At 35.4% G+C, this 72,089-nt stretch overlaps 2 protein-coding genes across 6 annotated transcripts; one reads left to right on the top strand and one right to left on the bottom strand.

The window, feature by feature from the left end:
- Positions 1–19,922: 19,922 nt before the first annotated feature.
- stom (stomatin) lies at positions 19,923–34,448 on the top strand. 4 transcript variants are annotated; one of them, XM_051092570.1, is made up of 9 exons: positions 19,923–20,113; positions 20,490–20,519; positions 21,084–21,158; positions 21,488–21,597; positions 23,128–23,200; positions 26,450–26,532; positions 28,216–28,419; positions 28,815–28,949; positions 32,814–34,448. In XM_051092570.1, exons 1-9 carry the CDS (start codon positions 20,053–20,055, stop codon positions 33,000–33,002), a joined length of 960 nt encoding a protein of 319 aa, XP_050948527.1. In that variant the 5' UTR covers positions 19,923–20,052; the 3' UTR covers positions 33,003–34,448. The 4 variants fall into 4 exon arrangements, with proteins under 4 accessions (XP_050948527.1, XP_050948528.1, XP_050948529.1 ...); XM_051092571.1 differs by having other exon boundaries at positions 19,924–20,113; positions 21,126–21,158; XM_051092572.1 differs by lacking the exon at positions 20,490–20,519 and having other exon boundaries at positions 19,924–20,113; positions 21,126–21,158.
- A 154-nt stretch (positions 34,449–34,602) lies between these two features.
- gsna (gelsolin a) lies at positions 34,603–51,702 on the bottom strand. Of its 2 annotated transcripts, XM_051092567.1 has the most exons (17): positions 51,557–51,702; positions 45,648–45,845; positions 45,344–45,498; positions 44,068–44,229; positions 43,833–43,982; positions 43,666–43,755; positions 43,443–43,575; positions 43,053–43,357; positions 41,790–41,923; positions 41,567–41,657; positions 40,743–40,769; positions 39,022–39,192; positions 38,763–38,937; positions 38,328–38,449; positions 38,148–38,225; positions 37,445–37,505; positions 34,603–36,735 (listed from the first exon to the last, which is right to left on the bottom strand). In XM_051092567.1, exons 2-17 carry the CDS (start codon positions 45,838–45,840, stop codon positions 36,566–36,568), a joined length of 2,217 nt encoding a protein of 738 aa, XP_050948524.1. In that variant the 5' UTR covers positions 45,841–45,845; positions 51,557–51,702; the 3' UTR covers positions 34,603–36,565. The 2 variants fall into 2 exon arrangements, with proteins under 2 accessions (XP_050948524.1, XP_050948525.1); XM_051092568.1 differs by lacking the exon at positions 40,743–40,769.
- Between the last annotated feature and the right edge of the window lie 20,387 nt (positions 51,703–72,089).

Here is a 72,089-nt window from a genome sequence, read left to right as displayed (position 1 = left end):
AATTTCTGAACGATTTTAAACATTTTATAAGGAAAATAAATGTGTTTAAGTATTAATTAATGGTCACAGGGTTGACAGAGCTATATTTTAATTTGACATTATTATACAAAATGGTAACAGAGTTGATATTTTAATATTGTCCCCTACTGACAGATTAAAAAAAAAAAAAACTTTAATTGTCCCTGAAGAGTGAAATTTTTGATAATTCCAAATTGAGTCCATTTGTGACCCTGGACCACAAAAGTCATAAGTGTCCATTTTTCAAAATTGAGATTTATGCATCATCTGAAAGCTGAATAAATAAATAAAATAAAAGCTTTCAATTGATGTATGGTTTAGGAAAATATTTGGCCGAGATACAACTATTTGAAAATCTGGAATCTGAGGGTGCAAAAAAATCTAAATATTGATAAAATCGTCTTTGAAGTTGTCCAAATGAAGTTTTTAGCAACGCATATTGCTAATCAAAAATTACATTTTGATATATTCCCATCTTCATGGAACATGATCTTTACTTAATATCCTAATGATTTTTGGCATAAAAGAAAATCGATAACTTTAATCTGATATAATCTGATATTTTCAAGATGAATTGGTTCTAGTTTAACTCTGAATTCTTGTCATATTTTATTACCATTTTCTAAACTAAAGTGAATAAACAGTAATAATGAAATGTTGAAGGTGTCTGAATAAATTTTGGTTTGACTGTATATATTATATATAAATACTTGCTATAAATACAGCATATATAAATATAGAAAGGACACAGGGTAGTGGACTGTTCAAAAAAGGCTTTCTGTCAAAAGGAAAAAAGCAATCATTATGACACATACTAAAAGTTGGCATCGCCAATTTATTCCTAAAGTAATTTTTCCACATATGCACACAACGGATTAGCATCCGTTAAGTGGAATGACCCAGCATTTGAGATTGTATATCCGAGTTTACTCTGAGATAAATATATCAGCGTGCGGTTCTCCAGTGGCTGTTCCGGGCATTGATGTTTAGCCCACACCTGAGGCACCCCTCTCCCCTTACTGCCAGGTCAGGTGTCCGTTTCTTCACCCAGAGCTGCTGAATGCCAACACTCATGTCTACGCTTACACGAAAACTGGCAGTGCTTTTAAAACCGGATACACAGATCCTTATCCTTTAGCCGTTCCTTCCTAGACATGTTTATTCATTTATCATGTTTGGTCGTTCAGTGTTTTCTAGGTATTACAGGGCTAATGACATTGTTCATTTGTTTATATCTCACGCGCATGAATGAAACACAACGCATATACTCACAGGCAGACTAAACTTCAGCTTCACGGTGACCCCTCCCGTTACTGATCTATAATAAAACAGATGATATGCAAATATAAACATAAACACCACAAATCAACACAAACTCGCACTGTTTTCCGCCGCATCTCCCTCCCACCCTCTGTCTCTCCGTTCCACTAATTTGCTCTTGCAGCAAACCTGTCTCTTTATTGAGATGCTAACTCCCTTTATGAGCACCTAATCCTGTAGCACGGGGGATAATTTATAGGGCATTTACATGAGGAAGGCCAGCTAATTGGGAGCATGTGTCTGAGTAAGCCCGTACGACGCTCCTGCACTACAAATGAGCTTCTGCCTGCTCTGACATCATCTCTCTGCATCTTAATATCATTTACCTTCTTAAACTTCCCTCCATGCTATCATATATTTCACCTGCCGCAATAAACTGCATTGTTAGCGCTTTCCATGCCATTGTGAGGTTGAAACCCAAGCGCATCTCCTGGAGTCGGTTAGTTCGGTCCTGATGTAGCGGACAGGTTGCCAGCTGACCTAGTTGCAAAGCGCACGTTTGTTTATGCCGCCGTGCTTATTTTCTCTCTCTGACCCCAAAAGGTGGTCCGAAATGATTCACCGCCGGACAAAAGAAGAATAAGGGGGGCGAACGCTGTGTTCAGGATTGAATAATCTTCAGGTAGCGGCCGAAGTCATGATTAGCCGTGATATACGGCCACTTTACCCGAATGGCGCCGAGGCTCGGAAGCCCCCTCCCATTTGATTGAACACGTCCCCGCTCCTCACGCAGCTGTCACCTTTGGCTAAGTGCCACACGCGAGGCTGGAAAAGTCCGTCTGAGAGATGCGCCACTACACCTCTCAAGGGTTGACCTCTGACCTCCGGTCCGACGGGGGAAGTGTCCGGGTCGCCCTCCGCCGGCTAAGTGGCCCTTTATGTGCTGGCGATTTCACCTGACCTGTGACTCTCGTCCTCAGTCTCAACAGCGCCCTGCTCCGCTCTGAGAACCGGCCCAACCTCCTTCCCCGGCTTTCTCATTTACATCAGCTCGTTTTTTATAGCTTCACGGTTATATATTGGGCTTTGTCTGGCTGTGCGTGTACCTGCACTGGTCCCAGCTGCTGCTCATTAATAACCTGGCCTGCCGCAGACGCGGAGAGAGAAATGGACGAGCTACTTACCATCCCGATGAAACACTCAGACACTGTAAGCACAACAGAGCGGATAGTCCATAACACAAAAAGAAAGGAAGGTGGTTATTGTGATATATGTATTAAACAGAAAGTCCTTCTCTGTGTTTTGACCTGTCCTGTGGACAGTATAGGTGAAACCGAGTGTCCTAATGAGATGGCTTCTATTATAGGACAACAAGAACGGCAGAGGGCCTGAAATCTGTTACCCCGACCGCTGCTTAGAGAGCCAGAGGGGAATTAAAAGCATGGAAAAAGGATTTCTTTAGCACGCCTCATCAAAAGGGAATTAGCACGCTCCAGGAGGGGTGGCAGGAGAAGGCGACACAATGAAGGGATAAAGGGGGAAACAGCAGGATGAGCTGGTGTTCCACCTCTCAAGATTAGGCCAGCTTAAGGATTGAAAACACTGAGCCTGAACACCTCTGACAATGTAGTTTCTGTAAACTTTGCACAGTTTTGGCTAGATTAGATTACAGTATGGACTAAATCTGTTTTAAACTGGCAAAGGCAGAGCTACTGGTGGCTAAATTGAGATAATTTATTTGGCAGGAATGTTTCATTCTGGCCATTAAACTTTTTTTTTAAATTTTGCAATATTGTAAGCATAATATTTTTACAAGTCAAGTAAAAACGATTTTTCCTAATTTTCTGGCACCCAGTGCAGATCATCACAGCATGATCTGCATGAAATGAGTCTCACTTTCTCTGCAAAACTGCACCAGTCAGACATAACAATAATATGAAGACCTAATGATTTTGTACCTCATATTTTCATCTGGGTGACTCAATGGGAAGAAAATTTGATTTATGGGTCAATAAATAAAGTAAAACAAACAAACAAAAGCAAACAAGAAAGGTTGAAGTTAAGTATCTTAGAACTTGTTTTATTTTAATGATTTCCATTGAAATTGTGGAAGCTGTTATGGTGTGTTCACACCAAAAAGAGAAGCGAATATTTGCATTTTGTTACTCGCTCTAAAATTACTTGCGGGATGTTTTTCGCGTCACTCGTGAATAAAAACATAAAAACAATAAAAAACATTTTCTGATACAACCAGATGTGTTAATAAGCTCTTCACTGACTTGCATGAGCAACAGCGTGCCATGCACATTTTCTGCTCAAGTTGAAATATTTTAACTTGTGCGGAAGACGCGATTGAGGTGAATATAGCAGGTCGAATTGAGATTCATTGATTGCATGGACTTATGCATGTTATCTACTCTCGCAAATATGTCGCTGATGTTAAGTCAAACTGCCGACTGAGGTGAATACTGCATGTTCACGGCTAAAAATTTGCCCAGTTCGAGTCATTCGCTTCGCCCGACCCTCAGTCTCAACAGCCCAACCCTCACAAATAATTAAATTTTCGCTGATGTTAAGTCCAATTGACGATTGAGGTGAATATAATGCATTTGGGGCAAACACGCTTCCCAATTCGAGTCACTCGCGGGACCCGGCGCAAATTCGCCTCTGTTTGTGTCTTTGCATGGACTGTATGTCATCTACTCTCGCACATAATTAAATTCTTGCTAATGTTAAGTCAAACTGTCGATTGAATATCGCACGTTCGCAGCAAACATGTCACCCAATTCGAGTCATTTGTGATGCACAAACTCATGCACGAATTCACGTCTATTTGCGTCTTTGCATGGACTTTGTATGTCATCGACTCCTGCACATAATTAAATTGTTGCTGATGTTAAGTCAAATTGACGACTGAAGTGAATATCATGCGTTTGCGGCAAACACATCGCCCATCATTTGTGATGCCCGGTGCAAATTCGCGTCTGTTTGGGTCTTTGTATGGACTTTGTATGTCATCTACTCTCGCAAATAATGAAATTGTCATTGATGTTAAGTCAAATTAAGAGTGACTTTGCATGGACTATGTCATCTACTCTTGGAAATAATTAAATTGTCTCTAATGTTAAGTGGAACTGACAACTGAGGCGAAAATTGCGGAATCACGGCAAACATGTCGCCCAATTTGAGTCATTTACGTTGCCCAGTGCAAATTTGCGTCTGTATGCGTCTTTGCATGGACTTTGTATGTCATCTACTCTCGCTAATATTCAAATTGTCACTGATGTTAAGTCAAATTGAGAGTGACTTTGCATGGAATTTGTATGTCATCTACTCTCGCAAATAATTAAATTGTCGCTGATATTAAGTCCAACTGACGATTGAGGTGAATATCGTGCATTCACAGCAAACACGTCACCCAATTCAAGTCACTCTTATTACCCAGCGTAAATTTACGCCTATTCGTGTCTTTGTATGGACTTTGTCCATACAAAGACACAAATGTCCATACATATGTATTTTAGTATTTTCTATTTTTTAAATTTCCTATTTTAGTATGGAGTAAATTGGTATTGATATTCTATTGTAACAGCAAAATAATTCAGAGTTCCTGAATGACAAACATCCTGAGGTACCTGTAATCATGCTGCAAAGTCAATAAAACATAAAACAAAACATCTACTCTCACAAATAATTAAATTGTCACTGATGTTAATTGACAATTAAGGTGAATATTGCGCATTTACGGTAAACGAGTCGCCCAATTCGAGTCATTTGCGTCGCCCAGAATGAATTCACATCTGTTTGCGTCTTTACACGGAATTTGTATGTCATCTACTCTTGCAAATAATTAAACCGTCGCTGATATTAAGCTGAATTGACGAGTGAGGTGAATATTGTGCTTTACAGCAAACACATCACCCTGTTGGCGTCATCACCCTGTTGGCCTGTTGGTGAATGAATTCACATCTATTTGCGTCTTTGCATGGACTTTGTATGTCATCTATTTGTCATCTTTTAGATTCTGTTTTTGACTTAAACTGTGTAGTATGTTGCAGTTATTTATTTATTACCAACTAGTGAGTTTCACCAATTTTACCTATTTGGTGCTTGGTGGGTGTCACTTTTAGACCTTGTGCACAAGCATATGATAGTTTGAAAAAAAAAGTAATTTTTCCACTAAGTTACATCACACTCCATGATGTAATCTAACTTTTAGGCATGTTTACACCAGTGAAAGAATATTTAATCTAAAACAGAATGAAATGTACTACAACATTATACAAAAAAAACCTTGAGCTAATTAATATTTTTATAATCGTCACTCGTCAGTTTGACTTAACATCTGCGACAATCTTTAAAACGTATGAAGATGTCAAGCTAAGCGGTCCCTTTGGCAACAGGAGCCTAATTTCAGGGCTTAATTTCTCTCGCAAAATAAAGTTTTCTCTTTAAGTGCTGAGAGAGTTGAACCCTTCAGTGGAACGGGAGTGGGAATCGAAAACCAGAAGTTTAAAGCTGCTCCTGAGATCTGCCTCAGGCATCTCAATTCGACCTGAGGTGTTACATCACCAACAAAACCTTCGATTTCTCTCCCCACACACCTCTCCCTCTTTATTTTCCCCTCTTTTTGTAACTCAACGTGGCGCGTCTGTCTGATTTGATGAAGTGAGCTTTGAGGCATCCGGCACAAGACGTGCAACAAGCAGCAAACAGCGTGTAAACTAATGTCAACAGAAGCCCTCGCCGCCACTCCTCACCTTCACACTGATGAAACACGCTGAAACTGCACCTAGACTAAACAGACAAGCTCTGCTATGTTTTGCGCTTCGTCTTCTTCTTCGTGAGGTTACGGTCATGGTTTTGGTGGTGTTTTCAGGACTAAAGAGGAGTTATATTGAGACATTATTGCATTCCAAGAGTCTGCCTTGAGTTGTTTTTTATTTGTTGTGTGTAGTGACACATCACAAAGGTCTTTGGTGTGTCAAAGAAATCCACTCAAGAGTCAGCTCAGTGTGCTATGTTTTCGCTTGCTCATTCAGAGCTCCAGACTACAAGAAAGTGACTAGGGAGCCATTGGCTCCAAAAAATGAAACTTTTAGGAGCCAAATGACTTTACTTTATCAGAATCGCTCTATAAAGATTGTTGTTTAGAAGTGCTTCAGTTCATAGTTTTTTACTGTAACATTTTTTACTATACATTTAATGCTGACACTCTAGTGATTCTGAGTGTATCTGTACCAGTGTCACTCTGTTTTTCTTTCTTTTTTTTTTTTTTTACTTATTTTTTGTGGCTTTTTATGCCTTTTATTGTGATAAAACAGTAGAGAGATGACAGGAAAGAGCTGGGAGGAGAGAGGGGAGCGGGATCGGCAAAGGACCTTAAAATGGGAATCGAACTCGGGTCACCATGAGAGCAGTTGCGTTATATGTCAACGCACTAACCACAAGGCTACTGCTGCCAACGACTGTGTTTTGTTAAAATATTTTTTGCCTGATTGAAATAAAAAAGTTTCACTTATAATCACTCAACATTACAATTACACCTTATTATGATAACAGTTTACCAATAATTTTAACAACCATTCCTCTTATTTAAATATTTGTTTTAAATAACATTATTCCAACAAAATTTGTTAATATAAAAATATTTGTGAACGAGTTCCTGGTTCATCTTGAATCGTATGTGACCTACCACTTTAAACAAATGGCATTTTATTAGACAGTTTCATGCATATTTTAATTTAAAAAAGGCGGTTTATGTGAGTCATTTGTTCATGAATCGGACAATTGCCATTGTGGCAATTATTGATCATTATTGCATATGGGGAACTCTGAACTTTAAAGATGCTAATAATTAAGTAATTAATTAAATAATAAACCACCAAGATATTTGATGAAAATGCATATTTACACACACGTTTTGCAGACTAATTACATCTTTAGAGCATGTGCCAATGTTTATGTGAACAATGAATACAGTGGGATGCCCGTTTTAAGAACAAATGACTCTTTAATGACTACTACCAATGCAAATGTTTATTTTTTTGTCGCATCTGCATTTGCGACCATTTATTCACAGTCTGGAGCCCTGTTATCAGAACTGAAGCTTCTGCTCAGGCTAAAATGAGGCTAAAATCCAGCTATTGAAATAAATGCGTTTTTAATTGTTTGTACTTGCAGAATGTTACATGCATTCTGCATTAGTTATTCCCCCTGGATATATTTGCAGTTTTTTTTTCCTCCACCCTCTTTTTCTGCACTCCAGAAGAGCAGTATATCTTTCTCTCGTCCCCTGCTTTGCCCTGACCAAAACATGCAGTATTGTGTCTTAATCAGTGTTAGGCTAATTCTGACCTAGCAAAGTCGCATTCCTCAACTTGTCCGGCTACGTGTCCCCACGCACCCTCTCCCAATCCACGTCCCCCCAACTACACACACAAACTGCGAGCGTCTTGTTGCTGTACTTAATACCCAGGGGCCTCCACCCCTGCCAAGGTACCACACTGTGAAACAACAAACCCCATCAGTAACCAGCACACTCTACTGTACGGCCGCCCCACCCCGCTCGTGTAGATTCATCTCGTCTCCTCGCGCCCAGCCCTGATCATCAGCGGTCTGCATTACGGTGATTTATCGCTTCCCATGCTGCGGAACGGCAATAGATCACGCAAGCGGCGGGGGGCCTGGGGAGGTAGAGCGGGAACATGGGACGCAGGGGCCTGCAGAAAAACCCACCTATGATGAAGTGCTCTGTAACAAACAGCAGCACCCGGTAGTCACTCTATCAGAGCGGCCATTCCACGCACCCTTAATGCAGCTTCGTTACGCACGCCTCCGTTTTGTATGCCACTATGTTTTGTTGACCCGTGCTTTCTTGCACACTGTAAAATTTTAATATGCATACAAAATAAAGTATTGCAAGATGATGTTTGCTTCTGATGATCTCTAGTTCACTTTTTTCCTGTGTATTCAGAACATTTATTTTTAATGCACAATATTGTGTTAACAGACTGTGGAAGAACTACTGTTGTCTACTTAGGCTTTCTGTACCGCATTCATTGATTTGGATATGGAAACTCTTCTTGTGCCATTGTTCTGATATTCTCTTTGACCTTTGGCACCTAATAGTATTGCATGATGTAATCAAACTACATAAAAGTATGTGCTAACATTTCTTGCACACTAGTAGTCACACAGGGTATGGAAGCTTGTTTCTGCCTTAAGGTGTGGTCACGTTCTGTAGATTTTCTGCAGAGAATCATTATTTGAAAGTGTATTCTGTGTGAGCTGTGCTTCTTATTTTGCTATACTGACAACAGACAATTGACCTTTTTGCCTGCAAAAATTTCACTGAATTTTGGCTAGGGTTCCTACACATTTTCCATCTCAAAATTTCCACCTCAGACCATATGTAACATAAATGGTTTATAGGAGCATTATTTTCAGCTTTGTATTTAGTATATAGTACAATCAAATGTAACTATTTGTATTGCTTAATTTCATGATTTTCTGGCATGACTTTCTGGCATAATACGGCTATACAGTATTTGCCAAGCTCTTGGGTCTATAAAAAAGACTGGTACTGTTAAAAAAGCATATAAAATTTGGCTTTCTTTAGAGCAGTACATAATTTTTCAAGGCCTTAAGTCTGCTTTAATGCATATTTTGTGGCAGCCATAAAAAAAAAAAAAAAAAACTGCAAAAGGGGCTGATGGTGCAATAGGTGGCTCCATGAGCATCATCCTGTTTGCTGGTTTAATGGTTTCTTATGCGCACACGAAATTCTATATATGTGACCCTGGACCACAAAACCAGTCTTAAGTAGCACAGGTATATTTGTAGCAATAGCCAAAAATACATTGTATGGGTCAAAATTATAAATTTTTCCCTTTTATGACAAAAATCATTAGGATATTAAGTAAAGATCATGTTCCATGAAGATATTTTGTAAATTTTCTACTGTAAATATATCAAAACTTAATTTTTGATTAGTAATATGCATTGCTAAGAACTTCATTTGAACAACTTTAAAGGAGTAGTCCACTTCCAGAACAAAAATTTGCAGATAATGTACTCACCCCCTTGTCATCCAAGATGTTCAAGTCTTTTTTTCTTCAGCTCAAGAAATTATGTTTTTTGAGAAAAACATTTCAGGATTTTTCTCCACATAGTGGGCTTGTACGGTGCCCCGAGTTTGAACTTCCAAAATACAGTTTAAATGCGGCTTCAAGCAATCCCAAATGTGGTTGTAAAATATCCCAGCCGAGGAAGAAGGGTCTTATCTTGTGAAACAATTGGTTATTTCATAGTTTATATACTTTTTAATGTCAAACGCTTGTCTTGTCTTACTCTGAAATGATTTTTGAAGTTGAGGGAGAACATACAATGGGAGTTTTTCGACATACCCTAACTGTCTTGAACCAGAATACACAGAGTTCAGGCAGAGCAAGACGAGACCAGTGTTTGAGATTAAAAAGTATTTAAACTGTATTTTTTTAAAATGAAAATAACCGATCGTTTTGCTAGATAAGACCCTTCTTTCTCAGCTTGGATCGTTTAAAGGCACATTTAAACTGCATTTTGGAAGTTCAAACTCGGGGCACCGTAGCCGTCCATTACATAGAGAAAAATCCTGAAATGTTTTCCCTTAAAAACGTAATTTCTTTATGATTTTGTTTATATAATATATGTGTGTGTTCTGTGTATATTTATTATGTACATATGAAGACACACATATACAATATATATTTTGAAAATTTTTGCATGTATTTACATGTATATATTTATATTCATATCATTTATATAATATATAAACCTATGTAATATATAATATAAACATAACCTATTTTTCTTAAATATATACATGCATGTGTGTGTATTTATATATACATAATAAATATACACAGTACACACACATTATGTACACAAAAACTTCACGATTAATTGCGATTAATCGTTGCCCAGCACTAAAAAAATGTTGTTTTTAAATCACATTGTGATATATAAAGTCCAATAAAGACATACATTTGCAAATCCAAGAAATAATCACAATTATGATAAATCAAGTCTAGAATACAATATATTTCAAAACTCACCCTCTTGAGACAGAAATGCTCTTCCATAAAAAGCTGATTATTGTTACTCTCAAAAAAAAGATTGCCATCTGAACAACTAAAAAAATATTTGTACGTACTACTTCTCCAATAAGTGCACTTTCTTGTAAGTCACTATGTTAAAGCACCTGCAAAAAATTAAATATAACAAAGTTCAAAGCAAAAGCTGAATGTTGCTAAAATATAATTATAAGTAAGCAAGGAAAGTTCAACAAAACAAACAAACGCTTGGAAATGAAAAAAAGTGGTTTAGGTTGGTTTTGAAAAAAAGTTTAACAAGTTATAACAAGTGCTTGAATGCTGTAGATGTTAAGAACAATATCACATTTAAATACAACACCAGTTTGTAAAGCCAGTATACTTAAGAAAAGATAAATCTGTATTAGTATAACTGCCGCCAGACATAAACCTCAACGGCGCTCTCAGTGGACACCTGTTCTCTTACACTGAGACAGAGGAGTCTTCAGCCTTTTGACATGCCGTAAACTCTGATTACAGATGGGATTATGTTATTTAAAATGCAATATGCGTATCCCATCACCGTATGGCCTGGCGAGCAAATCGTCCACCTTGTGTATGGACTGTAAATCGAGAATAAAGAGGGGACCCCACATCTGTGTCTCACAGGGACGGGATAAAAAAAAGATCAGGAGAGGTGAAAGATGGTAGAGACCTGTACGTATGACATCGCCATTGTTAGTATGTGCAGATGAGGCGGCTCAGCTAAATTGCTAACAATGAGTGCAGCAGAAATCCCCCTCTTACTGGGGGCCAAAGGCACACAACACTATTATCATAGTCATTTAAATAAAGTAATCTCATTTTCTGCATCAGCTAGAGGGGGCGACCAAATTCACTGACTTGAATGTGTGCGGCGGCAGATGAAGTGGTAACGGCGTTGGGAAGGGAGGGTGGAGGTTTGGGGTTGAGGGTTATGTGGGATTAGTACTCTTGAACCATTCTGTAGACATTTCCATCTTGTGATACTGTTAAGGGGTGTTTCAATGTGTGTGTGTGAGCGAGCGGCGCTGGGGTGTGAAGGCGTAATATCAGATCTGACAACAAAAGGATAGTGGAGGTGAAAAAAAAAAAGCACAGACGCAAGCTGTTTCTATTCTTCTCGTCTTCCGGTCCAGTGGAAAAGTTGATGAAGTTTAAATGAAGCAGAATTAGGAGATCAAGCGGGCAGGCACGTGCTGATACTATCCGTAAGCCCTCTCCCACAGGATTCCACGGAGCCAGGAATTGAGCGCAGGCCAGCTGACTTGGATGAAATGGAGAGAAAGAGCGGGGAAAGATGGGAACGGAGGGTGATGGAAGGATGAAGCATTCTCTAAATGTGATAATCTCCAATCACCTCTAACATCAATTCTGTCAAGGCCTCGGTTAATGAGCTCACGGCTGCTCGAGCGTCGTGCCGCCCTCCCTCGTCTCTCTGATTCCCCCACCCTTGCTATCATCACTGTTATTCTTTTCATTTAATCCTCCTCTCTTCAGCTGATTTGAGCAGGAGGGACGGGAGAAGCCTATTACGCAGGCCTTACTGCTCTCGTCTATCTAAATGCTAACGACACGAGCACCTTGCGGAGGGAGAGAAATGCGTTCAGAAGAACAGGGGCTAATCTGATGATGACTTGAGCGCTCTTCCGTTGCGTTTTATCAAATTATTTGCGAGGACGGAGGGAAGGCACTGTGTTTTCTGACACTTCCTCGCGGAGGTCACTGGCCCTCATCAACACGCTTGTTTCCACTTGAGATACTCTGGCCCTTCTGTGGCGGCCGAATCGAGCGGCTTCGTTTTTCAACCAGTTCTCACCCTCTCATATTCGCCTCTCTTTTAATATCCACTGCTTAGATATTGATGGAAAATTCACGAGTGTCTTTTATGCCTCTCGTCGTTTCTGCATGGACTTAGACGGGCTGAATTGATTGGCTGTGGCTGGTGTAGTGGGTTGGAAAGCTTGGGGTAAAAGCTCTGGGTCACCTTGCAACCAAAGCTGTTTTTTTTTTCATTCAGGAGCCACTGTGTTGGGAAACAGCATACATATGGCGTTATTAAGGTTTTAAAAAACACTTTTTGACTGAATCATAAACTTTACGAGTGAGTAGATGACATGAGAACTATATATCACTGAATAAAAAGCCTTTCCTTGTTACTTGTATACGCTACCAGTCAAAAGTTTTTGAACAGTGAGATTTTTAATGTTTTTTAAAGAAGTTTCTTCTGCTCACCAAAGCCTGTATTTATTTGGTCCAAAGTACAGCAAAAACAGTAAAATTTTGAAATATGTTTACTATTTAGCTGTTCACTGTTTTCTATTTGAATGTATTTTAATACCTGAATTTTTTGCATCATTACTCCAGTCACACGATCCTTCAGAAATCATTCTTATATTCTGATTTGCTGCTCAAAAAACATTTATCATTATTACTATGTTGAAAACAGTTGAGTAGAATTTTTTCAGGTTTCTTTGATGAAAAGAAAGTTCAGAGGAACAGCACTTATCCAAAATAGAAATCTTTTGTAACATTATAAATGTCTTTGTCATCACTCTTGATAAATTTAAAGCATCCATAAATAAAAGTATTAATTTATATTATTTCTTTTCCAAAAAAAAAAAAAAAACTGACTCCAAGCTTTTGAGTGGTATAGTGTGTAATGTTACAAAAGCTTTTTATTTCAGATAAATGCTGATCTTTGGATCTTGAAATGTACTGTTTTAAAAACTGATAATTATAATGATAAAAAATGTTTATTGATTAGCAAATCAGCAAATTAGAATGATTTCTGAAGACTGGAGTAATGATGCTGAAAATTTAGCTTTGATCACAAAAATAAATTTTGTTTTAAAATATATTTAAATAGAAAGCAGTTATTTTAAATAGTAAATATTTCACAATATTACTGTTTTTGCTGTATTTTGGATCAAAATAAATGCAGGCTTAGTGAGCAGAAGAGACTTCTTTGAAAGACATTAAAAAAATCTTACCATCCAAAAACTTTTGACTGGTAGTGTACATAAAAAACACACACACACACACACAAAAAATCAAGGCCACTGTCTGATCACGAAAATTTAATATTTTCAAGCCTGAGGGCAATAAATGCATCTAAAACCCACTGAAAACGACGAATCTTCCCTCATAGCCTCATGGGAGAGTAAAGTGACCATCGGATGCACGCTTTAAAGTGTTGGCAGAAAACTTTTTTTTTCTGGCCCACCTTTTGGCATTTATCCACACTATATAGCGAAATAGGAATATTCAAGGCAGGGTGTACACATATAAAAAAGGTACCACGGCAACACTTTCTATATTACTATGGATTACATCCAAAAAAAAAAAAAATTTTGTTGCAAAAATGTTAAAATATTGTTAAATTATATATAATGAATTATTATACAAACATTAATCTTGTTTTATTTCTAAAGCCCCTTTATCAATCTCAAATTCGCAGCATAGACATAAAAGCATAAAAATATCTATTTTATGCTTTTTGATTTAATTTTTTGCTTTCAAGACTAAAATTGAATGAAAAAGGGAGGCGATCAGTTATTTTCTATCCTCTCATTGTGTCAATTATGACTGTAATTTCATCCATTTTTTTCAGCACGCCACAACAAAGACCTGTAGAGGAAAACGCATGTCCTTTGCCGTCCTTTATTGCTTTCTTGCAAGTTCGGCTGTCCCCAGTGCACAATTCCTCTTCTCCGCTGATTTTCCTGTATCAAGGCTGCGTTTGATTTCACACAGGCCAATGAAACAGCAGTCGGTAAGATAGCGACTGAACTATCAATCTTTGTAATGCAATCGGTGGATGGTGCACCGTGTGTAAATGTTTGCACAGGCATTCATCCAGACCTGCCGTCAAACCCATTCCATTGAAAAGAGGATCTATCCAGGGCAGCCAGGTCCCTCTCTCTCTTTCTCTATCCTTTCTCTCTCTCTCTCTTTTTCAGCAGCAGCATGGTATTGTGCCTGATGAGCGTATTGTCTTTTACAGCCCTGTGCATTTTTCATATAGGCTTTGCTTTTATGTTTCATCTACGCCAGCTCAAGGGAGAACAGCTGTGTGGGCCCTAGATCTTCTGCAACTGACAGAGAACTCATTTCACTGGAAGAGACGGGTCAGGATGTAGAGTGGGTTTTTTTTTTTTTTTTTTACCGTGCTACCTGCGGGATCTGATACAATCGGATCTGCCTTCGAAAAACCTCAACCAGCACCATGCACACAGCCAGATAACTGGAATAATAAACAGAAAAGCTGATCTGTGTCAACAGAGACTATGGATTTGTGCAATATTCTACAATGTGTTGGACCCGGATTTAGACAGCACACATTTTGAGCAGGCCAATTTAGAAGATACCTATAAAAGATGCATCTGTCTCAAGTATGTACTTAGAAGGTACATACTTAAGAGCATGAAAAAAGAACAGTGGGCAAATAACTAAAAGAATAAATGTAATTGTTTAAACCGCAGTGATAAATGCCTTGTTTTTATATTTGTAAACATTATTTTAATGTTACAGTTACTGTTAAAATGCTAAAACCACATAAATAAAATTAAATAAAAATATTTTTAAATACAAAATAAATAAATCTTAATTAAAGTCTTGCACTGAACTGAAATAGTTTTAAAAATATGTTGTTATATTTGTATTTCATTCATTATTTAATTAATTGTTTTAATAATATCAGTAAATTATATTGTATACCATATACATACTATTAAAAATTAAATATAAAAATGATCAAATTATATATATATATATATATATATATATATGTATTTCATGAATTATTTTATGAATTGTTTTAATAATATCAGTAAATAATAGTGTATGCCATAAACATACTATTAAAAATGCTATATAAAAATCATAATTACTAAAATATGTGGCTGTAAATGTTCTTGTGTGTGTATATAGGAACATTCACAGCCACATATTTTAGTAATTATGAAACCACAATAATTGCAGATCACCTTTTTGCACCTTTTCCTATCCAGTGCCATCAATGTAAGTCACAAATGACCAAAAGATCAAACAAATCTCATTTGTTTGAGGAGTAATACCTCCCTCTTGTGTGTTACCAGTGCAATTGCAGTTTGAATGGTGTATTTGTGATGTTTGTTCATTCATGTTAGTTTACCTGTCCTTCCATCTGCGAATATTCTGTGTTGCAGAACACATGAAGTGCAATGATGCAACCAGGTTTTGTTTACATCAACATCATGGCCTGAATAATTTTGCTGCTTCCTGAAAAAAACATGAAAAAAGTACTTAGGCAACAACATAGCATTTTGTACTACATAGGAACAATGTGAATTGTGTAGTACATCTATAGAAAGCGTGATGCTTCTGTTGTCTCCAGCGAACCGTGTTCAGAAGTCTGTGAACGGCAGATGATTTTCTATGCACCAGAATTGATTCGCGCACTTTTATAGAGCTCAGAACCTTGGAGGGATTCTGTCAGCAATCATTAAGGTGGTACAAGACAAAAACAGAGAGAATCGCATGAGAGAATGTGCGATTTACTGAGGAAGAAAGAGAAAGAGAGAGCTCAAGTGAGAAACCGAGAGGCGTGTTTTGTAACTCATCCTCTGTGACTACACAGAGCTCAAGAAAAATCTTTAGCTCTGAAGGAAAAGGTCAAATCCGAGGTAGCCGCTGGTGAGGGAAGAGCATTTTTTCACACATGAGAAGGCAGCGTAAGGCCCTAACAGGCTGCTAGCAGTCAGTGATGTGCACTTCTCCCAGCTTGGTGCTTTGTCAATGTGCTGTGACTAAGCCAGGGGGGTCCCATATCCTCTCTCCTTAGCCTAATTAAAAGAGGATTAGCCGCCATGGAGTCCCAGACCACTCCAGCGAGCAGCGCATCCGTTCCCCTTACTTTCTCAGGATAATCGCACCTCTAGGAACGACAGGAATGGTGAGAGGGGCTGTCTGGATTGACGCCCAGAAAACGAAGGGCGTGAGAGGAATGACTGTAAGCTTCGGTCACTTTGACCATGAGAACAAGAGTGCAACTACTCGTCCACACACTGCTCCATCACCTCAAAGGCCTGCATGCTTATTGAGTGTAGTTTAAAAGGGGAAATTTACTATTTGGCACAACATACAGTATACAAATTAACAAAACAACGTATGTGGGAATGCTCATCTAGAAAATAGCAACATGCATTAACATTATACACAATGGGACAGTGATTCACTATATAAAATTGAATCAAATTAAAGATTAAAAAAAAAAAAAATAGAGGATATGCCTGTACGATTGAGATTATATCCCATGCCGCCATCATGTCTTAAATCTTTATGCTTTTGGTCATCTTTTTATTGTAAATATCAAATTTTGTTCTCACAATGGAGTGGAACAACTAAACATTTTAATACCATACTGAAGAAAAATCATAAGGTATGATGAAAAATGATATGTAGTTTGTATGAATGGAACTCTATGTGTGCCTCAGTCTAAATAATTTGATTAATAAATAATCATTTATCAATCATTAATCATCATTAATCAATCAAGGAGATCATATACGCTTTTTGAACTTTCTATTCATCAAAGAATCCTGAAAAACATGTATCACAGTTTCCAAAAAAATATTAGGCAGCACTGATATTAATTAGAAATTTTTCTTCAGCAACAAATCAGCATATTAGAATGATTTCTGAAGGATCATGTAAAACTGAAGACTGGAGTAATGGCTGCTGAAAATTTAGATTTGCTATCACAGGAATAAATTACAATTTTAAATATATTAATATAGACAACAGTTATTTTAAATTGTAATAATATTTCACAATATTTATGTTTTTACTGTATTTTGATCAAATAAATTCAGCTTTGCTGATAACACCTACAAAAAAAAACATTTTTCTTATTAAATATTGAATTTCAAAAAAAAAAACAAGAATTACCCTAATATGTGTTTATAAATTGATGCATAATTGCATTTGTTATTACATTTTTAAAGTTTGCTTTTATGAAATTATTATTTTTTTTTTATTGTGAAATTGAGTAATTTAATCCATTTCACATGCTGTTGTTTAATTAATTTATTTCAATTTCCCAACTAATTCAATTTTTTTTCTAATGATTATGTCATGGCAAAAATATAGCTCCTTCAGGTTGCTTTTCTTGATCACAAATACTTTATATCATTAGATATTAGTAGATATTATGTGGTTTTCCTAAATATCACCCAAAAGAGAAACCTAATCCATAAATAATAACAGTATTTACATTTTTAAAGGAGAACTCCACTTCTAGAACAACAATTTACAAATAATTTACTCACCCCCTTGTCATTCAAGATGTTTATGTCTTTCTTTCTTCAGTCGCAAAGAAATTACGTGTTTTGAGGAAAACATTTCAGCTTTTTTCTTCATACAAGACGAGCGTTTGGCATTACAAAGTATATAAATTGTATTTTTTAAAATGAAAATAACCAATCGTTTCGCTAGATAAGACCCTTCTTCCTCAGCTGGGATTGTTTACAACCACATTCGTTTGATCGTTTGAAGCCGCATTTAAACTGCTTTTTGAAAGTTCAAAATCAGGGCACAATATCAGTCCATTATATGGAGAAAAATGCAGAAATGTTTTCCTCAGAAAACAATGTTTCTTTACAACTGAAGAAAGAAAGACATGAACATCTTGGATGACAAGGGGGTGAGTACATTATATGTGAATCTTTGTTTTGGAAGTGGACTTCTCCTTTAGGTTAACTATTTCTTTAACACACTTTATATCCCCAGGGTTGGGAAGGTTACTCTGAATGTAAAAATGTAATAGGTTACACAATACAAGTTACCCAATTTAAAATGTAATCAGTAGTGTAACTATTTTATTTACTTACTTTCATTTACATAATAATGTAACTGATTACATTTGACTATTTTTGATTACATTTCTAACAAATGTTTTCAACTGTTAATCATTTTCAAACATTTAAACCAGGCGGGGTTTACCTTACAGTAGTACTCAACAAAATCCTTCATCACTTGAATTAAGATTATAGTAATCTAATTTTAAAGCACAGCCACCACAAAATCAAACTTTAACACCTTTTTTACTTGATATCATTCTGAGATTAAATGCTGATTTAAAATAATAACAAGAAATAGTTTAATAGCTATCATACTGTTTTTGAAATCAAATCTTTGCTGACAGCAAACACTGGCATCTAACAATGTTTTGCTGAAAAAAAAAAAAAAAAAATTGTTGAATAACTATGTGTCCTATTCTGCGTACTAAACTCCTGAAACATTGGTGTCTCATATTTTAGAGCAGCCAATCAAAAACAGGCAAAGCAACAAATTAATATTATTGAACATATCCTACCTCTTTTACAGAAAATATTTAGATGTAACCACTTTTCTAATCATTGACATTTTCATAAGTAATTGTAATTTAATTACACATTTTTCCCTCAGTAACTGTAATGTATTAGTTACATTTATTTTCTAATGAAATTACTACTACTTACTACTTGAAAAATAAATTTCTCTCTACCATTTTATTGCTCTGTTATATACATCACTGTACTAGGTTGCACTGTTTTTTAGAAGATTTGGCACTTAATTTTGCAACTGTGTCAAGTGTCTCCTGAATCGCTTTTGTTGAGAGTTGTTTGTAATAAAGGCGTCTGCTACTTGAAATGAACAGGACCGAAAAGGGAATAAGGACAATGTGTAAAACCACTCCATTGCACTAGATGGCGACAATAAATGTCTAAGATTAAGTCCATTTGACAAGCATTTGTTTCCCACAAATTATTTTCCACCAGAGGGCGCAGGCTGAGAAAGCCAACCCCTTCATTGAGCTCTGATTGAACCAGGTTGAATGTGTTATTGGAAACATTTGTAACTTACATGGAATCAATATACTAAGGATAGTAATAATTTCGCTGAACCTAATATTAAAACGGAAACTTATAGTTTCACTCTTTATAAACTGATTTTTAAACTCCCTTACCCTAGTAATCACAAACGACTGTGATTGGTCCCTCCTGAAGTGCGCTGAGAAAACTAACAGATATGAACAACAAACGCTATCTTTGTGGTGTTTTAGCAGCGACCTGGACAATAATTTACACCTGTAAAATCTCACTAAAACAAATCCAATAGAAATGTTTTATTAGTGAACGATGTTTTGGATATATATATGCACTCATTCATCGAGTGAATATTCTCTCTCTTCTTTGACGTACGTGACCGCTTGGTGGCTTTTTGGCGCGATTAGAATGCTTCGATTCTCTGATTGGTGGAGGTTTCTGTGTGGAATCATGGGTAATGTCGTTTTCACCATAATACTAATACTAAGAAACGTTGAACGTGATTATTTAAAAAATAAGTTGACTGATGGCTTTAACGAAGGATACACCATCGATGAACAAACTTTAAAGGTATTTAAAGATCTATCTTTAACATTTTCTTAAGTTATCGTTAAAATCTATCCCCCCTTCCTACACACTTCCGTTTGTAGGTCACCGACAACAGTACGTTAGCCTGCCCACCGACTCTCCAGCCCAACCCCATCTGTCCTGTGGAGAAAAACATTACTGAAACGGGATCTCTTGCTGGAAGTGCGTAAAAGATCTGCTCCATATCCATATCAGCCCTGAATAACTCAAAGATATCTCCTACAATGGAAGATGGCAGGGAAACAGCTGCGATGAGAGAGCAGAATCGGAAGGATCGACAAATAGGTTGGCCACTGTTGATTTTTTATTTAATGTCACGTGTTTGCACCGTTGTGTGCGTTGGATATGCGTTGACATAAAACCAATAAGCTAAATGTCTTTGGATCCTGTCTTTAAAAAGATTAATTATGCATTGTGTAATATATAAACATTGGAAGCACGTCCATGCGAACCTTTTTTGTTTTTCTACATGGTTTGTTATTATTGATAGTGCAGCATGGGTGTGTCTTTAAGCCCTCTTGTCCTAAACTGGGCAACAACAGGTCCTCATACCCCAACAAAATTAAAATTAGTCCTGTAGCACTATACAATAAAAGCAGTTATGTTTTAATCAGAACAGTAACCTTTGTTTTGTTGTTTATTATTTTTCTTGTTTGTTTAGATTCTGAATTGACCTCGCAAAATAATAAAGGTATACTAATGAAAAAATGCAGTGACGTAGTATAGAATGGTATGCTGTGATATAGTATAGTGCAATCATGTATGGTATAGTGTATAATAGTATCCCATAGTATAGTGTGGTTTAGTAAAAATGCATCTACAATGCATATAAATGTTATTCTGATTATTTGTGCTGAACAAAATTTGGATTACTTTCTGTCATCCATATGCAAAACCAAACCTTTTGTTGGAAAACAACTTTGGAATAATTAAAATATACCTTGATTTATGCTGTGTTAAACACAAACAATGTTTAAATAGATCTACATTAAATCCTATGTAAAGCATGGACTTGCATATCATGTGGCTGTTGGTCAAAGATCTCGTCTGTAAAGGTTGTGAGTGCAAGGCAGGGATGATTTAATCATTCTGCATTTGCTGTGACCACTGTCCTGCTCAATAATCATATCCAGCTATCAATCTTCCTTTGCACGGACTGTCACAACAGTTAATGTAATTTGCTCAGCATGGATCTGCTCAAGGAAACGTCTTATTTCTTATTAGAGCTGATGGGCTTTTAAACTAATTGTTTTAGGCCACAAATACGGTAGCCTCTTACCGTTACGTTTCTCTGTAGATCGGTGGTGTCACACAATTGATGATACTCAAGGTAGGTAAGGTTTGAAAGCAAAAAAATTGGCAGTTTTGCTTATTTATTTTTTTAACTGTAGGGAAGCATTCATTTTAAGTGTTCATTTGCTATGTGTGGCTTATCGATGTGGTTGAATGGCTGTAAAAAATGTCTTAATGTTGGTAATGCGCTGATGGAGTTCCTTGGTTCATAATGCATGCCCTTCAGCTTGAAAGATTGTGTTTTTACATCCTTGAACTAATGTAATCCATCATTTTTATGAGCTGTTTTAGAATAATGTGCATTGTGACTTTATCTTTTTTATTGTATAGTAATGAAAGTTTATGCACATGTGTATTTGCTTACAGCTTTGGAGAATACAGACAGTGACATTGGATTGTGTGGCTGGATTCTGGTGCTTTTCTCTATCCTGCTCACGTTGCTGACCCTGCCTCTTTCAATATGGATGTGCATTAAGGTACTTTCATTAGGGGATGTTGTACAGCCTATAGTCAAGTATTGTGTACAGGAGTGGCCCTGCAAAACCCACATGTTTTAGTTTTAATATTTGTATAACAGGGTACCCATGGTCAAGGAAAAACCCGGGGAAATTAGTTTTAGAATTATGAATTCCATGCATAGAAAAAAAAATAAAAAATACAAATAAAAAAAATAAAGAATAAATATTCTTCATATATATACACTACTGTTCAAAAGTTTGGGGTCAGTACATTTTTATTGTTTCTTTTTTTTTTTTTTTTTTTTTTTTTTTTTAAGAAATTAATACTTTTATTCACCAAGGATGTATTAAGTTAATAATTAAAAGTTTATTAAAAGTTAATAATAAATAATTTACATTGTTATAAAATATTTATATTTTGAATAAACACTGTACTTTTTAAACTTGTTATTCATGAAAGAATCCTGAAAAAAAAAATTACAGGTTCCAAAAAATATTTGGCAGCACAACTGTTGATATTATCCAACATTGATCATTCTAATAATAAATCCGCATATTAGAATGATTTCTGAAGGATCATGTGACACTTAAGACTGGAGTAACAGCTGATAAAAATTCAGCTTTTCATCACAGGAATAAATTCTATTTTAAAGTATGTTAAAATAAAAAACATTATTTTATATTGTAAAAACATTTTGCAATATTACTGTTTTTTTTTTGTTGGTTTTTTTAATCAAATAAATGCAGCCTTGATGAGCATAAGAGACTACTTTAAAGACTATTACAAGTCTTACTGACCCCAAACTTTTGAACGGTAGTGTATATATATAAATATATATATGGGATAGACCTCTATTAAAATATTGATAAGCCTATAATATAATATAATATAATGTTAATTAAAAATAACTTTAAAATCAGACATTTGCTACAAGTGATTTTAAGCATCGCAGTATTATAAAATACTTCATATTCATTTTGAGATTTGCTAAAGATTACATGTTAAGTTTTTATTACAATATTATTAAATTATTAGTATTATTAAAGATCAACATAGGTGAACGTTAGATGACTGCAAAGTTTATCTAAATGTAAAAATATTAGAAATAAGCATGCACAATTAAATATCTAGTACTGACCAATATGTATCTTTTAGCTATACTCTAAAAGCTCTAAAATTAGTAAATAGCTGGGACTTCATAAGACCAAAAACTCTATAACATGATTTTACAATCCTTTTCTGGAAAATGAAAATTCATTGGTCAAAAGGTGTGAGTATATTTTTGTTGTGTTGATCATTCCCATATCTTACAATCAAATTTGTGTCCTGTTTTTCCACACCAGATAGGACTGATTATAACAGGAAGTGAAAATTCCTTTAATCTTTATCTTTACCATCTTTATCTTTATAAGGATGATGAAGAGCGCATGATAAAGGTTGCCATGCAACATCTAAATTGCACAATTGTGGTCGTTTTACCTTCTGCTGTTTTAAACTGCTGTAATTTAGCCCTTTTTATGAGCTAAAAATACATCTTGTTCCCATAGATAGTGAAGGAATATGAAAGGGCAATTATCTTCCGTCTGGGACGCATTTTACGAGGAGGAGCCAAAGGACCAGGTAAAAGAAAAATAAATCTATGTCTTTTGATCATCCTGATGTAATCAATGCTAGTGGTTTACACATCTTATGTGATAATGATCTGCTCCTGCCGTGTGTAATCAGAGATCACTTGTCTATTGTTTTTGTTGTCAGTGTGGTTAAATGTGACACTTTTTGCTGCTACTCGTTTGCATTTCTGTTGTGGCCGTCCACCACAATGCTGGTTTGTCACAAGGCGAAAAAATAAAACCGCTTGTGCTGTAGAGAAGCAGAAGTGATCTGTTTTGCATTTCCGCTGACCTGAATAAACCACATTTTTTATTATCATACTAGCATTCATTTAAGAATGATATAAACACACATTAAATCATTTTAACCCTGCTCAATCGTACTCAGATGTAATTGAAAAATATAGAGTATATTCGAGAAATATCCCCCATATGTGCTTTCCTGAGGCGTTTGTAAAAGATCATATTACCTGCAAAGCATCACGTTTTATTTCAGTTGTATATTGCAAGGGCACATAATGTCCTTAGTCTTTACAGTTAGATAGTAATAGCTATATAAAAAGGTATTAACGTCTGAGATTGTAATGTCAGGTTAGTCGTACACCTCATGTTTTGTACTCTAGCCTTCTAAGCCATAAAAGTCGCTTGAGCAGATGGCTAATAACCATACATTTTGTTTGAGGCCCTGTTGCTATGATGTCAGATATTTCACTGAGGATTTTGGATCAGGTTGCATGCAGTCCTGTGGTTACAATGGTGATTATGTGATTTTCATGAAGGATGATCTTGGTGACTGGTCATATTTCAATGTTTGGTAACTAAAGCTGAAGTAATTGCAAGTCAGCACTGTATTGATATTCCTCAAACATCCTCTTTCACTTCTTTTTCTTTAATTTCTTCGTAAACTTCTTAAATGGGTTCCATTTCTAGTTTTTTAGACATAATTTTAGCCTTAACGTGCAATCACATTTACTGTTGTTCTGCGAAGTTTCAAAGGCAAAATTCAGTCATTTCAGTAGGAATCTGTGTGAGTGGGAGTTTCGTGTGAGGGAGAAAAAAAAAAAAAAACCCACACATATTTCGCTCATGTTAAGGTTGGTCACGCAAATTTGCAGCATTTGCAGCATTTGCAAACAGAAAGCTGTTTCGTTTAAAAGTGCTTTCTGTTTGAGCTGTCTTTCATACATTTTACAACAAATTTGAAGATTTTTTATATCAAAGTAGGACTGTCACTAACGATTATTTTGGAAATTGAGCCATCGGTTGATTATTTGGATAAATAATCAAGTTATTAGGTAATTATAATGAACGTTTGTGGTAATAAAAATAGATCCAAGCGAACAATAGCCTTTAAAATTACTCAAAATACATATATAATAGCAATGAGGCAGCAATAATTAGTTCAAACAAAGTATCAGAAGCAAGTAATCATATGGTTTTATTCAACAAAACTGTTAAAATACATAAATGTATTATAAACAGTCGAGCTAATGTAAATTACGATTTATTACGAATGACTGCAGAGGGCGCCAACGGCCTGACGATTGTTTTTACACTTCACTGCAATCTGTTCCTTGTTTAATATTGACTAAACAACATTTAAATTAAATGTCCACTTAATTTTTAATATTTGACCATTTATTTATGACAGAAATGCTACAGCCCTTGAATATGTGGAGACAAAACGTGCAAACTGAGCGACAGCTTGAACTTTTATTTTGAAATCGTGATGAACTGTTAGCTTATTGGGAAAGGTCAATATTGATGTATTCTCCTGTGTTTGAGTATGTTTATAAATGATTTACCTTACAAATCTGATGTAACGATGCACGTTGCGTTGCCAGACAAACTTTATAAAAAAAAACAAAACTCACAACAATATGCAGAGATAAAGTTTGAGACGCTCCACACATGTAAATGCTAACAGTTAGTGTGAAGTAGCGTTTAGTATTTTGCATTCAGTGTGTAACTTACAATGATTGACAAAAATATTTACACACTTGTTGGTCTTTTTAAATGCATTTTTTAGTTTACTGTATTGTTACAGTTATTTAATGGAAAAAAAAACAAACAAGTATGTGATTAATTTGAAATCCTAAGCATACCTAAACTTTACCTCCTTTTGCTGCTTTAGTGAACACTGATGTTTTCTTTAGGAAATTCAAATTTATGTAGCTGAAGTTATTGTTAAGTTTGAGTTAGTAGTAGTTGTGCTTGTGTTGGTGTCTCTGTCATGTATCGGCCTGTGCTGTGTTTGGGAAAATGAATCCAGAGGGCTTTCCCTCCAGGAATGAACTTATGAGGATAGTGTCTATTATTAGCATTAGCCCACTGACTTTATCCCTCTTGCGCCCTGAATGTCAACAGAGGCTTTTCACAGTCAGCTTTCTATATCAAAATCTTTTCAATAGTACTATTTGAGGCAATAAATTCACTTTTGATGGCTAGGTGCCATTTATACTATAGGTCTGAAAAGAAAGCTTGATTCCTTGGTCCTCTTTGAGGCTACAGGGGTCTGCAAACAATTTGCTGTGGGCTCCTCCTCCACAGCTTTATTTAAGGGTGGAATGTGAGTGGAATTTTCCACAGCAGAGTATACAAACCTCTGAACAGACTAACAAATCTTAACGACTCTTTGGAAAACCTCCCGGTTTTGTTTAGAAACTGCAGGGATGACAAATTAAAAGCATTAACTACTACTAAAGCTCAAGAAAATGAACACAGACCTATTTGTCTTCCTTGTCACATATTGCCAAACCGTTCTTATTGTACTGTTTTGTTTTGTTTTTTTGCAACCTTTTGATTCTCTAATCAGCATTTGTTTTACCAGGCCTGCCTTTTATATTTAGAAACTTTTTTTTAAAGAAATTAATACTTTTATTCAGCAAGAATATACAAAAATGTATATTTCAAATAAATTAAGATCTTTTGTACTTTCTATTAATCTATATATTTATAAATTACTATTAAATAACTGTCAGTAGATTACATTTTGAAATCACTCGTCGTATAAATAATCCTGTAAATTGATGCAACTGTTGTACTGTAAAGCATCAAAGCAGATGTCAGTGTGATCATTCATTACACTCGTGAATGCAGTCAGCTGAGGCCAGTTGAGGCGGTGAGAATGGAATTTGGTAGATTGCCAGTTGCACACTCTGAAGATCAGCCCTGTTTCTGAGTTACTGATTATGATGCTCTGAGTGTTTTGCTGTTGTTAAATCTTTGGCCGTATGTGTGTGTGTGTTGTCTCGCACAGGTCTCTTCTTCATCTTGCCGTGCACGGACAGCTTCATCAATGTGGATATGCGCACCATCACCTTTGATATCCCCCCTCAGGAGGTGAGATCACACACACAAACACAAATCCTTAACTTCAGCCTCTGTTTTAACACAAAGAGTGTGTCATCTTTATGATGGTAATATTTTTACTACACAGTTTAATGTACAGGGACTTTTTAAGTAAATCATTTGTAGGATGACATCCTAAAAAATCCCTTTTATGGAGCTTGTTTTGAAGTTAGGTTTACAGTTTCATTTTGTACCACTTGTGGTAGAATACGTATGTGTTTATGTATTTTAGTGCTGTCAAAATTAGTGTGTTATGCAGGTGATACATTTTTCCAGTTTTTAGCTCTTCAATCGCACGCACAAATGCAGCGGTGCACGCTGTAGCCTCTATCATTTCATATTAAAGCGTGAGTGAAACTACTAGTATGCGTGTCAGATCCACGTCATGTTCAGCAGCGGCAGCTCTTAGAGTAATAGCAGCCAAATAACCTAATAATCCAGGTGCTGTGATGTCTATTAATCAACGAACATAAGAAAAAAGAGGAAATCACTAACTTTTGTAGCTTTAAGGATTCATCTATATTTAATATGGTATTTAGTGTTTAATAACTGTATTCAATTTCTGTATATTTCCTACTTGCTGAAGGGCACAGGTAAGTAATGGGTTTATGTATCAGTAATACTGGTATCAGTGATATTCACCAGATATTAAAAATATACTGTCTTTATGTTGTTTCTACATTAATTTGAAGATTAAATGTGAAATTATTATATTATATAAAAGTATATTTTAAAACTTTAATGTTAGGTGGGATTAATTGCGATTAATTTGTTAATTTTTAAAAACTGATTAACACTAATTTATTAATTTGTTTATTAGAGAAGTTACTCACCAGGGCTGCATTTATTTGATTAAAAATACAGTAAAACAGTAATATTGTGAAATATTATTACAATTTAAAAGAAATGTTTTTTATTTTAATATATTTTGAAATAAATGTTATTTCAGCAGCCAGTCTGAAGTAATAATGGTTATTATTATTATGAACGTTGAAAACCGTGATATATCAGGATTCTTTGACGAATAGAAAGTTCAAGAAAGAAAAAAATCTATTTGAAATAGAAATCATTTGTAGCGTAAATGTCTTTACTCTCACTTTTGGTCATTGACTTAATGCATCTTTTCTGAATAAAAGTATTAATTTCTCTTCTTTTTTTAAAATCTTTTTTAGCCCAATCTTTTCAATGTTAGTATATCAAAATATTAAGCAGCACAACTGTTTTTTAACAAATGAGAAATGTTTTTTTTTTTTTTTTTTTTTTTTTTTTTAGAATAATTTGTGAAATATCATGTGACACTGAAGACTGGAGTAATGACTGCTGAAAATTCAGCTTTGCCATCACATAAATAATTTACAATTTAAAATGTATTCAAATAGAAAACAATTATTTTAAATTGTAAAAATATTACTCTTTTTACAGATTTTTTTTATCAGATAAATGCAGCCTTGGTGAACATAAAACATAAAAAATCCTAATTATTTAGCTTTTATATAACTTTTAAATGCATCCTTGGTAACAAAAAACATACAAAAAAACTTAATTATTTAGCTTTTATTTAACTTTTTACTGGTAGTTGCATTTGCTTTTGTTGTTTTGTTCTTGCTTTTTTTTACAGGATATTACCCAAATTATGTTTTTGATTAAATAGTCTTTGTGTATTCATCCTCACAGGTGCTGACAAAGGACTCCGTGACAGTGAGTGTAGATGGTGTAGTCTACTACCGTGTGCAAAATGCAACACTGGCAGTAGCCAACATCACCAATGCTGATGCGGCCACTCGTCTGTTGGCACAGACCACCCTAAGGAACGTTCTGGGTACAAAGAACCTTGCAGAGATCCTGTCTGACCGGGAGGAAATTGCCCACAGTATGCAGGTAACACACTACACAACACATACAAACACTAACAATACACAAAAAAAGAGTTACACTTTTGAATGAATAAATCACCCAAAATACAAATTGGAGCTTATTCCGTCATTGAATTGGTTTTGGCTAGACTTGATTCAAGCAGACATTTTATATCTTTAGGCAGTGCATTCACCGTAGCTCAGCCAAGACGCTGACTTATCCAGCTCGACTGAAATGCTAGCGCCTCCTTCATTATTTCACACATGGCCCGCCGTTCGCTCATTCCATCTGACATCCTTTAAAAAACTGGGGAACATTCTTTATGACAGGCACACTTGGCACAGCGCTTCAAACATGAGGAGCATGAGGAATCTCTAAGAAAAAGTGTTTAGACTTGACTCTTTGTTTTTTTTCTTTAGTCTACGCTAGATGATGCCACAGATGACTGGGGTATTAAAGTGGAACGTGTGGAGATTAAGGACGTCAAACTTCCCCTGCAGCTCCAGAGAGCCATGGCGGCTGAGGCTGAAGCAACCAGAGAGGCCAGAGCCAAGGTAACATGCTTTTGGTATTTAGTGAAGGTCACTGTTGTTTAGACAATCATAACAGATGTCTTTTATTATATATTAATCGCGATTAATCGCATCCAAAACGTTTTTGTTTACTTAATATATGTGTGTGTACTGTGTATATTTATTATGTATATATTTAAGAAGAATATTTTGTTTATATATAAAATATATTTATTAATTGCAATTAATAAAGCTTAATTGCAATTAAAAACGAGTTTTGTTTACATAATTTATGTGTACTGTGTATATTTATTGTGTAAACATAAATACACACACGCATATGTATATATATTTAAGAAAAATATACATTTTATATATTAAATATATTTATTAATCACAATTAATAATGATTCATTTCAATTAATTGCATCAAAATTAAAGTTTTTGTTTACATAATTTATGTGTGTATACTGTGTGTGTATATACACACACACACACACACACACACACACATATATATTTAAGAAAAACATGTTGTTTATATAATATATTTATTATTATAATTAATAATGATTAATTACAATTAATCACATCCAAAATAAACTTTTTTGTTTATATAATGCTTGTACATATTATGTATATATAAATACACACAGGTATATATTTAAGAATAATATGTTGTTAATATATTATATATATTTATTAATTGCAATTAATTACGAAATGACGATTAATTTACAATTTAATTAATTGTAATTAATTAATTTAATTAATAACACTTAATCGCACTGAAAATGAAAGTTTTTGTTTACATAATTTATGTGTGTGTACTGTGTATATTTATTATGTATATACAAATACACATGCATATATGTATATATATATATGCATGTTTCTTAAATATATATATATTTAAGAAACATGTTTATATATTATATATATATATATATATATTATCAGTTATATGAATATAAATATATACGTAAATATATGTAAATATTTTCAAAATATGGACTATATGTGTGTATTTTATATATACATAATTAATATACAAAGTAGACATATTATGTAAACAAAACCTTTTTTTTTTGTATGTGATAAATGGCGGTTAATCGTTTGACAGCATTAATATATATATACATAGACAGATATAACAAGATTTTGCTGGCAAACACATATTAATCATCCTCTCATTTACATGCATGTACATATTGTAGACCAAATTACTGGAGTTTGTGTGAGATAAATGCAAATGTTCATTTTTCTGAGCCAAGACCACCGCAATACTCTCATAGGAAGCTGGAAGTGACAACTCCTTTCCTGTTTCTTTGTGTATTTCCCACTAATTTTTTTCTGTTGATATATGTGAGAGCCTGTATCTTGACATTTCCAGCTGTATGCCTGGTTAACCTCTTCCATGTGCAGTTGATTTGCCCTCCTTAAAAATGTTCATGAGAGCACAGGGTCTCCAAAGAACATGGGAAAGGAAGTTTAATGAGTTTATTTTTGGGGCACAATTATTCTTGCGTGCTTAGCTGAGATAGAACAAGTACGTTTTCTTCAAATCAATGCCCCCCGGCCTACATCAGCCACACAGCGAGAAGTGGGAAACCGCTGTCCTGGTTAGTAAAAATGTAAACCGTATATCTGCATCAATGTGGGTGTTTAGCAGATACTTTCAAAAGAAATAACGTGCAGCATAGGTTCTCAGCTGATATCAAAGGCTGTGCATTTATTGAAACTTCAGTTCATCAAACCTCAAATTCATCTTTCACTTGGTAGAAATATTCAGACAAATATTAGTCAGATGTGTGGCAAGACTTGATCCACAAAAAAACATGAACAAAACTATGCAAAACAAAAAAGAAACCGGACCCAAACTATAAATTTCTCTGTTTCACCAGACAAATTGTAGTTGAAACTAACAGTATTCATGTTTTACTCCAAGACAACCAGTATTTTAAGGAATAGTTTACCCAGAACTGAAAATTTTGTCATAATTTACTTACCCTTAAATTAGTGAGTTTGTTGAGAAATGAGTTTATTTCTTCTGTTGAGCACAACTTTTTGGTAACAAAACAGTTGATGGCAGCCTTTGATTTTTGTGTGAACTATCCCAAAAAATACAGGTTCTCTTGCAGTAAAATACAAATATGGTTAGTTTTAACCACAAGTTTGGTGGTTTTTCTGGTGTTTTTTTTGTGAAACCATCAAGAGACATTTAGAAACATTTCAAAATCTGTATTTAAAATTTGTATAATTTTAATAATCGTAAAAAAATTCTTTCAAACATTTTTGTGGAAAAAGAAAATAGTTATTGATTTTAAGAACATATCTATTTGCTAGAAACTTGGTGCTGAAAGATCACCACTTGATGTGCAAAGTATACTTTTTCCTGTTACTTAAAGAATTAGTTCAGCCAAAAATGAAATTTGGCTAAACATCGCCTGATTCTTTGCAGTGAATGGGTGCCGCCGGAATGAAAGTCCAAATAGCTGATCGGTGTGTAAGAAACAAATCCATCTTTAAGGCATTTTAACTTCAAACTGTCGATTCTGGACAAAATACTAGTCCATAGTCTATAATAATGCTTACTCCTGTTTTTATTTGTAAACGGTGCTTGATCTATGTGTATTTTGCTCCTAATTCAGAAATGATGACTTTTTCACTGGAGAAAGCATTTTTATGGATAGAGGAAAAGTGTTTTAATGATGGATTTGCTTCTTACAAACAGCTTTTCTCTTCTCGAGACAATTGATGGTCTTGAGTCTTGTAGATTATTTATTTTTTTTTATTTATTTTTTTTTTTTTTTTTGGCATTTCACATTTACTTTTAAATAGTATATGGTATATAGTAGATGGTATAGCAGTGACAGGAAATGAAGGGGGAGAGGGTGGGATCGGGAAATGTCCACGAGCTGGGACTCAAACTCGGGACGCCCGGAGCGCAATGGCGCTAAATATCTGTGCGCTGCCCACAAGGCTATCGGCGCCGACGTCTTGTGGGATTATTGTAACGTTTTTATCAGCGGTTTGAACTCTCATTCTGATGGCACCCATTCACTGAGCAAGTGATGCTATATTGCTACATTTTTCCAAATTTGTTCAGATGAAGAAATAATTACTCCAAACCTGTATGAGTTTATTTCTTCTGTTGAGCACAAAAGAAGATGTTTACAAGAATTTGGTAACCAAACAAGTGATGGCAACCATTGACTTCCATAGTATGGAAGAATAATTGGAACAACTTGAGGGAACAACTTCATAGTTCATGATTTTAAGAACATATTCATCTCCATCCCACATCTCCATCTTAGATGAGCGTGAATACATTTTCTGAAATTTTTCAATTTTGGTTGATCTATTGCTTCAAAGGAACAATGAGATAAACGTCAAGTACTGTCATGAAACTCTAGATACTGTAGGCTAATGGGTTGTTAACCCAAACTGATAATATCTGAAGTGTTAAACTACTTGGCACAAGCTGAATGGTTCATGTTGCATACACAGTCAATGAGCTTGCTGCTTTACATTACGTGGCTGGTTAGCATTCACTAGAGCATTTTGCAGCAACCCTCCACCTCCCCAGCTCCACCTGTATAGATCTGCTACGGGTTATTATATATGCTACTTGTGCAGCAGCAGTATGTTTTAAATACTCCCAGCAGCAATAACCTACAACAACAGCAGCAGTGTAGCAGATCTGTTCCACCAAGACCAAATACATTAACATTAACCAAATCCATAACCATGCTAAAAGAGCTGTCATGATAAAACTCAAAGTATAAATGTAGGGCAAAGAGTGGGAGTCAGTTTGAAACTGGGTTAAGGGGTGGAAGTTTTCTGCGGTTTGCTAAATCAAGACACACATGCTTTTTTTTCACACCGCCTCTCTGCTGTTTGTAGGTGATAGCCGCTGAGGGAGAAATGAATGCATCGCGGGCACTGAAGGAAGCATCTCTGGTGATCGCTGAGTCCCCCTCTGCTTTGCAGCTGCGCTACCTCCAGACCCTCAACACCATCGCAGCCGAGAAGAACTCCACCATCATTTTCCCTCTGCCCATTGACATGATGCAGTCCTTTGTGAAGCACTGAAATAAGAGCCAGATAAAGCTACCTACACACACACACACAGATGCATCCTTGCAGAAATGAATAGACTGACATTATATAACATGCACTCATGTGAGTATAACATACAGCTGAGTCCAGAAGTTTGAGACCACACTGAATTCTGGTATTCAATTTTTTGGAAACTAAAAAGTAAGAAATATTTGAGGATATGTTTGCAAGTCACTAATGAAGTGAAAATAGGTCATCGAATTAGAGATCAGGTGACTCTGTACAGATGGTCTGATATCCTAGATGCTCTTTGGATGAACTCAAATCATGCTGGAGAACAAGATCATCAAGTTTTACAAATATATTTAGTTTATGCAGCTCAAGTGAAATATAGATAAATTCCGAAACCACTCATTAAATACAAAATAGAAATGTTTTCACTAGCGGTCTCACTTTTGGACTCTACTGTACATATGCCACATAAACAACCTTTTTCTGAGATGTGGTCTATAGATGTTCCTTGTAAAGATCGGTTTGCTTTGTCAGAAGGAAATCTGATGCAACCAAACAATTTTAAAGTCATAAAATGTTTGGACTTGAAGTGAATAGGACTTGTGAACTATTTCTCTAGTTGTAACAAGAATAGTAGAGCAATACAGACCGGAGATAATTAGAGGTTAATCTTTAGATACTGAATATTGCGGTGATGTTTGGCTTTTTGGTTGATAGTTTATGGAACATCTCCTGGTTATATGAGTGCATGTTTGTGTGCTTCAGGCATATGTAACCTAACCTGCTTGATTGCCAAATCGATAATAAACCATCTAAAGGATTATTTAAATAGTATCAGGTGTCAAAACATGAACTGACAGCAGTGCTTATTGTGCCTACCAGTTTTTCTTGCTTTCTTGAACCTTTATTAACGCTGACTGTCAATACGAAAGCCTTAAGCCATATCCATTTCAATTACTGAATTAATATTTACAGGTTTACATGTTGATTTTTAAAACAATGCATTTATACATCCATTTATCGCTTGATTTATAAAATCTTCTACCTTACTGTTTTATCTACCAGACATTTACATACATGTAATATAATGTTTTTACATAAAACCGCAGCTGAAAACAAATTAAGCTTATGGAGGTCAATGTTTGTGCTTTTAATGACTGTATTTTGCCTCAGATATCAGGATGGAATTACAGACTTGTCAATAATGTGAAATTACTGTCAGTGCTTCTGTTTATGTTTTCACAATATTTCCCATTTTTTCATCATGTATCAGTCTATTACAATTCTATATGTAATTGTTTATTCTGTCATTTAACTGATGTATGCTGAGTATCATGTTTGTTATTTTGTCTAACTCTGTTTTATGTACATTGTAATATTGTAGAATTGAATATTGAGTGATTGTCCCATTCTTTTTAGTAAATCATGTGTAATCATGAATTAAAAGTACGTAAACCTTTTACCTCATTATTTTCCCAGACTGTTATTAATATGATGCATAAATCAGTCTTTGAAAAAAACACTCTGGAAACATTTTGGGGTTGTGGTTCTTTATTGTATAAGTAGTAAAACTGGCAAATTGTTATTTTTTTTTGTTTTATTTCACGTAATGTTACAGGAGGATTTGCGAAAGCGGGAGTATCTGGATTAACCCTTATGAATGAGTAGCAATACGAGTCGTCAGCAAATATCAAAGGCAACCAACCTTTGCACTAAGAGCCTGCGGTATTCTATTTTAGCTGATTTTAAGGCTGTTAACTGACCCATATGTTAACAATTATCAAAAAAAAAAACCCTTTCGTATCCATTCAGTCTTAGCATTGCATATGTAGAAACACTAATAAGGCCTCTGGCTCTCTAGGCCTCTAACAAGACATGCTCATTGAAAACTCCAGCATTCTGGTTATAGATTTAACAGTCTTAAATTAAAAAGCACTCCTAGAAATTGCTATTTTAAGAACGAGACCATGGGAATGGCTTTTTTTATGCAGTTTATGCTCTAAAGTTTATTTGAAAAAGTTTTGCAGCGTCCTCTGCCTGTAGAAGGACATCATTGCTCACACGGGACCATGGCTGTGTTTGGAATGAATATTAGCTTACTACTTAATACTGCTTAGGATGTACTGTAAACTAACTAAAAGTAGCAAATTAAATACTTCATTTTAAACAGCATGTTACTTGTTCTCACAATACAGATTTAAAGCTGTAAATCTAAAAGTATTTGCAAGTTGTTTTGTATTTTTAAGCCAGTTTTGTGTTAACTTAGCAGTCTTATTATTGTGTTAACGTAGCAATCCGCCATTAAAAATCAGAATTAATATAAGTAAATATAAGTAACCTCTGAAATGCTCAAGTGTGATATAGCTTTTATTAATACCTTAAATTATCTTTTAGGGCTGCAAAACGATTCATTGCGATTCATCACATTCAAAATAAAAGTTTATGTTTACATTCTATATGTGCGTGTACTATGTATTTTTATTATGCATGTATAAATACACACACATGTTTATATTAAGGAGAAATATGTTAAGATTTATATATAAAATATTTATATTTCTATATAATATAAATTATGTGCAAGTATAAATATCTATACATATATATATTGTAAAAATATGTACATGTATGTGTGTGTATTTATACATACACATAATAATATACAGTTCACAGACATGTAAACAAACTTATTTTGTTTAATTTTTAGTAATTTTATGTGCTTTTGTCATTTTCATTCTTTGTTATATCTTTTATTTATTTTTAATTTATTTTTATTTGACTTTTAGTTGTAGTTATTTCCAGGTAGTAATTCCAAGTGCTCCAACTTTAACTTTTTTCAGTTGCAAAAAAGCAACGTCTAATTTTTATTTATTTTATTTTAATTTTATTTAAATTTACAGCAATTTAGTTTTAGTTAACAATTGTGGAACATTTGTGAAACATAGCATGTAGGTTATCTGGGTATTTCATGCATATAAATATGTGCATACTGTGCACACACTATTATACTTACAGAATAGTATGAGTAGTATGCTAGTATGCTATTCTGAACACAGCCAATCACTGAACTTCTGTGTGTCAGATGGAATAGCAACAAGGTGGAAACGTCTCTAGGCTACTCTCTTTAAAAACACTAAAGTAGTATTGCTAGTAAAACTCACATAAAAAAGGTTTGTAGAAAAGGAAGGCAAAAAGATGTCTGACGATGATATCCCTGTATATTTTCTGATACAAGCTCATGCACTTCAGCAACATAAGGTGTGCAGACCAAACACATCAATCTAAAAGCGTTAAACGCTTAAAAAAATTGTTGAGCACAGAAAGAAAATACTTAAATACAGAAGTAACAAGGTGAAGAATTAATGGAGCTCTGCTTTTGCTTTGCCTTATGTTTGGTGACTGAAGCTCAGGGCAGTAAAGTGCTATTTTTAAAAATTGCCTTTTGATACTGACCCAGGACCAGCTTTAATTTTTGAATCCATGATTAAACCCTCATAAGCATCAAATTGGCATCATACATATATCTAAGGGCAACTTTGCGGTAAGGCAGTGGGGTTTAAAGGTCAGGGGTGACAGCTCAAAGTTCAGATCTCCAGCTCCGCCATGGCCCGATCCAGAGGGTCAGTGGTCCAATAGTCATGGTCCCAACCCAAGAACCAGCCTGTGAACGTGGGTGGTTCAAAGCCCTGTTTAATCTTCACGATGGGTGTGCGCGGGTCACGGTTGGCTGGATCTGTCTCGATGTATCGGGCAGCTGGAGAAAGAGAAAAAGAAGTTTATTATATGGGATTCATAAAAGGGGACAGTATAATGCGTTTTGGGATTTCAAAAAAGCTAATGTTTCTATCTTCTTTTCTATATTGCATACATTATCGCCACCTACTGGACTGACTAACTGAATAATCCATCATAACACACAGTAACATTCAATATATATTTATATATATATATATAAATAAATTTTTTTTTATAAGATTTTTACATTTTTATAATTCTGATCAATTTAATGTGTCCTTGCTAAATACAAGGCAGTAAAGACATTTATAATGTTATACAAGATTACCATTTCAAATAAATGCTGTTCTTTTGAATTTTCAGCAAAGAATGAATGAAAAAAAAAAATCTTGGATTCCACAAAAAATATGAAACCGTTTTTAACAACAGATAATATTATTACAAGTTCCCAGAGAACAGTGTATTAAAATGATTTTGATTTTTGTTTTTTTATTGTTTTAACAATTTTATCAAAAATAAATACTGTACATACTTTTCTTAAAAACATATATATATTAAAAATAATTTGGATGAATAAGAATTGCACTGTGGGAGACAGTATTCCATGCAATGTTCTGTTGTATACTTCACTTGAGTACACTATACATACCAGTGTAGTTGGAGTAGTATGGTACTCTTTATACTCTATACAGTGAATAATGATTATAAGTTTTTATATATGTTTTTACCTGAAGTCATTGCCTCAGTCTTCTCCTCATCATGAGCTTCATTACCAATCCAAACAAACACCTGCAAAAACACATCAAGATTTATTAGACTTCTCTGTGATGCTTTATTATTTAATTAAAAGACTGTTTTATGTCATTGTATTAATCAAAATTTAGCTGAACTGTTTGTGCACATATACAGTAGAGGAATTCAAGGTTTGGCCAGTTAGCTTCTGCTGTTTGTCCCTATTAGTCAATGCAATAACAATGGAATTATACAGACAAAAAGCATGTTTATTCATGGCCGGTCATTCAAAACTCTGTATTTCTGCATTTTTTTTAAGCAATATAAAACAGTTTCCAGGTGACATGCTTTTATTAATATGAATGGGAATGGGAATCCTTGATTGCAACACTATGTAAAATAGAAATCCATACAATGTGGCGTCACCAAAATCCACACCATGTGGCATCATATCAGTATTTAATTTTATTCTGTCGTATATTCAGAGTTGTGCTGCGGTTGAAAAAGCAACAAGTAGCATCAGACGAAATAACGGTGCCCTCCATAGCCCAAAATATGTATAAAACAATGTGGATGTTTTAAATAACCTATGTCTTTCATGGGTTTTCTACTATACATTTCAGGAAGAGACATCATTTATGTTATATTAAGCCATACAAGTCTTAATACCCGGGCTTCGATTTAAAGTAGCCGGTTTACCTGATCCCAGGTGTCCAGGATCATGACATCATCTGTAGCCAGGTCTTCTTGAGTCATCTCTCCAGGAACTTCTTCAATCTGCATGGATATCAATGCATCCATAATGACTCTTTATCATACTTCACTGACAATACACTTCTTTATATCAGGGCAGGCCAAAAATATGGATCTGCTACTTACAATGAAACGCCCAGTTTTGTTTGAGCAGGCGAATAGTCGTGGTGGGTGGGCATTCATCTTGTCCTTTAGCCTGGCGGACGTGCGGTAATCAGCCTTTCCTCCCAGGGCATCCCAGAAACTACCTGCAATGTGATGCATACATGTATATTTACATGCATTTTTTTATTAAAACAATGTCTATCAAAATTATAAACGGTTATAAAATGTATACAGTAATAAAAATGGTCACACAAGTATGAAATGTGAATACAGTCACTTAAAAAAATTTAAATGAAATAAAAAGTTACATACTTCAATTTATTTAGTTTTATTTGTGCATCTTAAAAAGAGTAATTTACCCAAAAATTAAGCCATATGGACCACTATTGATGCTTGTATGACCTTTTTTAAGCTTAAGTTTTCAATTCTGGGTTAAAATTTCAGATGAGTTCTTACCATCCTCTCCTCCTTCACCCAGCTCAGAGGGCGACACTCCAAGGATATCACAAAGCTGCTTAGCCCCACGTTTCTCCGTATCACTGGCTCCCCGTCCCACCCATATGAACGATGCAGCTGGGGTCACCAGGACGAAGGCATCATTAGAATTCAGATTGGAGGACACAGCATCAACCTGAATACAACAACAGTTAAAATCAGCAAATACTGCAAGAGGATATTTAAAAGCTCCCACCAACAGTAAATATTAGACGCTGACCTCCACGGCCCGTGTGCATCCTGCGGAGTTTGAGCGCACTTGGAACAACCGAGTCTCGGCTGGCGCAGTCTGACCGCCATCCCTGGAGGTGCCGCCCTTGTGCACCACCATGGGCTTCCCTCCGAACAGACTCATGAGATGAGCAGGTTCCTTACCCTGAACCACCCGCACCTGAAAAATTATACAATAATTATATAAAAATTATATAAGTGTTTACATTATTAAGAGACAACAGGAAGTCATGCTTCTGCTAAACTAATTAAAATACAGTATGTCAGATGCAATACAGAACTGTCATTCATTTTCAAGAGGCTTTGGTTGAGGACTGCATTTAATTCCACAGGGTGGCAGCGTGGAGCTCACTATGTGGAATGTGAAGCTAACGCCAGCATTCCCAGCATCCTTTGTGGTCAGAATGATGACAGTAGGCTGTTCAACTCCAGGAGGAAGCAAAGATTTATCAGTGGTCGCAGTCAAAGTGGTTTCTTCTCTTGCCCCAAAAACTTACATTTGTCTTCCCATGCTGCTCTCTGCTGAATTATACATCATATTGACTGCAATGTTAATATTTGTTTATGCTTCTGTTAAACCTCTGTTTTTCCCTACTGTACACATTGCTTTAGTATATAAGAAATACAGTACTGTGCAAAAGTTTAGGATAAAAGAAGTCTTTTATGCTCACCAATGCTGCATTTATTTGAATAAAAATAAAGTAAAAACAGAATTATTGTGATTTTAATATATTTTAAAATGTATTTATTTCTGTGGTGGCAAAGCTGAATTTTCAGCATCATTACTCCAGTCTTCAGAATCACATGATCGTTTAATAATCATTCTAATATGCTGAATTATAGTTGTGCCTTTTAATAGTTTTGGTGGAAATCTTTATATATTTTTCCTTTGATAAACAGAAAATTCAAAAGAACAGCATTTGTTTGAAATATATTATAAATGTCTTTACTCTCACTTTTGATCAGTCTAATGTATCTTGCTGAATAAAAATAATTAAAAACACACCTTATTGACCCCAAACTTCTGACCATTAGTGTACAATGGACGAAAACAGAGGTAATTCTTTGGATACTACTTACTGCATTTTACACTTCATCTACTTTAACATGCCGAATGTGTTCTTGTGTACCAGTTTAATGTGCATGCATTAACACAGACAGGAAAAAAAATTATATATATACACACAATACGAATCAATGCATGATGGAGCATTTCTGTTAATGTTCACATGCTCACTCCCAAAAGTAATCTACAAATGTAGAGGCAGACAGTTAGTTTTTTGTGCACAAATGATGAAATATCAAAACGAAGACACAAGGACACAAGTACACTAGTGGAGGCGTATACAGTGATAATGCATGTCAGTGTACAGAGCCTAACAAAAAAAGCTTAATAATCTTTTTACAAATTGATCACGCATACCGATTATGCAGACTAACGAAATCATGATTTAAAACCCTCTGCTGAAGCCTTGATTCTTTTAGCTGTGCAAATTCAGTTAGATAATGGACATTACGCTGCTACACTCTGGAAAATGAAAAAGCATTAATGGAACATGAGCAGGAATTTCCCCAAAAGCAGAGGAATTTCCTTTTAGATTTGTATCTGTTGTTAATCTAACGTTGTGTAAGATCAGTTTTATTTGTTTAAATGTGGTGGAGAAATGTTCAGGCTCTGTACAGGGACATGCAATCCTGTAATATGGATACCTGAGTGGTGAACCGAGCACCAGCCATCTACAGCAGGATGTAGAATATGAATAAAGGATAGGAAGGAAAGACATAGGTGGAAGTGGGTTTAAAACAGATGGAAAAAAAATAAAAATCAATGCAACCAGCAATAATGACAAAAAGTAGCTAAGCTATGACAGGATACAGCAGAAACCACTAGCACCAGGAAGCTTGAACTTAGTCAACATGAAATCAAGATTAGCACTAATTACTTTGTTTACCATGATTCATGATTGCAAGTCAACAACAAAAATGTTTGTTCTTGTAATCTTTCATCAACGACACATGAACTTTGTGCATGAATGGATGAATTATCAATTTTGGTTTCAACTTTATAGTTCTATTTGATACCAATAAACTAATTACTTGTTTCATGTTATGGCAAATAACCAATAAATTGACTATATAAAAATTCAACGCTAATTTGTCTAAAAAAACTAAATCTAAAACTAAATAAAAAAACAATTTTAAAGGTTACAAGTGAACTGAGGTATCAATAGATGTTACAGCGATATTAAAGATTAAATTTAAGCAAGCATTAGGTGACAGCAAAGTTATTTAATGAGGTTCTATGGATGCATTGTTTTCACCGAATACCATTTTATCATAAATATGCTGCAGCATCATAGTTGTCAAATGGGTTGTGAATGGTGTTTCATGTTGACTTCAAAAAAAAAAAAAAAAAAAAAAAAGTCACAATTGCACTTTTAATGCAGGGCCCCCAAATGATAAATTCAGCAGAACACATATAGATATGACTGTTGTGATCAAGTGATTCACTGATGTTTGTTCATTAGCATTACCTGCACAGGTCCACCTCCAAGCTCATCATCCAGTTGGGCTCCCAAGATGGCAGATGCCCCAATCTCATCTTGTGAGGAGTCCTTACCCTGCCTGTGACGGACATCAAATACAAGTCAGACATTACTGGACAGGATAAACTTATTAAATTGTTAAATTAAAACACATAGAATGTGTATAGAATGTCAGAAAAAGCTTTAGATTAACTGTGAGATCAGGTCATACCAGATGTAGATGATGTGGCCCTGTCTGCCTCCATGACGGTAATTGTACAGTATAATGTAACTGTCTCCTCCATAGAACTGACCGTAAGTAGAGGGGTCAACTGGAACCTTGTCTGATCCTTCAATGCGCCAGATCTAAAGTATCAAGTGACACAAAAATACAAACATCATTACAGCACCCTCACTGTATTTGTATACACAACATATTGTGTGACTTCAGCTCTAGTTACAGTTGATGTCAAAAGTTTACACCCCCCTTTCAAAATCTGCAAAATGTTAATTTTACCCAAATCATACAAAATGCATGTTTTTTTTATTTAGTACTGACCTTAATAAGATATTTCACATAAAAGACTTTTACATATAGTCCACAGAAGAAAATAATAGTTTAATTTATAAAAAAAAAATAGCCCTGTTCAAAAGTTTACATCCCCTTTGATTCTTAATATTGTGTTGTTACCAGAATGATCCACAGCTGTGTTTTTTGTTTAGTGATAGTTCTTAATCAGTCCCTTGTTTGTCCTGAACAATTAAACTGCCTGCTGTTCTTCAGAAAAATCCTTCAGGTCCCACAAATTCTTTGGTTTTCTAGCATTTGTGTATTTGAACCCTTTTCCAACATTGGCTGAATGACTGAGATTCATCTTTTCACACCGAGGACAACTGAGGGACTCATATGCAACTGTTACAGAAGGTTCAAACCTCACTGATGCTCCAGAAGGAAAAACCATGCATATAGAGCCGGGGGTGAAAACTTTTGAACAGAATGTCAGAATTGTCTAAATATCATATTTTTCATTTAGCACTGCCCTGCAGAGGCTACAGAAGATGCTACAGTTACATGTTTCCAGAAGACAAAATAAGTTACATTTACTCAGATCTTTTAAGTTCAAAATGATTTCATCCCTCCTTAATGAATGGTTTTTCCTGCTGGAGCATCAGTGAGTGTTTGAACCTTCTGTAATAGTTGCATATGAGTCCCTCAGTTGTCCTCAGTGTGAAAAGATGGATCTCAAAATCATCCAGTCATTGTTGGAAAGGGCTCAAATACACAAAAATGCTTGAAAACCAAAGACTTTTGTGGGACCTGAAGGATCTTTTAAATGAAATATCTTATTCAGGTCAGTACTAAATAAAAAAATAACATGCATTTTGGATGATCTCTCTTATTTTGGTAAAATTATTAACATTTTTAACAGATTCTGAACTGGGGATGTAAACTTTTGACCTCAACTGTACATGCAGTGTGTGCTCACTCACTGACCTGTTTCTCTCCATTGCCATCATCGATCATTCCATGTTGGGCAGCCATGGCTGGTGAATCATGCAGAGTTGAAGCATCAAATGGCACCTTCTCGATCTTAGCAATGCTGTTTGATACATAAGCCACACCCAGACCCTCTGTCTGATCCACATCACGCCAGTTTTTGAAGAACTGTTTAAATAGAGGCGTCTCGCCCATCTCTGGAAGGATCTGAATCTGTGTGTGTTTTGGGTAACCCATTTTCTTAATGAACTCATCTGCTGCCTTCAAGGCAGCCTTTCTCTCTTCCACATTAGCATCTTTGCCTATAAAACAAACATTGGCGTGTCAAAAAAAAATCTAAATTAAGAAAAAAAGGCTCTTTTTGTTTTGCCGGACAATACCATTTACCTTTCCAAACAAAGATCTTGCCATCTGAGCCGTGATCCAGGATGAAACAGTCGCTTGATTCCAGTGCACTCTGGGTGAAAGGGTTCTCAGCAGCCACCAGAGCAATTGTCATGTCTCCACTGCCATCAGACACCTGAAGTACAGGAAAAGTCAATAAATTGAAATTACTAATGGTTTACAAGAGCTGTTTGTCATATTTGCAAGGATAAAATCCAGTGGTTACCTTGTAGAGTTTGGCCATCTTCCTGTTAGAGGCATCAGCCTTGATATCATCAGACGCTCCTTCAGGCAGGTCTGGTTTTTCTCCAAGAACCTGCCAGCAGATAATTGGAAGATGTATTTAGTGGATCTCTTTTTTATTTTGAAGTTGAAGCTTTCTGTCTTTCGTACCTCCAACATCTTCTCACGTTCCACCCCTTCATCACACACATACACGCGAGCACGTCCACTGCGTTCATTGTCACGAATGCCTTTTGCAAGTTGTGTAGCTTTTAGCTTCTCAAAGCGGTTACTCTTGGAACCACACCACTGATAGATCTCCTGTAAAAAATACACGGAGCAAACAGGGTTATTTCTGAGATTTTGACAATATCAAATGTCCCTCACTGTTTTATATGATACACACGTTGCCCAAGTCCAGGATGAAGCAGTCTCCCTGGTTAAAGCTCTCCCAGCTGACTGGCACTTCTGTTGCTCTGACAACACGCCGACCTTTGACTTGGAGCACGCGTTGCACTATAACTTCATTGGTCACCACATGCTTGAATCCAGATGCAACTCCACCTTTCTTCAAAACAAAACAAAACCAAAATGAAACATCTTAAATAAGATTTCAAAAAAAAAAAAAAAAAAAAAAACCAAATAAAAAAAAGAAAAGAAAAAAGAAACACACACACACACACACACACACACATTACAACCATTAAAAAAAAAAAAAAAAGAAAAAACAAACCAAACCAAAAATAGATACATCTTAAAAAGTAAAAGAAAACCAAATCAAAAAAAAAAAAAAAAAAAAAAAAAAAAACACAAAACAACAAAATTAAAACACAAAAGGAAAAAAAAAAAAAAAAAAAAACACAACAACATACACACACAAAAAGTAAAAATGCAAAAGAAAACCAAATCAAAAACACAAAAAACAAAAGATAAAAATGAATCAAACACACACAAAAAAAAAACAAAAATGAAACACAAAATAACAGAACAAAATGTTAAAAAAGAAAACCAAAACAACAAAAAAAGGCAAAAGGAAACCAAACCAAAACACAAACACACAAATGAAACACAAAATAACAAAAAAAAAAAAAAAAAAAAAAAAAAAAAAAAAAAACAAAAGAAAAATCTAACAAAAATAAAAAAGAAACAAAAAAATATATTAAAAAAAAACAAAAAAAGCAAAAGAAACTAGAAAACAAAATTGAAAAAAAACAAAAGAAAAAAGCAAAAGAAAACCAAACCAAAAATGAAACAAAACTAAATAAAAAAAAAAAACAATCAAAAATAAATTATAATAAAACAAAAACAAAAACAAAAAAAAAAAAAAAAAAAAAAAAATCAAAAGAAAAACAAAACAGAAAACAAACAAACAAAAATAATAATAAAAAAAATCTAAAGAAAACCACCCCCCCAACAAAAAAAAAAAAAAAAAAAAACTGAAATACAAGACAAAACAACAAAATAATACAAAAACAAAAGAAACCCAAACCAAAACACAACACAACAGTCACTAAAGTCACTGAAGCTTCATGTCTGCCAATTTTGCCATTTTATTCCAACATTTTAACATTAGCATTTTGTGGCAAAAACATCAAGCTATTTTTTTACATTATTATTATTATTATTTATTTTTATCTTGGACATCACTTTCTATTTGTCCTGTCAACAATCAGGCCCCTCACCATGTACTGCAGCCCCTTCTTAAAATATCCCAGAAAAGCTTTGGACTCATAGCCTTGAACTTCACGGTACTGGATGGGCTTTCCACCCAGATAGTCATCCATCTGCACCGTGAAAATGGCCGCCGCCCCACTTTCATCTTGCGTGCAGTAGTCACCTGTCAGTTGAGAGAAGATCATCTATAAGAAATGTTGCTGATGCATTCAACATTTGAACCATCTGGCTTGTCTTGAAAATTACGCAGACCATATACTTTAGTACTAGAATAAATGTCAAAATCTCTTTAACACAGCATTGTCCACATACCTAGCCAGAAGTGGAGATCATACTGCAGGTTGCCAGAGCGTTGCTTGATAGTATTGAGGATCACGTAAGCATCACCGGTGTAAAACCCTCCATAGAGGTTCTCAGGAACTGCCACCAAATCAAACTTCTCAATTCTCCACACCTGGAGGCCAGGCTCCTTGCCTGCTCGCTCAAACTCAGGGTGGTACACCATGCTGCCTAAAGAAAAATACACAAACACGTTATTTATTCAAACTGACAAATTGTGAAAAGCACAAGCTGAGTTTGCACACTCCTAAAGATCTTAAATCCACATTGCAGGAACACAGAAAATTAAACCTAGTGAACTAGACTATAAAAATTCCAGTGGCTGGGAGTTTCCTTTTGTGGTGATGGACAGTTGGGCTGGATGCAGGAAAAAGGAAGCACTGTGACTAATGCTGTTGGAGTGACAGTGCCAACCGTGGAAACAGATTGACCGGATCATTCAGAACACCGGCCCTCGCATGCAGTCGCCCGCCAGCACTTAATGTGGTAAGGGCCTCTGAGAGGGTGACCGTGTCAGCTGAGCTTACCGCCCACTTGTGGGGTTTGGGATGCTTTAGACATGAGTCATTTAGAAATGAGACGGTAGCTTTGTAATTCTTGTTACTGAGCACAAGACATTCCTCAGAGAAAAAAAGTATAGATCGAAGAAGGGTGCAGTGTTTACCAAGGATCAATATTTATCGAACATCCATCACAATTACCTCAGAAGTTGTGCTTTAGGATTTCTTAACATTATGAAACAAACTACATGAGGGTAAACACTGTTTGGCAATGGAACCGATGACTAGCTAAAAACAAAACCTCATTTTTATTACGCAAAGGAAAAGGATGAGGAGGACATGCATTTCCAAATATGGTGCTCAGAGTTCCTGGTCAAGTATTGATCTGTCTAATAATACATTATTAAAATGGCAACTGCTTCTTTGTGAAAGACAAAATACAGATGATCATTAAAGTTCGGAGTCTACAAAATATCAAATGCTAAAAATATTTTGCAATATTTCATAAGAATGCATTAAGAATTACTATATTTCTTGCTTAAAATGAACCCAAAATAGGTTGGAAATGAACATTTGTTAATATGTTCAACAAATTAACATATATTATTATTTAAAAATTAATCATAATTACATAAACATTTTTTAAATGACTTACTCCTGATGTCTCCAGTAATTCTGTGTCTGATTTTTAATTGACAACCTATTTTGGGTTCATTTTAAGTCAGCTATACAGTAATTTTTAAACTATTAAAAAAAAAAAAAAACCCTTAAGGTTAACATTTAACCCAACTGTTGCTGAAGAATTACTATATTTCTTGCTTAACATTTATTATTAAGTTAAATAAATAATAATTAAATATTAAATATTTTTTCAATGACTTATTGCTGATGCTTTTAGTAATTATGTGTCTGATTTTATTTTATAAGCTATTTTGGGTTAATTTTATTTCAGCTATATAGAAATTTTTAAATCTTTAAAAAAATAAAAATAAAACTATTAACATTAAACACAACCACTGGGTCAAAACAACCCAGTTGCTGGGTTTGTCCATATTTCACCCAACGCTAGGTTATATTTTAGAGTGTAAGAATATTAAACAGCACAACTACTTTCAACATTGAAAATAATATGAAATGTTTCTTGTATAACAAATCAGCATATTAGAATGATTTCTGAAGGATCATGTGACACAGAAGACTAAAAAATGCCTGCTGAAAACTTACTTTTGCCATTATATTTAAAAAAAAAAAAATTAAAATAAAAACAGTTTTTTGCAATTTGTAATAGTTTTTCACATCATTAACAATTTTACTGTATTTTTGGAAAAATAAATGCATTCTTGGTGCAATTTTAGAACACTTTTTAAGCTGTTAAAAAGATATGTTTAAAGAATTTTATATATATATATTATATATATATATATATATATATATATATATATATTATATATATATATATATATATATATATATATATATATATATATATATATATATATATATATATTTATTTATATTTATATTTATATATGATACAATAATCAGAAATTAATTATATAATATGAATTAACATTGTAACATATGGTAGATAAAATTTTTTACATATGCAATATTAACTATAATATTTATCGGAAACATCTTATACCAATTAGAGATCTAAAACATCTCTAATATAGGCTGATAATCAATATGGTAGCAATATATTTTCAATAATTATAGATATTATGCACATTGTCTCTCATCATCTCCAAGCACATTACACCAGAAATGAACCACATATTCTGATATCATAATGACAAGGCTTTATTTTTCTCTCTACACTTATGTAACTTGCCAGGCCCAGCAATTAGGCACTGCTGTAGAACTATATAAGATACAGTTGTCACCACACCTCAGACTGCAATTAGGCACCACATGCTTCACAATCAATCTATTTTAAGCCAGATATAGGCGCTCTGAAACAGCTGCTTTATAATGAGCTTGAAAAGACATGCTGCACCATCCGCTCTTCTTCAGCTGTTGTTCTATCAACATATGCACCAAAGTCTTCGCTGTGTGATCCGGAACTGATTTCCAATTGTTTTGATGTGGCCAAGTACATAAAGGGACATTGTAACTTCTGAAATCCCTTCTGAACACATAGCGTCAGTGTGACAGAAAAGCTAATTAAACAGAACATTGTTTCACGCAAATGACTGATCTCAGTCTCTAATATACTGCTGTGGGTTACTCTCATGAGATGAGAATGAAATATATAGCATACAATAAGCTATTCTGAACTAAACACATCTTGTCTGAGCTGATGAAGCTGCCGCCAGACTTCTAGCCCACAGGAGACTATAAATAGCCTAGGTCATGTGACATTTGCTTATGGGTCAAAATGGGAGGGAGATGTTTCTGGGAAGTGCCTGTATACACATTGAATAGGCTTTAATACAAGAAAAGAGCAGGAGGATGTCAGAATAGTACTTCTGATACAGGCATAAAATACGTATACTTCCACTTTAAAAGGATTTTAAGGCAACAAGAGCTTCCACTGGATTTGAAAAGAGAGAAAAAAGAATTATGAGTGGGGTCATGCTTCTTGGTGGATGTACTTTGTCTGGGCATACTTCATGTGTATGCATACTTCATCAATAGCTGACAAGTAAGATTATCACTGAATTCAGAAAATGGTAAACTGAACAAGCCCTTGTTTCCTCACAGTTCCTGCAATCTGAACAAGTTCAGACACAGTGGCCCTCTGAAAGATTTGCCAGAAAGGCATAAATCTGAATTAGAAATGTATACATGCAGTGATCTTGAATCTGTTAAATGACCAACATATACTTTCAACTTGAACTTAACCTAACCACTGTGCAGTATAAAATAATTCATGTATTTTGACATAATCCTTAGCCTGAAAGAACTTTTTCCTGGAGAAATGCCTGAATCTGAGGAACTCCTGGGGTGACTTGGTTTTTCCATCTAGATAATTCTTCCAGCACCTTTTACAGGCCCATTAGATAACATCTTAGCATGGAGTCAACACTAAGTCTAAATCTTGTTTAAGCACTTGACTGCACCCTGTGTTTACCCAAAGAGAAAACAGCCTAACCAGTGACTGCACTGACTGTGCTTTATAGCCAGGCTCCATGTTAAAGTACAAGAGTCTTGTAATTTTGTATACAGGCAAACATGCAAGCGCTCAAAGTCTGAGCTATAAAGAGTGACTGTTTCTATCAGATTGGTGTGGCTGACATTTCCTCGTCTAGTTCCAGCGATTAAATGTTGAATGACCTCCAGGATACCTTTCTCAAGAAATTCATAAAAGCAAACACAGCAATGCAGCATAAAGGAAATTCTGTGAATGTGTTATGAATCTGATGGCAGTGTCACATGAGAATGTGGTTTTTATAATGTTATATGACAATAAAATATCACACGCCTCACATTCAATACAATCAATTTGTGTTACTGTTCTTAAATATGCGACTCTGGACCACAAAACCAGTCATAAGCTGCACGGGTATATTTCTAGCAATAGCCAACAATACATTGTATAGGTCAAAATGATCAATTTTTCTTTTATGCCAAGTAAAGATCATGTTCCATGAAGATATTTTGTAAATTTCCTATTGTAAATATATAAAAACTTAATTTTTGATTAGTAATATACATTGCTAAGTATTTAATTTGGACAACTTTAAAGGTGATTCTCTATATTTTGATTTTTGTGCACCCTCTGATTCCAAATTTTCAAATAGTTGTATCTTTGCCAAATATCGTCCTATCCTAACAAACCATACATCAGTTCAATTTCAGAAAAGTATCCCTTATGACTGGTTTTGTGGTCCAGGGTCACATATATTCTTGAAGAAGTTTACAGTACAAGCGTTTGTGGTATCAATAGTCATTGAGCTTACTCTTCTCTTTTCTATGGAGGCACAGCATGACCTACTCTTACAGTCCTCTGTTATTCTTGTAATCACAAGGTCTGTGTGTGTATAGGTGTGTTTGAATTAGAACACCCATGTAGAAACGCCAACATGTTATCAGTCTTTGTGCTAGTTATCTACCTGGCTGCAGACTGCATGACTTGTTTTTATGTGTTTATTTCAAGCTAGTATTTTGCAAAGGTTTCTGTGACAGTTATATTTAGGGGTGGAGGTAGGGTTATCCCATAGAAAATAACATTAACCTTGTGTACTGTAAAAAGAAACAAAACAATGAAAGTCTATGGGATATTCTCACGAATATAGTTAAACAAATGTGTGTGTGTGTCTATTGTTCCATGAAGAACATTTAAAATCTATGGTAACTTCCCATTCCACAAAATGTTCTTTAGATCTCTAAAGTGTTCTTCACACTAAGAAGAGCTCACTTAAAGGTTCTACGGGGAGCCAAATAAAGCTGCAAAAATTATTTTTGGAATTTTTAATTTTAAAACTGTATATGCATTCTGTTGTTTTGTTTGGTGCTATCTGTTGCCAGAGAGTCAAGAGTAAACACAACTTCATAACTGTCATAAACATGACTTCTGCTGGAAGGCTGCTGCAGTTTTTGACAAACACTGAAGGTGTTTCCTGAGGTGATGCAGATCAACTTCCTCTTTCGCTACAGCATCTTTACCACAAAGTTAATGTTTGTCTCAGTTAGGGCGTGTTTCTATGGTAACAGATGAGAAATGCACACAAGGGTCTGATGATGAGTAATCAAAAGTGGAACTTCAAGTCCTTAAGTTCCTATAACAGCCATAGCCCTTTATTTAAGTATGCTTGCTTTAGATTTAGATTTATTTAAGATTTAGATTATTATTTTAGATTATTTAAGTTTTAGATGATTTATTTATTTATTATTAATTATTATTTGTGCTTTAGATTATTTGCACTTGAATGCTGAAACCAACAAATTTTCCACTCAGCTTAGGTTGAAGCAAATGATAAATCGATCCAAATATCAATAGTGGGCCTGCTCTTCTAAATGCATATGTGACCGCAGGTTAGAGCCGCCCTGCAGACTTCACACTTCTAAAGATCCCGTTTTACCGCATAATAAAAAGGCGCATCCCAAAATTCAGAATCTCTCCATATAAGGCTTTGTTTGATGAGCAGTTTCAGCGCTCAGAACGAAAACAGAAGTTTTATAAAGCACTGCGATTTATTGCACGGCCTACACATGGTGTAACGATTTAAACTGCAGTGTTTTTGAGTTCTTGGCGTGTCCCGTAAGAAAGTGTCACTCCGGTGAAAACATTACGCGCACAAAGAGACGCCTGTGTGGAAAGGAACACTTAAGCGTTGTTTGCAGAGAATTAAATCGTCACATTTTAGCTGACTTCATTACTTTGTGGCTGAGGAGGTTTGTTAAAGGTAAAACAGATGTAAAATATAACAGACTTACCTGAAGTTGAATGACAGGAGTCTGTCTATAACGGAGATAATGTAAATGCTATTGCAGAATATTGTGTCTGGACAGGGCAACACCCCTCTGGTTCAGACAGACTGCTTAAATAATCCTCATCAGGGGGTGATCCTGGCATTTAAACCACTCCCCTCTGACAACGGGACAAGGCAAATCACTGCCACCTACTGCGCCACGTGGATACTACGCTCAGAAATTCCCCACGCTGACAGTTTATCACTGTAACCCTAGTTACCTCCAAAATACCACAGTTACTAACAAAGTTTTATTGCTCACTTGTCTGTGTGTGTTACTTTCCAGTCAGTGTTTTCAAGCATTTTCAATGACCGAATGCTAGTGTGATAATGGTTGAATAACATTGTATTATTATACTCTTCAAATGCCAAACAATGTCTTCAGCTGCTAAACAATGTCTTTATTATGTATACTACAAATAAATCAATTATTTAATTAATAATACTAATACAACTGGCTACAATACAGAACAAGCTCAATGCATACAGTAATTCAGCTGTCTAAATACTTTTTTGAATATATTTAAATATATTTTATAAATATAATATTTAAATCAATATTTGTATTGAATAGTTTGTTGTTCAAAGTAAATGTAGTAATAGGGGGGAGTGGGGTAAGATAAGCCATTTTTAACTTATGTGCTCCTCAAGAAAAGGGAAAATGAGGCAGAGGTACAATGAAGGTATCTAAAGTAATTTCTGGATGTTTCCTAGCATTTTAAATGATCAGAAAGTATTTAAGACAAAGGGTTCTAATATTATGGCTTACAAAAAAAATGTTCCTGTGGTTCAGTTTGCCCCAGGTTAGGGGTAAGTGGAATCAGTGGGTAAGATGAACCATCTAGGTGAAAACTGACCATCTGACTGAATCTGATTCAAATGTGAAATTTTAAAGATTATTTACTGCTTTTAAAAACGTAATAATCAAATCATATCACAGTCATATTTTTTTCTTAAAGCTAACTTAAACACAATAAAACTAATCAAATGAACTTTAATTATTTGCATTTCTGAAACAGTATGTTGAACACCAAAGTTCTGCCCTTCCCAAAATCAGACTAAATAGAGGGTTTGTTAAAATTAAATAAACACTGAATTAGGATGAAGAAATAAATGTCACTGAAACTAATAAACATTTTAGTCAAAAGATGCTTGGCATGGTAGCTTTTCTGCAATGTCGAGTAGACCATTAGGGACTACATGTGGAAAGATATATTTGATTATAATGTGATGAAAAGCATCTTCTGGTTCTCAGAGAAGGGTTTAGTGCACTTGTACACTGTCCCTATCAAATAAACTAAACATAACGTTGTGTATATATATATATATATACATATATATATATATATATACACTACCGTTCAAAAGTTTGGGGTCAGTAAGACTTGTAATAGTCTTTAAAGAAGTCTCTTATGCTCATCAAGGCTGCATTTATTTGATTAAAAATATAGAAAAAAACAGTAATATTGCAAAATGTTTTTACAATATAAAATAATGTTTTTTTCTTTTAACATACTTTAAAATAGAATTTATTCCTGTGATGAAAAGCTGAATTTTTATCAGCTGTTACTAAAGTGTCACATGATCCTTAGTCTTAAGTGTCACATGATCCTTCAGAAATCATTCTAATATGCGGATTTATTATTAGAATGATCAGTGTTGGATAATATCAACAGCTGTGCTGCCAAATATTTTTTGGAACCTGTGATTTTTTTTCTTTCATGAATAACAAGTTAAAAAAGTACAGTGTTTATTCAAAATATAAATATTTTATAACAATGTAAATTATTTATTATTAACTTTTAATAAACTTTTAAATTATTAACTTAATACATCCTTGGTGAATAAAAGTATTAATTTCTTAAAAAAAAAAAAAAAAAAAAAAAAAAGAAAGAAACAATAAAAATGTACTGACCCCAAACTTTTGAACGGTAGTGTATATATATACACTGCCCTCCAAAAGTTTGGAAACGCCCTAGAAAAGTGGGGTTTTGGACAAAATTGGCATGAATCCTTTTTAATTTGTGATAATTTTGCACTGATAAGGGATAACACAAACTCTGAAAACATATTTTATTACATAAACAGTTTATACATAGAAAAAAATAAAATTTTCGATTCATCAAAATATCCACCATCAGCAGCTATTACATCTCTGCATAATCTGGGCCTTAATTCATTGTATTCTAAACTTAATTGGCAATCAATTGTTGAAGCAGGGCCAAGTTTAAACCAGTAACCAGGCATCACAGCTGGCAAAGGGACATGTCTGACTTTGACATGTATATACTGCCATTATTATGTAATCAAAATGAAAATTATTATTATTGCTGGTCTTCAATGACAATGTCAATTTACTTTAATGTATTTGCACCAAAAAATGATAAGGATTTATGCTGATATCATCCAAAACCACACTTTGCCAGGGGTGTTATATATATATATATATATATGAAGAGTTCAGATGCAAAAGCCTCCAATTTTTTTTCTTTAAAATTACCATTTCTTTATGGCTACTTTGTATTGGTTTCTATCTAAGTACTGGTACTTCTGATTGGGCTATGTGATAAACTAAACTAAATTTGTAATATTACATTAAAATACCAGTTAATACTTAAGAGATTTAACTTAACTTCAGTGTCTCATGTTGTCAGTGCCTTACCCCACAGCATTTGGCTCACTTCGCCCCATAGCTGGCATTTTGGAAAAAAAACTAGCTATACCAATTCAGGCTAATATTTGGCTACATGATTTGCATGGTTTTATATGTTGTTAAATCACCTATATGCATCATAAACATTTTTAGACCTGGTTGAATTTGCTGTGATGTAACAATTTTACTTTGACAAGCCAAAAACAGCTTTTAAAGTAAATAGTGTTGTCTATTCTTTCCATGTATTTATTCTTTTCACAGAAATTATGTGTGATTCCAAAATACATGGTCACATTGACAGTAAAAGTGTACCGTTGCCAAGATACCGGGGGTGGGTCAACTTACTCTGTATGCCACAATACAGGCTCATTTCCACTTTTAAGGTGTGCAAAAGTTTGAAGGTGTGCAAGAATGGAACTAGTTCAGTGCACCTTATGATCTGAAATTTTGATATGAATTTATTTTTATATTTACCATTTACAATATTAATATAGGCTCCCTTTGGTGGTGATTGAGAGGGGTGGGGGGAGTAAATTAGGCAAATTCCAGGTATATTTCTGCTGTGGTTGCAATATTATAGGCCACATTTTTAATTAATTGTGAGAAGAGGACTGATTGGCACTTATTTGTTGTGGACATGTTTCAGCTTATAAAAAGTAATCATTACAGTGTAAATATATTTTACATTTACATTCAACAATACTAAAATTACTACTGCTTTTAATGAACATCTTTAGGCAGAAAGGTTTGCAGGTTTTAATACAATTATATTTGTTAAAATCAACTGTCTTGTATGTGTCTTGTTGGTTTATTTTAACCGCCAGATGGAGACATTCACCAGCATGTAGGATTTTTCTGTGAAAGCTGAATTTGCCTGAACTTTTGATCCCCGACCTCGACAATGACCCCGAAATGCCTCTCTTTCTGTTTCAGGATGAATGGGGCATCAAAACTACATCGAAATGAACCAGTTGTATTAACAACAGTCTCTATTACTTGGAAAAAGCTGTTTGTCAGAATTGGCTATGAATTACAAGCCACAATGAATCACATTACTGAGTCGAACAACCAAGTGATTCATTGAACCGAGAACCCGAGTCTGATTCGTAATGAAGAAATGACAGCTAAAATAGTCAACTAACAAAAATTGTAACAACATCGCAACGTACATATGGTTGTGGATTTATTAAATGACAGTTTTATTAATGCACATACAAGATACTTAAATGTAGTTTTCTTCAATGTAAATGTATGTATTACTTTTTATAAGCTGTCCACAACAAATAAGCAGTGACACTAAATTACAATAAATACAATAAACCAGTGTAAATAAATCTTAGTGGAAAAATGGTAATGAACAGTTTGAGAACATTTTAGTGGAGCTACGCCAGGGACCACGTGATTACGTAATTACCGAATGACGTAAATCGGTTATTGATCCGAAAAGTTCGAAAGAAATTACTTGGAATTCCCATCACCGACCCAAAAGGAAACTGGCCAGCCCAACTTGAGCCAACGATGTAAAACATAAGGACATGTGGGTAACTATTTATGGAAGTAACTATGAAAGATTATAGACGCACATTATCGTAAAGTCCTAGTCCTGCTAAATTCATTATAAGCTAAGTACGGTATAATTATTTAGACGTTTTCCTCTTCCGTCACGTTAGTGGGAACGGAGCTCTGGCTCCAGTAACCGGGCTGTGGCGCCAAAGTCATGACAGACAGCATCAAAACTGCTGTTGAAAACCGCGGGAAAATGAAGGGGATCTGAAAGAGGCTCTTTGTGAAATCCTCCGCTGCTGTCGCCTTATTGTCTGTCAGATTTGCCCATCTAGCGACGGTGTCTGAAACGTTTCATTCTTAGGAGCAGGGAAGTATGGTGTGATTTAATCTTTGAGCCTCCACCCACTGTTTTCAGTACTCAAAGGAGTAATGCTTCACTGAGGTCTGTCTTAATATCTGTGGCGTACCTATAATGAGAAGACCAAACCAGACTTACCAGAAGAGCATTATGTATTTGTGTGCTCTAAAAAAGTACTTTAGAGAGTCTAAAGAACCCCCATTTCAAAATTAGTATGTGCCTGTACAGTAGTCTCTTTCATTGGGTAAGTATGGTGTTCTTTTACTATCAACACTTTTAATGGAGTTTCTCAGTCAGCTAGATCAGACTGCTTTAAATCATCATGCTCTCTCTTTTTCAACACAGCACAGACCGGTCTTATCTTGTGTATAAGGATATCTTACATAAGACAGGAAATCAGAGGACAGGTATGGCTTCCACATGAAAATATTGCTTTTGGCACTTGAGGTTACACAGAAAGCTCTTTGTTGCGCTCCAAGAAATACCTCACAGAGGCAGGCTGTGTTTATGTAGAGGAATAGATAGCTTCAGGTTTGTGTTATTCAAAAACAATTGCTTCAAGTGTGGCCTGTCAGCTTAAATTAAGTGTTCGGAGCATTATGTGGTTTGCGTAAGCACATCATATATGACTCTGGACCACAAATCCAGTCATAAGGGTTTTGTTTTATTTTTGGGATTTCTACACCACCTGAAAACTGAATAAATAAGCTTTCCATTGATGTATGGTTTGTTTGTTAGGTCAATATTTGACCGAGGTACAACTATTTGAATATCGGGAATCTGAGGGTGCAAAAAAATCTAAATATTGAGAAAATTGTCTTTAAAGTTGTCCAAATGAAGTTTTTAGCAATGCATATCAAAAATTAAGTTTTGATATATTTGTCATAGGACATTCACAAAATATCTTCTTGGAACGTGATCCTTACTTACTATTCGAATGATTTTTGGCATAAAAGAAAAAGCGATAATTTTTTTCACTTTTTTCCTTTAAATGAATTAAATTATGCAAATCATAATTGAGAGATGCTTATCACTGTCACCTGACGAGAAAATAGACTCTGATTACTCACATAAAGTAATAAATGAACAGAACTTCTACTTTTTACCATATCTTTGGGTAATTTTCAATAAAATGCATTTTAAATTACCCAAATATATAGTTTTTCTATGAATTTCTATTGGAAAACAGCAGAAACTCAGTTCCCATTGTTTACTTGTACTTACAAACCACATTAATATTTTGAATTAATTTTAATTTGTATATTTTTCTGTTTTCATTTTAATTTTAGGTAAAGTTGTAGCAATTTTGTTGTGTGTTTTTGTCATTTTTATTTTATTTATTCTATTTTTTTAATATTTATTTCAGCTTTAGTTTTAGTTACTTCAGTACATCAAGTTAAACTAAATGAAAATCAGGTATAATGCGCTGGGAACTAGCTGAAATAAGATATAATTACATTTTCAGTTATTTCAACTTACAAAAATGTTTTTTTATTCAACTTCTAAGAAGCATTTACTTTTTTCCCCACTGTTTCAAAGCAAAAAGTTGCTGAATATGAGGTAATGTCTTTCATGGCTGCAAAACCTTTAAGATAATATTTTCATCACTTGTTACTTTTCCAACTTTTCTCAGACGTCTTCCAGCTAAATTAAGACGGACGACTGTGGACTTGAAAAACGGAGGTTTATCTCCGCTGGCCAATTCAGTTATTGGCAGAACAGTCTACTTTAACCTTTACAGCACATGTCCACATGACCATAATGAAATATCGTCTGAATGTCGCAGGAGCATTTAATCAATTAAACATGTTTATGAAATTAGGAAAACTAACCGCATAGAAAGGAACTCATTATCTCCTGTCCTGTGGGACGGAGAGTATCCTTTCCATCCCTCTGATTCCTTGCCCAACTCTCTCTCTCTCTCCCTTTGTCTTGAACTCGGTCACTGTCTCTGGTACAGTTGAGAAAGTGAGTCCATGACTGAAACGTTTCTGTTTATTATTACTGTTGAGACAGTTCCTTCAAGTCACACATACTTTAAAACAAAAGCCAGCTTTATTCTTGATGTATCGTTTTTCCCTGTAATCACAAACGTCAGTGATGTATGGGGTCTTATGGCAGTGCATGCAGAGAGATGTGTAGAAAACTCTCGGTTTTTCCAGAAAGGATTGTGTGCGTGTGCGTTTTTTTAAGTTCTCTTTCAACAAGCTCATCTCTGTTTGGATCTCCAGCGTGTTAGAACAAATGTCCACACTGACACGTATTTAGCGTTTCAACACAGATCAAAAGAAAACGCTTTCACTCCACTTCAAAGCCTTTTCTTTCAGTCAGAAATCTCTCAATAGCTGGTTTGACTTTGACTTTTTAGGGAGGGCAAAGAAGAAAGTTGGCGAACTGCAAAACTCTCAGACATTTTTTTTTCTAGCAATGTCGCTTCTCCAGTTTTTCAATAGGTTAACTGCACTGAAGCAAGCCAACACAAACTGTTTCAGAGCTGCATGAGAACTTGCTCACGCCTTTGATAAATGAAAAGACATAGCCGTGACTGAAACTGAGTATGTGGGAGTATACTGTATGTTGATGAAGTGTGCAGCTACTTCCTTCACTTTCTTGCAACTGAAGAGACTCAGCAGTTTAGAAGTCGTAGTTTGACTGAACGTGTACTTTGTGATTTGGCCTCTGGTGGTGATAGAGATCCCTGGATCAGTTCTGAGCAACAGAAGCAAAAAATGTTTAGGTTATGGGGTGCGTTGTGAAGGCTGGCAGGTGGTGTGTTGGTGACGTTTGTATGAGGTAACCTGGAAAGCGTGTGCAATTGTGCCTGTTTCATTTATGAAAATGTCTTTATACAGTACATATTCAACCATCCATCCATTCTCCAAACCACTTGTCCTAAGTAGGGTCGTTTGAATGCTGGAGCCTGTCCCAGCGTCTTCTCTGTGTAGAGTACAGTGTGTACACACTGCTGTTCAGTAGTTTGTGGTTGGTAGGATTTTTTAAATTATTAGTTCACTTCCAGAATTAAAATTTCTTGGTAATTTACTCACTCCCAAGACATCCGAGATGTTCATGACTTTCTTTCTTCAGGCCAAAAGAAATTAAGGTTTTTGAGGAAAACATTCCAGGATTTTTCTCCATATAGTGGACTTAAATAAGGATCAATGGGTTGAAGAGCTAAATTGCAGTTTTAATGCAGCTTCATAGGACACTACATGATCCCAGCCAAGGAATAAGACTTTTCTAGTGAAAGTCATTTTCTAAAACCTCAAATGCTCGTTTTGCACTAGCTCTGCAATGGGCGTCCGCGACTTCACATATTACGTAATCTCATGTGTGGTTAGTTCTTCGTCCGTGTACTCCGGTTCAAAAAGGTACCTCCAACTTAAAAATCCGACAGTGTTTTACCTTATTTGTAAAGGGCGTTTGACTTTCTTTGCACGTTCCCTTTGTAAGCTCTGGTTTGGTACTTCCACCTACATCAAGCATGGCCTTTCCAACGTGACATTGTAATGCATGAAGTCGTGCTACACTGTAAAAAACGATTTGTTGAGTCAACTTAAAATAATTTGTAACCTGGCTGCCTTAAAATTTTAAGTTCAGTCAACTCAAAAAAAGTTTATTCAATTTGAAATGTTAAATTATACTAAGTGACAACTTAGATATTTGAGTTGAATCAACTTAAAAAAAAATGTAAAAAGTTGTTACTTAGTACAACCTAACATTTCAAGTTAACTAAACTAGTTGACTGAACTTAAAATTTTAAGGCAGCAGGGCAACAAATTATTTTAAGCTGACTCAACAAATTGTGTTTTTTATTTTTTACAGTGTAGTGCAATATGAGCATTTGTGGTTAAAAAGTATGTAATAATTATTATTTTTTTTTAGTAAATAACCAATTGTTTTGCTGCATAAGACCCTCATTCCTCAGCTGAGATCGTGTGGAGCCCTTTGAAGCTGCGTTGAAACCTTATTTAAACGTAATAAATTCTTTCAAATTCTTTTCAAACAATCCTGATGACCCCAAATTTTAAATGGAAGTATTACAAATATAATATTTGATGTACTTGCTAAACTCATATCTAACCATGTTTAGCACTAAGTGCATAGATTATATTACATTTTCACTATTAATTTGACAAGGGATTCGCAAAATGCTGCATTCATAAATTTTGTCAGCACATTTGTGGGTTGAGAAACTAGCTACAATAAACCTGTTTGATCCACAGTTTTTTGGCAGTCACAGTGCCCATATACATTATTCCTGCATGGATCTTTTTTAAAATTGTTATTATTTATAGAATTTTGGTCAATGTCACTTTGTTGCAGAGTGAATAAGGAAAGCATACATGTATAAAAATGATTGATTGCTCGCTCTCGAGTTTTTCTTCATTCCACTGTCTTGACAAACTGGTCCGCAGTGATTTAACAACATATGTGAGGGGTAGACAGAGGATTAAGCAATAGTTTTTCAAGCATCAGGGCAATGTGAGTTCACCATGACTGCCAACAGAAAACAAAAAAGAAGCTAAATTTCCTTTATACTTTATAATACAACTTTTGTGGCCAATTATTCCAAACCACATTACTGTATATGCTCAAAAACAATAGAACCATTTGAAATCTACCTAAAATGTGCTTTGCTTCCTTCCATCTTTCTTTGTCTCACAGTTCTTGATGCCAGCCCTAGGGTTCGCTGCAAGACTTGGCTCCCATTTTGAAGTGGTTTTGTGGTTGAGTTTGAAGTTCTTCGAGTTTCATGATGTTCTTGCCATAATGCCATTTCCGGATGGGCTCAGAAGCGAGGCATAAAGCATCTCGTAATTCAACAATCTTCCTTTTCTTCCCCTAATCTGGATCAGGGCTCCAAGGGATAAAGCCATCAATGTAAAAAAGGTTAGCAGAAAGTGATTTGTTCATTCACAATAAACACGGAATTGCCCAACTGTTTCTCAACTCGGCTCCATTTGATGAGGGACACGCTTGCTTCAGAGTCTCAGAAGTTTCCCAATGTTTCTTTTATGAATGTTCACTTTATGGTTTCATAAATGTGCAGGGCTGTGTGGAGTCATTGTGTAGGCCGGTCGCATTACTTCACTTGGCATCATAAAGAAGGGATTATGGTAGACGGCATCTCCAGCGAGGGCTCCATTCCCCCTCAAAGTGCAGTAAGACATATTATTTGCGTCCCACATCACGAGTTTTGTTGATGCATTCAGACGGTGCAATTTTCATGCAGCTAATTTGTTCTCTGTAATGGATGCTCAAGCTGTACACAACATTCAAACCTGTTTATACAAATTTCGGTTGCCAGTGCCTTTTTCTGGACACCACTGTGTGCTTTTCTGCCAAAGATTTAGCTTGATCATAGTCGTTTTGTGGCTATACTGTAGTAAGTGTACAATCTGTTTGTTTGTTGGCTTTTTAAACAAATGAAGACGTCTACCGCTGCCCGCTAAAATGGGGGAAAAAGGCAAAGCGTGTTGTGCAAATGCTAAACAAATTAAAAATGCATCTTGAATGTTTTTCCAAACCACAAAATATAATGAAGCGGAGCAGCTCAGCTGGGCTATAAATGAACAGGCTAATCAGAGAAAGACAACACGGCACGTGATTTTTTTTTTCAGCATATGCTGAATGTTTACTATGTTGTAAAGCAGTTTCTTGTTCATGCCTCTTTAAAGCTGTCTTACAGGGCCTGATTTAATCACGTCCCCGCGGCATGGAGCTTCGCACACAGGACGGCCACTAATGATGGGACCTGCTCCACTTCATCAAAGAAAGTGTTTCTCTCTCTCTCTCTGTCTCTCCTTCTCTCTCTGTCTGTCTCGCTCCACTCTCAGAGGAGCAGAGATTCAATCTATTAAACATAGACAAGAGCGGTCACACAATGGAGAACCTTTTCTGACACTCGCCGTTCGACGTCGGATTATAAAATCAGTCTGAAATCTACATCTAGCGTCTCAGTGTTCAGATCATTGATGGGAAAAGACCATCTGCGCACACGGGCCGCAACTATAAAGCAAATTTCATTGGGTTTTCTTGGTCTATTACCACTCAGATCCATCTGATTCTGTTATCCACCAGAGAAGGTGAGGAGGATAAGATCAAAGCCTCTGTGGAAAGAGAGAACCTTCTTTGTGAAAATCTGTCTCAGCATTGCAAAGCCAATGAGATGAAAGGGAGATTAATAGAGGTTGACGATAGCCACTGACACATTCAGAAATGACGCAATCAAATAAACAACAGCTTAACATTCAATACAACCAGCTTAGAGAAGATCTGTGCCGTATATTCCTAAAGAAAAAAATGGACGAGTCCAAACGCAAGCTAAGTATGAGGCATAAACATCCATCACTATTCACAATAAATTAATAATCGCTTCCCACAGGATCTTCGCACCCCTCCTCCAGCTTCTTCCTTCCTTCCATATCTCCATCCCTTCCTTCCTCCTCCTTTCCACGGTCATAATCGGCATCAGCATAACGAAAGCCACTGTGGATGGCATTTCAGTTTAGCGCTGTCAAACAATCCCAGCACTTAGCACTGCGGAATGACAGCTTGTTCTGTTTCATCACATCTTCACTTTGCGCTTCCATTGCGAATTTGAGGCGGCCTTGTTATAGGCATTTGCTGTGAGTCAGCACATGATTGCTTCAGAACATAGCACAGAAACTTAAAACTAGCCCACTAGAGTGTCTTGCTTTGCCTTTTTCACTACTAAAAAAGACAAGTGAAATAGGGCTACGCCAATTTCAGATTTCAAATGCATCGTGATTCTCTCTGGAATCACGTTTTTAACAGTAGATGGCGCTATGGCTGTGAATTGGTTCCAAAAAGAAGATTCCGAGGCATTGGGAATCGATTCCTTGATTCCGAGGCATTGGGAATTGAAAGAATCGTGACCTTTGGAATCCGATTCCCAACGTTGGAATCGATCCCATTAAGGGGAATTGACTCCCCATTCAGGGCCGTTTTCAGTTCAACAAAGCTTATCTATGGGCGCATTTCAACCGAAAGGCTGCTTCTTACGAAGGCTGCATATCTCGGCTGCTGTCATCAAATATCGCTGAACGTCGATTCACGAAAATAAACTGAATGAAAAGAGTCGGTACTGAGCTCGTCTGAGTTTGAGGATGCAGCCTTACTTGCTAATAGTGATTAGAGGTCTGATTCATTTCCATGAAAAGGTTCTTTTAGATAGATCATTTTAATAAACCAGTTCAAAAACAATTTAGAAGTTATTTTATGGTGGAACTGGCTTACATTGTCCACGTTTTTAGGGCTGCACGACAGAATAGATCATGACATGACCAAGGGTCTTGATCCTATTTCCATCTAAAATAAAATGCTACTTTTAACCTTTCTATCAGTCAATGATAGTTAAAGAAAACGCTTAGACCACAGATCAGTGGCCAAGAGCGCATCTGATTGACAGATAAACTGCAAGCTCTTATATCAGTGTTGTTGTTAATGTTTTGGTTTTACATTTGTTTCTGTGTACAGTTTGTTAATTTTGTGCAAAGCATACCATTGAAGTAAACACCTTCAGCTGAACTGTGCCTTGTTCCGTTCATGCAATAAACACATGTCACTGCTGCACTGTGGGCTATGACTAATTTCATGGGAAATGCAGAGAAAATTACAATTTAAATACAGAAATGTATCATAATTTTTCAAAATAAAGCTTCATATTATGATAACACTACTTTCTAAGAGCTTTATATCCTACAGTCACGGCGAAATTAGGTTCCTCCAACCTACAAAAAAAAAAAAAGAACAAAAATCAAAAAACAATCGAAAACAGTGAGGAATCGATTCTCAGAATTGAATCAGAATCGGAATCTGTAATCGGACTGTAATTTTTTAAACTGCACACTCAAATACTCATGAAGAAGAGCACTAAAGAGCGCTTGTGCGTTCGCCTGAGTCATGTGATTGCACCTTGGCTCAGAATGCTTTTATGATGCAAGATTAATGTAAACGCAGCCCACTGTGAACACCGTGATTTGCTTCAACCTTTTTTAACTTTATGAATGATTATTTTAGGTTCAGGTGTGTGTAAGAAATTGGAAGCAAGCAGAGTATGGCTGTTTCTAATGCATACAATGCCATTTGCTGTTAAAAACTAAGCTTAGAATCGATTCAAAAACGATTCACAACACATTCAGAAAATTTCAGAATCAACACAAAATCATCTTTCGATTTGCATTGCATTGATTTATATAGCCCTACAGTTCAAGCTGGTTTACTGTCCCAGTTGGTTTCCCACTCTGACCTATGGCTAGATTGAGAAAGGTTTTGGGTTCTTTTCCAGCTGGTCAGGCTAGGAAACAAGCTGGCCGCGCAGCTAAACTCAAGCTTGGCCAGACTGGGAAACTAGCATAAACCAGTTAAAGCTGCAATGTAAAGGGAGTAGCAACAGATCCCTATTGAAAAATCCATCAAATGCAGGTTAGGTATGTTTTAAAGCATGGCTGCTGGTTTAAGCTGGTCCTTAGCTGGTCATAAATTGGTTTAAGCTGGTTAAAGATGGTCATGTGCTGGTCATGTGCTGATCCTAAGCTGGTCCTGAGCAGGAGCCAGTTGCTTAGGACCAGCACATGACCAGCTAAGAACCAGTTTAAACCAGCTCAAACCAGCAGCCATGCTTCAAAACATACCTAAACAGCATATGCTGTATTTGTTCCACAGGGATCTGTTGCTACTTCCATTACATTGCAGCTTTAACTTTAATTTTGACATGCATTCAAGTATCATACATTCCAAGTATCCAAGTTTGGAAGAACTTTTTGGTTTTAATTTTTAAATTAATCATATGCATGAATGAATTGTTTACAGTAAGATGAATTCCATTTCATGCCAACCTTAAGACGAGCAAACAAGTAAGTCTGTTGATCCTACACTCTCGCAATTGCAGATTTAATATAGATAATGCATTTAAAAGGAGATTAATTTCATTACTAAGAATGCAGTCCGCTGTCTATCTGTAAATGTTTATTCAATGATGTAAAAATGGAGTTGCTTTGAGAATAGGCGATTATTGTGCCCTTGAACAGTTCCATATGTCTGAGAATGAACCATGAGAGGACTATTGTCCTCCTTTTGTTAGGTCTCCAATGCTTGGCAAATCTTAAACACATTTGCTTGAATTAGAAGACATGAATTGCACAGATAGCATTTATTTGACAGCAGTTCAATTAGCACACAAATGAGCCTTTTCTTGCAAACCGCAAGGTTTTACTTGAGTCGTTTTCCTGCTTTGGACTGCTTGAGTTCAGGGTTTGTCAACCCGACCTTAAAAGAAAACGAATCACGGTATTTGTGATGCTTGTATTTTAGCAGTGGCTGACTAAATAGATAAGGCTATCTGATGTTTTGTTACCATGGCTGTTAGACCAGTACAAGAAACAACCTTCTAAATGTGGGTGGCATTTTGTCTTGGCCCGGGCTCTGTGGTAATGCTGTTTTGAAAGCCCTCACTAAATGTTGTGTTTCCTGTCAGTACACACAAACATTGCCCCAATCCGAAACCATAGAGTATAATAAATCATTGTGTCCTTTCCAGACTGAGAGCATGTGGATGGCGGCTCTAGTGTTTTTATTTTTTGCTCGGCTAATAGGACACAGGATGAGCGTTTTTATTTTATAGACCTACATCAATTAACCAAGAGATGTTACATGGACATGGGTCCTTAAAACCCATCATGTTCCCTCAGGGCCTTTAGACCTATTTCTTTTATATTAATTGTCCATACTTATTTATCTAGGCAGTAGTTATTTTTTGCCATAATGGTTCTAGTAAACGCTAGTGCACAACACTCAATGAAGATGACCAATCTGATAAATGGAGTAATGGAAGTCCAGCAAAAGACTTTAATGCAAGAGAGGCTTCCTTAAAAGGTACTTGAAAGTTGGTTGTAAGTACACTGAGGCTCTGTTTCGAAACCTATAGTGAGCTGCATTTTGAGCCAGAGCCATAACTGAATCCTAACCTTATTAATTCTGATGCAGTTTGACTTTAGTATATGGCTACCAGCATAATACTCTAATAAGCATAAAAATACATATCACACTCAAATATGGAAAAATAGTTCTGAGGAGGGGTAACGGTGCAGAAATTGTAGTCTACCACAGCTGGACTTGGTTTAGAGTCTGTTCTCCCTCTCTGAGGTAAACTTCAGGGTGAAAGAGAGGTGGCTGTATGCCTAGTGTCGTTTGAGGGGGGTCAAGTTTAGGCTTTGTGACCCCAGAATGATAGGGTGAGGGTTCAGGGAGAAGTCAGGAAGCCATTGTTTTCAAAAATTCCTGTTATTTGGTTATCCGATCCGACCATGAGTGTGCAAGCTCCCCTGTAGCTGCACAAGGAAGCCAATGCAGAATCAGATACAGTGGGGTGCATAAGATTATGTATAAGATAATGTTAAACTGCTTTAAATTACTTTTTTCCCCACATTAATCTACACTCCATTCACCATAATGAGAAAGCACAAAACAGGTTTGTAACATCTTTGCAAATTTATTACAAATAAAAAACTGAAATGATTCCATTGCATAAGTATTCATACCCTATTGTGAGACACTTGAAATTTAGTTTGGGAGCACTCATATTGCTTGTAAATGTTATTGCACTTTGAGTGGAGTTAACCTGTGGCAAATTCATTTGAATGAGCATGATATGGAAAGGCACACTCCTCTCAATAAAAAGTCTGACAGCTGAAAATGTATATCAGAGCAAAAACCAAGCCCTGAGGTCAAAAGAACTGCCTGTAGAGCTCAGAGACAGGATTGCGTCAAGGCACAGATCTGGGGAAGAGTTCAGAAAAAAATTCTGCTGCACTAAAGGTTCACAGAAGCATGTAGCCTCCATTATCCATAATGGAAGAAGTTTGAAACAACAAGGACTCTTCCTAGATCTGGCCTCCTGGCCAAACTGAGCAATTGATGCAGAAGGGCCTTGGTTAGACTGGTGACCATTAAGCTGATGGTCACTCTGGTTGACCTCCATCATCATATATGCAGATGGGAAAACTTACAGAAAAACAAACATCACTGCAACACTCCATCAATGTGGTCTTTATGGCGTTGTGGCCAAACTCAATCCTCCCCTCAGTGAAGACATAAGAAAATCCACTTGGAATTTGCAACAAAGCACCTAAAGTACTTTCAGACTGTGAGAAACAAGATTCTCTGGTCTGAAGAACCTCAATTCAGGAAACCAGGCACTGCTCATCACCTGCAGAATACCATCCCAACAGTAAAGTGTGGTTGTAGCAGCCTCATGCTGTGGGGCTGTTTTTCAGCGGCAGGCACTGAGGGACTCGTCAGAGTAGAAGGAAAGCTTAACACAGCAACTTATAGAGATAGCCTTAATGAAAACCCAGTCCAGAGCATTCAGAACCTCAGACTGGGCAGAAGACTGGGCAGTGACCCTAAGCACACAGCAAGAGTGGCTTATAGACAACTCTGTGAATGTCCTTGAGTGGACCAGTCACAGCCCAGGCTTAAACCCAATCAAACATTTTTGGAGAAACGTGAAAATGTCTGCCGGCTTGAGAGGTGAGGAGAAGAATGGCAGATCATTTCGAATACAGATGCATTTCGCATCATACCCAAAGTAAGTACTGAGTTAAGGGTATGAAAACTTATGCAATGTATTTATTTCAGTGTTTTATTTTTAATAAATTTGCAAAGTAGTCACAAATCTGTTTTGTGCTTTATCATTATGGTGTATGGAGTGTAGATTGTTGTAGAAAAAACAGTTCAACATAAGGCTGCGACATAAAACGTGAAAAAATGAATAGGTATGAATACTTTCGGAAGACACTACATTAAAAAAAAAGGTTATTTTAAATCAATATTTCACAATATTACTAATTTTACTGTATTTTCATCAAAGAAGTGCAGCCTTGGTGTGCATAAAGGACGTCTTTTAAAACCATTAACAAAAAATGACCCCAAACTTTTGAATCGCAGTTTAAATCAGAATATTTATGTCCATAATTGTTCTTTATTTCAAATGGCTGAAATCCCAAAACTTTGTTTATTTTTAGGTTTAAATTTGTTTTGGAATCCTGGATTGCCTCAGACTTCTGTACCCCACTGTATATGAACTACATCTGTGCTGCCCAACACTGGTCTGCGTCTGAGCGAGACCGAGTTTTACTCTGAAATTGTAGCTGTAATTTACAGTTCTGCAAGTTGTCTTGGCAAGAACCACAAGCCGTCTATCAGTCAGGCACATCAGAGAGAATTGACGTCATGCTTTTGTATGCACTGTGCATGCAAGAGAGACCATAACCTGCTACATTAAATGAATTCTGATTTTTACTTGGACTAATAACATTAAAGTCTTTACAGAAAAGCTGCATGTGCTATTTAAGTTTTAACGTAAATTTGAAAATTACCTTTTTAACTTTTAGAGGCACTCAAAAGCTTTACAACCATTGGTTGCAGCTGAACATTTTCTTAATGAGCCTTTGTACTGTGTAACCTCTCTCGCCTTTTCTCTCATACTCTCTCTCCATCTCTCTCATACTCTTTAAATAACAGCAGACTGCTAGATCACAAATTATTAATACTAGCAACTCATCGTGCTCCACAATTCAATGCTGCATGACTGTATTAAACACAAACTTCAGTACAGCAAAAATTCTACTGCCTAATTCAAGACGAATGATGGGTCTTACTTCAGAACTAGTGGCTTTATGAAATAAATATAACATTTTATAAGGTTCCATTTAATTGCAGAAAACTTTTGGATTTCTTCTGGTGCTTTTGAACTTATAGATTTTGCATGTAATACTTAATGAACCTTTGTTGGTTAATATGGATTTCCATACTTAAAAATGTGGCAAATTATTATTGGAAGCTCAATTTGGATTATTTTAATGATGTTCTTACTACCTTTCTGAGCCTTGAACTTGTCAGTTGCATTGCTGTCTATGCAGGGTCAGAAAGCTCTCGGATTTCATCAGAGATATCTTAATTTATATTACGAAGATGAACGAAGGTCTTACAGGTTTGGAATTTTCATTTTTGGGTGAACTATCCCTTTTCCCTTTCATATTACAGTACATCTGTCATCTCATACATTTGATTTGTATGTGTTAAAAAAGTCAAAATGATGATGAAACAGGCAACACAATAAGAAATTTAGTCATAGTTCTGTAGTGTAGCTGCTTAGGGAGTTCTGGCAATTATGTGATGAAATGAAAATTCAATTGTCATTTTAATTAACCAATTAGGTTGATAAAGATGAAAAGCAGAGGGTGATACACTCATATCTACAATTATGAATCTTGATACAGCTGATCTGGATTCAAGCCACATGCTAGGAAAAATGTCAAGGTAGTATGTACGGACTCCACACATTGGCGTGTCCCAGCGGCCCCCTCCACGGTAGAGCAGTGTCTGTACGTCAGCTGAACTGATCACAGATGGGAGGGTCATCTGGGTGCAGGTTTGAGTAGATGAGAATGGGAATGATTAGCACAAGGGGCTCTGCTGAATATGTAGCATTGCATTATAGATGCTGATGTGCTTCAGTAGCATGGTGTTTTCTGTGTCAACAAGGTCTCTCTCCTTCCCCTCTTTATGTCTTTCTCTCTCAGCAGGTTGGTGACAGCACCATAAGGAGTCTGTGTTCCTGCACAAAGATTAAGCGTGTGACAGTGTCAGTCGAGTTCATATTTCAAACCGGGAGACATCCTCGGTTCTTGAGAATGAACTCAGTAGGTTGTTTAATTTAGAGTGCAGTTTAACTAATACTTAAAGGTAAAGTGTGTAATTTCGGAATAGCCAAATTAAGAATTTGTACAGCTGAAGTCAAAAGTTTACATACACCTTGCAGAATCTGCAAAATGTTATTTTACCAAAATAAGAAGGATCATACAAAATGCATGTTATTTTTTATTTAGTACTGACCTGAATAATATATTTCACATTAAAGATGTTTACATATAGTCTACAAGAGAAACTAATAGTTGAATTTATGAAAATGACCCCGTTCAAAAGTTTACATGCACTTAATTCTTAATACTGTGTTGTTACCTGAAAGATATACAGCTGTGTTTTTTTGTTGTTTGTGTATTTGAACCTTTTCCCGAAATGACCATATGATTTTGAGATTTATGTTTTCACACTGGGGACAACTGAGGGACTCATATGCAACTATTACAGAATGTTTAATCACCCACTGATGCTTCAGAAAGAAACACAATGCATTAAGAGCTGGGGGTGAAAACTTTTGAACTGAATGAAGATTTTTTTCTTGTTTTTTCATTTAGTACTGAAGCTACAGAAGATACTTACATGTTTCCCAGAAGACAAAATAAGTTAAATTTACCTGAAGCATCAGTGAGCGTTTGAACCTTCTGTAATAGTTGTTGGGAAGGGTTCAAATACACAAAAATGCTGGGACCTAAAGGTTTTTTCTGAAGAACACTGGCCAGTTTAACTGTTCAGGACAAACAAGAGACTCATGAACAGCTATCACTAGAAAAAAGAAAAAAACAGCTCTGGATCATTCATGCAACAACACAGTATTAAGAATCAAGTGTATGTAAACATTTGAATGGGGTCATTTTTATAAATTCAACTATTATTTTCTCTTGTGGACTATATGGAAATGTCTTTTATGTGAAATACCTCCTTCACTAAATACAAAATACTATGCATTTTGTATGATCCCTCTAATTTAGGTAAAATAATTAACATTTAACAGATTCTATAAGCTGTATGTAAACTTTTGACTTCAGCTATATATGATAAAATTGACCAAATTTGAATTTTAATGTCATTCTGCTTTTTAAACACTGGCCAGAAATTGTGAGATTAATAACAAATTATTATTTAATTGACCCAAAAGATATTTAAAAGATTTCTTTTTGTTTTTACATTACAAATTGGTCTTTATTAATGAAGAATGTGTACTGTATACTTACGTAGTGTTGTGAGTAATAACTGTTTTCAAACAGGTTTCCTGAACATTCCCCCATCTTCTGTTCTTTGGACAAACAGATTACGTTGGCTTAGATGTGATGCTCAAACAAACCAGAGAACACCACTGTATTAACACTTCCCTGGGAGTTCATCTTACGAATAGCTGGCTTACGACGAGTTTTTGCATTGATCTAGGGTAAGAAAAAGAATTTTACTGTACGCACACATCAGCTGCAATAAAATCCTATTGGTAATGCACTGGTAATTATGGAAAAAATCGAGTAGCCTGTATGAAATAGCTTAAAGTATAAGTATTTAAGCCACAGTATATTTATGCTGTCAGTAGAGAAAAAGCAGATACTTTCAAAATAGCCAGTTACTCATTTTTTTGGAGTTCTCTGAAACTGGCAAAAAAGATTTTTCCACAAACCCTTCTTGGACCAATTCTATGAAAGAGTAGTGCCACTTTAAAATAAAATGAATCCGTTTTATAAATTAAAAAATGAATTGTTAATAAACAAATCACTAAAGGTTTTGTTGTAGCAATAAAGTATTTTTATAGACATATTTAAAACGTATTTAATGTCAAAATGGTAACTGTAACACAATAATACACTGATAATAAAAATATAATAGAAAAAAAATTAAATATAAAAAATTTTTAAAAAGCATATTTTAGAGAATATGGCCAAGTGCTTGCTATTGCAATTTTAATTAATTAATTATTTTTACATTTTAGCAACATATTTTATTAATTAAATATAATTAATGTACATTTTATATATTTAGTTGAAAACTTAGTTTTGTTATTTAATTACTTCATTTTATTTATTTATTTGTTTATTTGATAAAATTATTACTTTTAGCAATTTTATTCCAACACACACACACACACAAAAAAAACAAAACAGCATGATGAGTCTGCGACAATAAATCGATGTATCGTGGATTGTTTCATAGATTTTCTGAATGCATCGCAGTTCTCTCTGGAATTGATTCCTAGTTTAGTTTTCAACATCAGATGGCACTCTAATTTTGTTT

Source organism: Labeo rohita, chromosome 21 (genome assembly GCF_022985175.1).
Source record: "Labeo rohita strain BAU-BD-2019 chromosome 21, IGBB_LRoh.1.0, whole genome shotgun sequence".
Lineage (NCBI taxonomy): Eukaryota > Metazoa > Chordata > Actinopteri > Cypriniformes > Cyprinidae > Labeo > Labeo rohita.
The sequence above is the reverse complement of the archived record's forward strand: the minus strand, read 5'-3'. Positions and strand labels throughout refer to the sequence as shown.

Bases quoted from the DNA above. Each gene is read 5' to 3' on its own strand.
- stom (XM_051092570.1), top strand. From the start codon at position 20,053: ATGGAAGATGGCAGGGAAACAGCTGCGATGAGAGAGCAGAATCGGAAG. The intron at 26,533-28,215 runs GTGAGATCACAC...TCATCCTCACAG, and splicing joins TTGATATCCCCCCTCAGGAG to GTGCTGACAAAGGACTCCGT. The intron at 28,950-32,813 runs GTAACATGCTTT...TGCTGTTTGTAG, and splicing joins CCAGAGAGGCCAGAGCCAAG to GTGATAGCCGCTGAGGGAGA.
- gsna (XM_051092567.1), bottom strand. From the start codon at position 45,840: ATGGTGTACCACCCTGAGTTTGAGCGAGCAGGCAAGGAGCCTGGCCTC. The intron at 44,230-45,343 runs GTGAGGGGCCTG...TTTGTTTTGAAG, and splicing joins AGAAGGGGCTGCAGTACATG to AAAGGTGGAGTTGCATCTGG. The intron at 41,924-43,052 runs GTCAGTGAGTGA...TTGATACTTTAG, and splicing joins ATGGCAATGGAGAGAAACAG to ATCTGGCGCATTGAAGGATC.